Below are 72,089 nucleotides of genomic sequence, written 5' to 3'. Positions count from 1 at the left end.
GCCTCACTTGAAGCCTAACATAGAATTAAGGTGATTTTGAGTGACACCAGCCTACACCTGAATGCAAGCCATGGTCAGGTGACCATGTGAAATAAACTCTTCATAGACAAAACTTAGTCCCACAGAGAACAAGGCATTTCTTCCATAGAAAAGCACTACTTACAGCCCTTACATAATTATGACGCCACCGTGGACAGCGATTGCGCTAGCTAACCATCCTTACATAAAACCCATCGTCACCTTATAGGGATGCCCTGTGTTGAGGTTCAGCTTCCTGTGGCAAGAGGACGTGGCTTATGACCTCAACATGGTCCTTCATTCTCTTCCTGCAGGTACACAAAAATACTGGCCGTGTCCTACTTGAATTTGGAGTTCAGAAATTCAAGTAGTGTAACGTGTGCACTGGAAGTCGCGAAGCAAGTTTAGAGAGTAAATACATTTAATGAATGAACGAAACATAATATCAAACACGAACAACACACAGACATGAAACTGAAACAGAAACAATAACGCCTAGGGAAGGAACCAAAGAGTGACATAAATAGGACAGGTAATCAAGGAGGTGATGGAGTCCAGGTGAGTGTCATGAGGCACTGATGCGCATAACGATGGTGACAGGTGTGCGCAATAATCAGCAGTCTGGTGACCTAAAGGCCGGAGAGGGAGCACCCATGACAGTACACCCTCCCTGATATAGGGCTGCAGCCGTAAGACGCCGACCAAAATGACGATCCCTGTGATTAGGAGCGGACCGGTCACCTCTGCTGAGGCGTGGGAACCTGTCGATCCGGCTGAGGCGCGGGAGCATGGTGACCTAGAGCGGCAGAGAGAGCAAACATGGCAGTACCCCCTCCCTGGTGCGCGGGTCCAGCTGCAGGACGCCAACCAAAGGTACGATCCCGGGGATCAGGAGCGGACCAGTCGCCTCCGCTGAGGCTCAGAAACCTGATGAACCGGCTGAGGTGTGAGATCCTGACGAGCCAGCTGAAACTCCTCGGTTGCTTTGGCCCGAGGCACGGGAACCTGTTCACCCAGCTGATGCATGGGAGCCTGTCGAGCCAGCTGAGGCATGGGAGCCTGTCGAGCCAGCTGATGCATGGGAGCCTGTCGAGCCAGCTGAGGCATGGGAGCCCGTCAAACCCGCCGAGGCATGGGAACCTGTCAAGCCAGCTGAGTCATGAGAGTCCGACGAACCGGTAGCTCCGGTACTGACACCCGGACCCGACATCCCCTCCAACACACACAAAAATAATATACACTCCCTGATGCTTCCCATTGGAGTCGAGAAGCAAGTTCAGGGAGTGAATACATTTAATGAATGAACGAAACATAATACAAAACAAGAAACACGAACAACGCAGACATGAAACCGAAACAGAAACAATAACGCCTTGGGAAGGGACCAAAGGGAGTGACATAAATAGTACAGGTAATCAAGGAGGTGATGGAGTCCAGGTGAGTGTCTTGAGGCGCTGATGTGCATGACGATGGTGACAGGTGTGTGCAGTAATCAGCAGCTTGGTGACCTAAAGGCCGGAGAGGGAGAACACGTGACAATTAGCCTACTGGAATAGGCCTACCTTGAAAACTGGAATACCTTGAAAAACTGTAATTTCCTCACTTTGGTGCTTGAAAAGTCCAAATTATTGTATCCAATTCATAAGTTCTCCTGCTCCTTTATAATTATATGTGATTTCTTTTTTTCTCAGTATTTGTGAGAAGTGTGGCTACGTTAGTTTGTTTCATGCCGCTTCAATTGAAGGGTGTTGCGATTTTCTTTTGTGGTAAAACCACATGCAGGTATTATGAAGACGACAATATCTAATGCTGGCTTCAGCTTGGCCTTCCATAAAAATCCTTCCATTACAAAAGGAACCTAGTTTTGGTCGCTTTCTCATAAAAACAGCGATGGTGATTCAAATGGTGAGATTAATGGTACCGCTATTGATGGTTTTATTATGTGTGCTTGCGTCGGCCACATAGGCTATAGAAAAATCATCATGCATGCATCCAATTTATTTAGTCTGGCAAGTCCACATTAATCTCACATATTTTAGAATGTAATAATAATTTGAATATCAATGCATTGGCAAGGCCTAAAATATTCATTATTCTTAAAGAGGTAATGGCCTACTTCTTTTTTGTTGTACTTCTACCCCTTTTTCGTGATATCCAATTGGTAGTTACAGTCTTGTCGCATCTCTGCAACTCCCCTACGGACTCGGGAGAGGTGAAGGCCGAGAGCCATGCGTCCTCTGAAACATGACCCTGCAAAGCCGCACTGCTTCTTGACACACTGCTCACTTAACCCGGAAGCCAGCCGCACCAATGTGTCAGAGAAAACACCGTCCAGCTGGGGACAGAAGTCAGCTTGCAGGTGCCCAGCCCTCCACAAGGAGTCGCTAGAGCGCGATGGGACAAGGAAATCCCGGCCGGGTTAACCCTTACCTAACCCGGAAGACGCTGGACCAATTGTGCGCCGCCTCATGGGTCTCCCGGTCACAGCCGGCTGTGACACAGCCTGGGATTGAACCCAGGTCTGTAGTGACGCCTCAATCCACCTTGGCACTCCAATTTGACAAAGTATGTTGCAGTTTAGCTATCTACATAAAGTTCACACTACTATACTTGCTCATGTTTTGGTTAATGTTGTTCTTCATCCTGTGTATTTTCAGGATCTACATAAAGGATTGTGAGCTGGAGGGGCAGCTGTCACCTGCATGGGTGAGAAAGAAGTTGGAAAACCATAAGCAAAACATACACGGTATGTTACCTTCACATTTATTGCTGTACTGTGCTTGGTTAATAAAGTTCCCCTTTTCTCGAAGAGCAACAACACTTTCCCATCTATTTCCTATTCTTCACCGGCATATTCATGTACTGTAAGTGTGAAGATATACATGTTAGAAAGGTGCAAATATTCCAGAGAAATGTACTGCATAATATAATTTACAGTGCTTTACATGTAGTATGTTTGATGCTGAAAGCCATCCTTTTCCATAATTTTCCGGAGTTAAAAGCTCCCCCCATTGGAGTCAGCACAGAGGGAGGGGAGGCCACAGCCGCATCCTGGAAGTGGTATGCAGTGATGGATGAGGCGCTGGGGGGCTGCCACTCCATCATCCCACTGTTCATCATCTCCTCATCATCTCTGTGGGCTGTGAGCTCCTCTGGAAAAGGAGCGGGAGAAGGAGGTCACTGCCTGGGAGGCACACCTTATTGCCCTTTTAGAGGCCATGACTAAGAAGTCGTTTTATGTATTTTGTATGCATTTTATTTATAGCTATTAATTTACTCATGTTGTACTGTTTTTGGTGATGTCCTTTTTTTTATACACAACGTGGATTTCTGTTCTCATTGAAAAGTGCTTCTGGTTTGTAATAAAATATATCTTACAAATACAATCAAATCGAATATATTTCACAAGACATTCGTCTTGCGCTGTTGGTGGTAAGTACACTTGATTCAGAAGCCCTCATTTTCTCTGGTCATAGGAACAACATGAATTTGTGCATGAGGCATAAGTAACGTAATTTTTGCCATCAGGTGGAAAACGGTGTCCCCTCTCTCTGGTCAGTCTCACCAGAGGAAAGGAGAGAGCAGGGACCGTGAGAGGTGGACCTTCTGCTGCTCACTTCCTTCGCTGAGACTGACCATCAGATGCAGGTACCATCAGTTCAGTAAAATAAAAAAGCAAATTATTTCAATTTATGCTCAGCTGTGTCTCACAAGTGACACAACAACTGATCTATTTTGTTATCAAAGCTTGAGTTTTGAAATATAATCTGGTCAGAGTTTTGGTAAAAAGCGATGGGGCTGGAGAAATGTAACCACTCTCAAATTCTTGCAAGGACTGACCATCCATGATATAGAAAGTATAGTTTTAACCATGTTTCTGAACCACCCATCCCGGTATCGGGATAATTGTCATCAGCAACGCTGAATAGCATAGCGCCACAGTCAAATAATATTACTAAAAAATATTCATATTCATGAAATCACAAGTGCAATATCGCAAAACACAGCTTAGCCTTTTGTTAATCCACCTGTCGTCTCAGATTTTGAAATTATGCTTTACAGCGAAAGCAATACAAGCATTTGTGTAAGTTTATCGATCGCTCGACAAAACATTAAGTACACTTAGCATCAGGTAACTTGGTCACGAAAATCAGAAAACCAATCAAATTTATTGTTTACCTTTGATGATCTTCAGATGTTTTCACTCACGAGACTCCCAGTTAGACAACAAATGTTCCTTTTGTTCCATAAAGATTATTTTTATATCCAAATACCTCCGTTCGTTTGGCGCATTATTCTCAAAAATCCACAGGAAAAAGCGGTCACGACAACGCAGACGAAAATTCCAGATAATATCCATAATGTCCACAGAAACATATCAAACGTTTTTTATAATCAATCCTCAGGTTGTTTTTCAAATATCTATTCGATAATATATCAACCGGGAGTGTTGGTTTTTCAAAAGGACCGGGAGAAACAATGGCCGCCTTTCTCTGTTGCGCAAAATTCACTCTGAGAGCCCCCACCTATCCACTTACGCAATGTGATCGTTCTCGCTCATTTTTCAAAATAAAAGCCTGAAACTATGTCTAAATGCTGTTGACACCTTAGGGAAGCCATAGAAAAAGGAATCTGGTTGATATCCCTTTGAATGGGTGATAGGGATGCATAAGAACAGAGAGGTTTCAAAAAAAGATGCACTTCCTGATTGGATTTTCCTCAGGTTTTCGCTTGCAATATCAGTTCTGTTAAACTCACAGACAATATTTTGACAGTTTTGAAAACTTTAGAGTGTTTTCTATCCTAATCTGACAATTATATGCATATTCTAGTTTCGGGGGCTGAGAAATAGGCAGTTTCAAATGGGTACGTTTTTTAGCCAAAAATGAAAATACTGCCCCCTATACTTAAGAAGTTATTAAATGTACAATGCAGCCGTTTTGATCTCAATATCAAATAATGTGTGGGTAACAATGAAGTATGAATACCTTATGTCAAAAATCGCTTCTTACCAAAATGTCATTCTTCAATCAAGACTGTCTGGGAGTGGTCTGAGTGGGGAGGAGAAAACTGAAAATTAATTGTTATTGGCAGAGAGTTTGGGAACTCTTTCTTATTGGTGAATTAACAAATGTATCGCATGGTGATGTCACCATGGATAGGCCAATACTCTTCCCACCTAAACAGGCTGATGTTTCAGGCGTCCTTTTCAAACAGCTCTTACACTAAAATTGCATTGTTACACCCTGATCTGTTTCACCTGTCTTTGTGATTGTCTCCACCCCCCTCCAGGTGTCGCCCATCTTCCCCATTATCCTCTGTGTATTTATACCTTCTCTGGTTGTCTGTTGTCTGTTTTGATCCGTCAAGCCTACCAGCGTTTTTCCCTCTGTTCCTGTCTCTCGATTATTACTGTTTTCTAGTTTTCCCGGTGATGACCTTTGCTGCCTGCCCTGACCCTGAGCCTACCTGCCGTCCTGTACCTTTGCCCCACCGATCTGGATTACTGACCTCTGCCTACCCTGATCCTGAGCCTACCTGCCGTCCTTGTACCTTTGCCCCACCGATCTGGATTACTGACCTCTGCCCTACCCTGATCTGAGCCTTCCTTGCCGTCCTGTACCTTTGCCAAACTGATCTGGATTACTGACCTCTGCCTACCCTGAATCCTGAGCCTACCTGCCATCCTGTAACTTTGCCCCACCTTTCTGGATTATTGACCCCTGCCTGCCCTTAACCTGTCTTTTTCATGCCCCTGTTGGATAATAAACTGTTGTTACTTAGACATTGTCTGCATCTGGGTCTTACCTGAAATGTGATACATTGTCATAACTTTCACAATTTTCACAGTTGTCACACCCTGGCCTTAGTTATCTTTGTTTTTCATTATTATTTTAGTTAGGTCAGGTGGTGACATGGGAATGTATGTGTTTTTTGGTTTGTCTAGGGGTTTGTACGTTTAATGGGTCAGTGTCTTGTCTAGGTGTTTGTATGTCTATGGCTGCTAGATTGGTTCTCAATTAGAGCAGCTGTGGGTTATTGTCTCTGATTGAGAGCCATATTTAAGGCAGCCATAGGCATTTGGGTTTTGTGGGTAATTGTCTATGTTGTACGTTTGTAGCTTGTGTGTGCACTTACGTTTATAGCTTCACGATCGTTTGTTGTTTTGTTTCGTTTTGTTATAGTGTTCGTTGCGTGTTTTTTCCTTTCTCTAATAAAAGAGAATGTATTTTGCACACGCTGCGCCTTGGTCCTCTCTTCTCCGCAAGACGATCGTGACAGAATTACCCACCTAAATCGGACCAAGCAGCGTGTAAAGCAGCAACGGGAGCAGCGCATAAAGGATTCATGGACATGGAGGAGATATTGGATGGAAAGGGACCTTGGGCACAAACCGAGAGAATATCGCCTCCCTCGTGAAGAGCTGGAGGCAGCTAAAGCCGAAGAGGAGGCGATATGAGGAGGCAGCACGAAGCAAAGGCTGGAAGCCCGCGAGTACAACCCAAAAAATTCTTGGGGGGGCTAAAAAGGGAGTGTGGCGAAGTCAGGTAGGAGACCTGCGCCTCTCCCTGTACTTACCGTGGAGAGCGAGAGTGCGGGCAGACACCGTGTTACGACAGTAGAGCGCATGGTGTCTCCTGTACGTGTGCATAGCCCGGTGCGGGTACATACCAGCTCCTCTATCGGCCGGGCTAGATTGAGTATTGAGCCAGGTGCCATGAAGCCGGCTCAACGCGTCTGGTCTCCAGTGCGTCTCCTCGGGCCGGCTTACATGGCACCAGCCTTACGCATGGTGTCCCGTTCGCCTACATAGCCCGGTGCGGTTATTCCACCTCCCCGCACTGGTCGGGCGACGGGGGAGCATACAACCAGGTAAGGTTGGGCAGGCTCAGTGCTCAAGGGAGCCAGTACGCCTGCACGCGTCCGGTATTTCCGGCGCCACCTCCCGCCCCAACCCAGTACCACCAGTGCCTAACACATGCACCAGGCTTTCCAGTGCGTTCTCCAGAGCCCTGTTCCTCCTCCACGCACTAGCCCTATGGTGCGTGTCTCCAGCCCATTACCACCAGTGGCTACACCACGCACCACGCCTCCTGTGCGTCTCCAGAGTCCTGTGCGTCCTGTTGCTGCTCCCCGCACTAGCCCTGAGATGCGTGTCCCCAGCCCGGTACCACCAGTGCCCGCACCACGCACTTAGGCCTAATGTGCGTCTCCAGGGTCCAGTATGCCCTGTTCCCTTCTCCCCGCACTAGCCCTGAGATGCGTGTCCCCAGCCCGGTACCACCAGTGCCGGCACCACGCACTAGGCCTAATGTGCGTCTCCAGGGTCCAGTATGCCCTGTTCCTTCTCCCCGCACTAGCCTGAAGGTGCGTATGTCTTAGCCCGGTACCCTCAGTTCCGGCACCACGCACCAGGCATACAGTGTGCCTCAGCCGGCCAGAGCTGCCAGTCTGCCAAAGCACCGTCAGAGCTGCCAGTCTGCAAAGCACCGTCAGAGCTGCCCGTCTGCAAGCACCGTCAGAGCTGCCCGTCTGCCAAGCACCGTCAGAGCTGACCGGTCTGCCAAGCACCGTCTGAGCTGCCCGTCTGCCAAGCACCGTCTGAGCTGCCCGTCTGCCAAGCACCGTCTGAGCTGCCCGTCTGCCAAGGCACCGTCAGAGCTGCCCCGTCTGTCCCGCAGCCGTCCAGAGCTGCCCGTCTTGTCCCGAGCCGCTAGAGCCGTCCGCAGACAGGATCAGCCAGAGCCGTCCGCCAGACAGGATCGCCCAGAGCCGTCCGCCAGACCGGATCGGCCAGAGCCGTCCGCCAGACAGGATCGGCCCGAGCCGTCCGCCAGACAGGATCGGCCAGAGCGTCCGCCAGACAGGATCGGCCAGAGCCGTCCGCCAGACCGGATCGGCCAGAGCCGTCCGCCAGACAGGATCGGCCCGAGCCGTCCGCCAGACAGGATCGGCAGAGCCGTCCGCCAGACAGGATCGGCCAGAGCAGTCCGCCAGACAGGATCGGCCAGAGCCGTCCACCAGCCATGAGCAGCCAGAGCCGTCCGCCAGCCATGAGCAGCCAGAGTCGTCCGCCAGCCATGAGCAGCCAGAGTCGCCCGCCAGCCATGAGCAGCAGAGTCGCCAGCCAGCCATGAGCAGCCAGAGTCGCCAGCCAGCCATGAGCAGCCAGAGTCGCCAGCCAGCCATGAGCAGCCAGAGTCGCCAGCCAGCCATGAGCAGCCAGAGTCGCCAGCAGCCATGAGCAGCCAGAGCGCACAGCACAGCAGTCGCCAGCCAGCCATGAGCAGCCAGAGTCGCCAGCCAGCCATGAGCAGCAGAGTCGCCAGCCAGCCATGAGCAGCCAGAGTCGCCAGCCAGCCAGGATCTACCAGAGCTACCAAAGCGGGTATTGACAATGGTGGAGTGGGGGCCACGTCCCGCACCCGAGCCGCCGCCGTAATAAGGCCCACCCCGGACCCTCCCCTTCCAATGTCAGGTTGTGCGGTCGGAGTCCGCACCTTTGGGGGGGGGGTACTGTCCCACACCCTGGCCTTAGTTATCTTGTGTTTCATTATTATTTTAGTTAGGTCAGGGTGTGACATGGGAATGTATGTGTTTTGGTTTGTCTAGGGGTTTGTACGTTTAATGGTCAATGTCTTGTCTAGGTGTTTGTATGTCTATGGCTGGCTAGATTGGTTCTCAATTAGAGGCAGCTGTGGGTTATTGTCTCTGATTGAGAGCCATATTTAAGGCAGCCATAGGCATTTTGGGTTTTGTGGGTAATTGTCTATGTTGTACGTTTGTAGCTTGTGTGTGCACTTACGTTTATAGCTTCACGATCGTTTTGTTGTTTTGTTTCGTTTTGTATAGTGTTCGTTGCGTGTTTTTTCCTTTCTCTAATAAAAGAGAATGTATTTTGCACACGCTGCGCCTTTGGTCCTCTCTCTTCCGCAAGACGATCGTGACAACAGTATTATTCCAACCTCATAGTGTGGAAATGTATATAAAACACAGGAAATAAATAATGTTTGTTGACAGCACTGGGTCTTGAAATATGTAAACCAATTTCCAATGTTGAATTCACCCAATAATAACATCACGAAGGGTGCTGCAAAATGATATATGACACAGGCAGGGGAGTATCAGTAAAGACTGGTTTAGCCCTGAAATGGAACTATACCATGACTCATTGACAGATGGTTAAATAGACAGCAATCATATTTTCACAATCATAAATTATTTAATGCAAGGAGCTAAAGTGGAACACTAGTTTGTAAATCCCCAAGACCAAAGGCAGATGGTATAGGCCTAAGAAGTGGAGAGACAACTGGCAGAAGACTATATCAGACAGTTAATGAAAGAAAGACATACAGAACTTATGTTCCTCAGATGTAAAGATGGCCAGGCATTAGCAGCGCCAGGCCCAGGGCAGATGTCAGTGCCAGCCAGGGGATGCAGACTCTCTCACACACACACACACACACACACACACACACACACACACACACACACACACACACACACACACACACACACACATTACCAGGAGTTCAGTGCTGCTACGGTGGCTGGCTGGCTGCCCATAGTGATGCCACCTGTACCAGAATTCTGCATGATTAAACCTTGAGAAACCCTTGGCTCAAACTCCGCAATGACTCACTTTCCTGTACGGAGTGAGTGGATATAAGTTCTCTTATCGTGGGAGGACTGGGGAGCGTTGGGCTGAGGGCTGGACTAAACATGGAGAAGGACTTGGATTCTTGGGGTAGAGGACAGCATAGATAAGGATGGATAGGGACGAATAGAGGAAAGCATGTACAAAGGGGTGCGAAGCAGAGGAGAAAACAGAAGGCAGTCAGTGACACTGTGCAGTACCTTGATGTAGCTGTCCAGCTGGTGTTAGACGCATCGATACCCCGATGAAGATTGACAGGGGCGTCCTGTGGGGAAGGAGGCGCTAACCACCTGAGTGACCTCTTGGAAGCTGAAGACCCGGACACCAAACTTCTCATAGAGCTGTAGGAGCTCCTCACTGGGCCTGGCGTCACCCTCACTCAGGATACAGCCCACCGCATAGCTACACATAATTTCATTCAAATTATGTTGAACCAATGTGGAATAGACGTTGAATTGACATCTTTTCCCAGTGGGACAGTCTGTTTGCATTTGATGTGATTGCAGTTAGTTTCTATTAGGCTGTTGCCTATTGGTGGTGTTTGCTTTCTGAATAATCAAATCAAATTTAAAATCAAATCAAATATTATTTTGTTTGTTACAGTGAAATGCTTACTTACAAGCCTTTAAACAACAATATAGTTTCTAGAAAAATAAAAGGAACAAACAATTAAAAGCAGCAGTAAAATAACAATAGCATGGCTATATACAGGGGGTACCAGTTAAGAGTCAATGTGCGGGGACACCGGTTAATCGAGTTAATTGAGGTAATATGTACATGTAGGTAGAGTTATTAAAGTTACTATGCATAGATAATAAACAGAGATAGCGGTAGCATAAACGAGAGAGGCAATGCAAGTAGTCTGGGTAGCCATTTGATTAGAGGTTCAGGAGTTTTATGGCTTGAAGGTTGAAGCTGTTTAGAAGCTTCTTGGACCTAGACATGGCGCTTTAAAGCTTGGTCACAAATTGGTCTTCCAAATGGACAATGATCCCAAGCATACTTCCAAAGTTGTGGCAAAATGGCTGAAGGACAACAAAGTCAAGGTATTGGAGTGGGCATCAGAAAGCCCTGACCTCAATCCACTTAGAAAAATTGTTGGCAGAACTGAAAAAGCGTGTGCGAGCAAGGAGGACTACAAACCTGACCAGCTCTGTCAAGAGGAATGGGCCAAAATTCCCCCAACTTATTGTGGGAAGCTTGTGGAAGGCTATCCGAAACATTTTACCCATGTTAAACAATTTAAACACAATACTACCAAATGCTAATTGAGTGTATGTAAACTTCTGACCCACTGGGAATGTGGTGAAAGAAATAAAATCTGAAATAAATCATTCTCTCTACTATTATTCTGACATTTCACATTCTTAAAATAAAGTGGTGATCCTAACTGACCCAAGACAGGGAATTTGTACTATGATTAAATGTCAGGAATTGTGAAAAACTGAGTTTAAAGGTATTTTGCTAAGGTGTATGTAAAGTTCCGACTTCAACTGTACTTGTCTCGTAGCGAGCAAAGCAGTAATTTAGCTTGTCTGGTAGGCTCGTGTCACTGGGCAGCTCACGGCTGTGCTTCCCTTTTTTGTCTGTAATAGTTTGCAAACCCTGCCGGTGTAGTACGATTCAATCTTAGTTCTGTATTGGCGCTTTACTTGTTTGATGGTTCGTCAGAGGGCATAGCAGGACTTCTTATAAGCTTCCGGGTTAGAGTCCCGCTCCTTGAAAGCGGCAGCTTTCCCCTTTTGCCTGTAATCCATGGCTTCTGGTTGGGGTATGTGCGTGCAGTCACTGTGGGGATGACGTCATCGATGCACTTATTGATGAAGCCAGTGACTGATGTGGTGTACTCCTCAATGCCATCGGAAGAATCCCGGAACATATTCCACTATGTGCTAGCAAAACAGTCCTGTAGTTTAGCATCCACTTTTCTGACCACTGTTTTATTGACCGAGTCACTGGTGCTTCCTGCTTTAGTTTTGGCTTGTGAGCAGGAATCCGGAGTATATAATTATGGTCAGATTTCACAAGTGGAGGGCGAGGGAGAGTTTTGTAAGCGTCTCTGTGTGGAGTAAAGGTGGTCTAGAGGTTTTTCCCTCTAGTTGCAGATTTAACATGTTGGTAGAAATGAGGTAAAACAGATTTATGTTTCCCTGCATTAAAGTCCCCGGCCACGAGGAGCGCCACCTCTGGATGAGCGTTTTCCTGTTTGCTTATGTCTGTATACAGCTCATTGAGTGTGGTCTTAGTGCCAGCATCCATATGTGGTGGTAAATAGACAGCTACGAAGAATATAGATGAGAACTCTTTTGGTAGATAGTGTGGTCTACAGCTTCTCATGAGATACTCTACCTCAGACGAGCAAAACCTCGAGACTTCGTTAGATATCGTGCACCAGCTGTTTACAAATATACATAGACCGTGTATTACCATGTTATTGATGTCGTCATTCAGCCACGACTCGGTGAAACATAAGATATTACAGTTTTTAATGTCCCGCTGGTAGGATATACGTGCTTGTAGTTCGTCCACTTTATTATCCAGCGTTGTACATTGGCCAAAAGTACCGATGGCAAAGGCAGATTAGCCACTCGTCGCCGAATCCTTACAAGGCACGCTGATCTCCTTCAGCAATATCTCTGTCTTTTTCTCCTGTGAATGACGGGGATGAGGGCCTCGTCTGGTGTCTGGAGTAAATCCCTCTCATCCGACTCATTAAAGAAAAATTATTCGTCCAGTTCAAGGTGAATAATCACTGTTCTGATGTCCAGAAGCTCTTTTCGGTCATAAGAGACGGTAGCAGCAACATTGTGTACAAAATAAGTCAATGTAAGCTACATTAGTCCTAGCGCTAACTGAGGAAAGATTGCTAAAACACAAGCGGTCATATTTAGATAACTCTCGGCTGACAGAAACAACAATATGAATTAGCTAATAGCAATTGCTATTTATAATTCATCACATCACGGGTAAGCTCAACATTGATCGAAATAATTGCATAAAACACTTTCTAGAAATCTAAAGTAATCCAATGATGGGTAGTTTGTGCGTGCCGCCATGTTTGTTTTTCGCGTCTACCAAAGATAGTAAGAGGACACAAGATGAGTTTTGTCTTTTTGCAGTATGCATGTTGAAGGGGGTGTGTCGTCTACAAACATTCACTTCCTTCATTCACTTCAGGAAGTTTACTCGAAAGATGAGCGAACCATTCCTTCACCACATTACAACATCTTTGATCTGACAGACATTTACGTGACACCCAGAATGCATTGTATGATGTCAACAAACATGGTGCCACACATAGCTGGCAAATTGTAACGCTCGTCCTCCTCCTCGTCTGAAGAGGAGCATGGATCGGACCAAAACGCAGCGTGGGTTGAATTCATAATGATATTTATTTGTGAAAGACGAACAAACACTTGATAAACTACAAAACAATAAACGACGTTAACAGACCTGAACTTGAGAACATATAACAAGAACGCACGAACAGGAAAGAACGCACGAAACAGGAAGGAAAACACGAACGAACGAACGAACGAACGAAACAGTCCCCTGTGGCACAAACACTGACACAGGAACAATCACCCACCAACAAACAGTGTGAACAGCCTTCCTAAATATGGTTCTCAATCAGAGGAAACGTAAAACACCTGTCCCTGATTGAGAACCATATCAGGCTAGTTAACAACCCTAAACATAGAAAGAAATAACATAGACTGCCCACCCCAACTCACGCCCTGACCATACTAAACAAAGACAAAACAAAGGAAATAAGGTCAGGAACGTGACACAAATAGCTTAGCATTAGCTCATTATAATCAGTGCAACCTTCAAAAAAGTATTTTACACACATCATATATGTCCATTACAATCTATGAAATAATTGGAATACATTATTTGTCACCAGTACAACATGTGACTAAAACAGTAAATACATTATGCTCCATACATAAGTCATGCTACAGTAGAAACAACAACACGATATACATAAAATAAGGCACTAACTTTGATAGGAACGCACACATGTCCAAAGTTATTATTTGTAAGGAAAATAACAATGGAGGCAATGCGAGCAGCACCAGACAGAAAATGTGACAGTTTGTGCAAGACTGCACAAATGTCTGCATACCTGATGTGTGGATAAAACGGGGAAGGGCTCTCCTCGAAGGGGGAAGTTTGTCCGGCTCAGTAAAGCCTCAAACAAAACACTGAAATGGGCTACTTCTATGTGAAATTATGAGGAGGCAGAACACACCTCAATTCAAACTGTTGTTAGAAAATTAAACTTGTTAGAAAATAATTTGAATTGACAAGTTGAAACATAGCCTATAATTAGCTAGCAGCGTGTGTTAACTGTCATGTTGCATAACAATCACACTGAGTGAGTGCAATCACGTGCATAAAACAACTCACACTGGGCGACCATTAGAGATATTTGGAACTCACATATGAAAAGGTAAAAAAAAAACGTGTGAACTGCTACTAAGAAACAAAATATATATATATAATAATACACTAAAGATGAGCAAGGCTCTCGTTAAGCTCTAAGACACTAATTGCTATGTTTGGCTGCTCAGTTGCTCCTGCTGGTTCTCTCTCCAATCTGGGGACCAAATCGAATCATCCATTAAAGGGTATAAGAGGAACCACTTAATACAAATGAAGAGTCATGGGACATTCAAGATGGCCGCCAGATTGTGGGTAGAAACACATTTCCATATCCTATGTCCCAGGTGTACAGAGAGGATAGGGGTTATATCCAGAAAGAGTGATTCTCCACACAGAACCTTATTAATATATTTATATATTTCTTAATTCCATTATTTTAGATTTGTGTGTATTGTTAGATACTACTGCACTGTTTGAGCTAGGAAGACAAGCATTTCGCTACACTTGTAATATATATATATATATTTTAACTAGGCAAGTCAGTTAAAAGAATAAACTCTTATTTACAATGACAGCCCACCAGGGAACAGTATAACCCACTGCCTTGTTCAGGGGTAGAACGACAGATATTTACCTTGTTAGCTCAGGGATTTGATCCAGCAACATTTCGGTTACTAGCCCAACACTCTAACCACTAGGCTACCTGCCGCTGATTAACTATGTGTATGTGACCAATACAATTGGATTTGATTAGATTTTGTTTTGGCTCTGTTTGACAACAGAGGGCTGATGCAGTAAAGAGGCCAGGTTAGTCCAGTGTGGTGCTTACTAATTAAGACACACGTAAGGAGGAGGACTCTCTTTCTCTCTCTGTCTTGCTCTCACTTCTCTCCCTCTTCGTACGTATCCTATCGACACTCTACTTTGCAGCTAGAAAGAGCAAAGGCCTCTGGGAATACCCTGTTTCCTTGCGATCCCCATTGTTCAAGGCCTACCAACAGACCACTACGTGAAGCAGGAAGAAGGTTGACGGTTGCAATACACAGTCATTTTTCGTAGCTGAAATCCACTACACAAATACACACAAACACCCAAGCCCACACACATGCGGACACACAGACAAAGATACAGGTTTGTTTTACTATCCTTGTGTGGACCAAACAATTGATTCCCATTCAAAATCCTATTTCCCTAGTTGTAACCCTAACCCTTAAGACCAAAATAGCCTTTTCATGGGCGATTTTAGCATGTAAATGTTTTTTTTTAGATGCATGCCAGCAATGCCACAACACAACACTAAACAAAACATTAATTGCACTATAATGTTGACAAACAGTGCCCACAAACGTAATTTATGAATCAGCATAAGACATTTTTGAACTCACGGTTGTTGTGATGTGTTTGACCAGGAAAGTGGCACGGCGGTCCTTCGTGGGCAAATTTTGTCATCAAAGAGAAAGATGCCGGATTTACAATTCCAAGTTGAAAAACCGTTCACAATGTACTTTCCCAATTGCAATGCTTGCAGTTAGCCACTGTCACCGATTCCTTACAAACCACTCATTGTTGAATTTGCGATCTCCAAATTGTTTATGTCCAATGGCCGATGAGCACCATAACGTTTTATCTATATTTTCTCTTCATTATTTCTCTTCATATGACAAGAATTAAAAAGGATTTGCCAGTAGACTTGATTCATGAATCATGATGATGACTGCTAGCTAAGATTGTGAAAGTAAGATTTTGACATGATCAGTCCAATCAAAGCTACTGTACATATAACGTGATTTGACGTCATTTCTGTGGCCAATGACCTTGAGCCTTCTTGGAAGGGCACTTCTAATCTAAGTCTATGGCAGGACACAGGAGGGCTCACATTATTGATGTCTCCCCTTACTAAAGGTTGGTGACGTAGTGTCCCATAAGTGACAGAACACTGAGCCAATCACGGTGCAATGCTGAGCCAATCACGGTGCAATGCTCCTATTTTCAGCTGGCCTGCCCCAACACCACAGAAAGCACTGAGGTAGGCTGAAACACCTGTATTTTGGAGCTGCCTGATTTTATGTTACTTTATTAACTCAATGATATATATATATTTTTTACATTGTTTGCAAACTGATATGTGACACGTATTAATGCCAAAATAACATGCAAAACAGGCAAGTCCCCCCCCCCAAAAAAAGAAATATCCACCTGCCCTGAATGACAGTGGCCACTGAGCCTTTTCCCTTGTGGGGATCGAAATATCTCCAGTTATTCTCCACTGTGTTCCCTCTTATCCAGAATGTGTTGCCAAGTATATGTTTTTGTACTTCCCCATCTATCATGGCTGGGGGAAGCACTGGTGGTTCCTGAGGAAGGCACGCTACCTTATCGTGGCGCATAACTGGTTTGAGACCGTCATCATCTTCATGATCCTTCTCAATAGCAGGGCGTTGGTAAGAATGTGAAGGCACACACACACTTTTTACTATCCTTGTGGGGACCAAACAAATGATTCCCATTCAAAATCCTATTTTCCCAAAACCCTAACCCTAAACCTAATCTTAACATTAACCCTAACCCCAAATCCCTAACCCCAACCCATAATCCTAACCCTAAACCAAACCCCTTAGTCTAAAATAGCCTTTTTCCTTGGGGGGACTTGCAAAATGTTTCTACTTCCCCACTTATCGTCCTCACAAGGATAGTGAAAATTAGTGTGGGCACTCGGGTGACTGGTTAGGCCAGGAGGATGACTCGGTGATCAGGTGAACCACAGTTAGATTGTTTGGTGGAATGGAATGAAAGGACACTGAGAATTGGATATTCCTTAGTCTCATTCTTGTTAAGTTATTCAGCGTGTGTGTTGGAAATCAGAAGCAAAAACAATAGTATGCCATAATGCAAAAGCCAAATTATCCTAAACATTTTCACATTTCAATAATGGAAAATAAATATTCACACATTTATGAATAACAATAATTTCTATAACCAGATGATAATAACATGAATTCAGAAAATCACTCATTTCAGCACTAATATAAGTTAAATCATTTCAAATATAACAATCAGAATTCATCTGAGTAATTTCATAACTCAGACTGGAAATATCAAGTACTAATTAACAGTCATTAATGAAAGCGCTACTAAAATAGAGCACAGACTCTATGCATCATAGAATACTACAAACTAATTTACCTCCAAAAATGACAAAGGGAAATGTGGTCCGGGGGCTGCATTTAAGATTATAAACAAACGTGAGTCAACTTAAACAATCACCCGCATCAAGGAAAACAGTCAAACCAAAATACATGTCTAATTCCTCACATTATGTCTTGGACGCACACAGAGGAATCTAAAGGATTAGGTTGCTGGAGAAAATGGCAGAGATCAAACAACAGTGAAGGTAGAGTATAATGCCAGCCTTTCCTGGCAGACTTTTTAACTCCCAGAGGCACTAGCAGTTCTTAAAGTGTCAGTACACCATTTTGGCCTTTACAGCACAGACTCCGCTGAGCCTTTTGTACAGCCACCTCGGAATTGGGTACAATTCTTTAACCCATGAAGGCTCAGCTCATATACTGTCCCCTTTGTTCTCCATCTCTAGTAGAGGAACCAGTTGAGCAACAGGACTTATGTAGGTGCAGTCCTGAACCTTGACTTCCAATGTCTTGACTCGACCATCCACTCCAGGTATGGTCTTGGTCACTTACCCAACAGGCAACAAGGCTTACCCAACATTCATGTTTTCCACTTCACCCTGCCGTTTCCCACATTGTTGCAGGCCCAGCAGGTAGTCCCTGATAAAACTGGCCCATAAATGATCAGCCAGGATCTGGCTATGGCGCCAACTGCATCTGCAGATAAGGTTATTGTTGGCGAACATGGCCTGGGGGAAAGAAGAGTCTTGCCGCTCCATCAGGAGAATGTTAGGGGCGATAGGATCCGGGTCTGCGGCATCTGCAGAGATGGAGCCCAGGATCTTTGAGTTCAGCATCCCGTCCACTTCAATTAATACAGTGCGAAATACGCTTCAGATACTGTTCGGCTCCCCAGGACCACCCAGAGAGTGGTTTTGATGGACTTGCTGCATAAATGAAGAGCATTAGGGGTGTTAAACTTGAAAACCGCCTGATGGTCAGCCAGCAGTTACTTGAGAGAAGGCTCCATAGCTCGGTATGTACCCTGCAGCTCAACATCTCCTCTCTGAAATTCGTCCTCCTGTCTGACAGAACCTAAAATGGTTTTCCTTGGCAGGAAATTAAGCAATGGAGTGACATGAGGAATGCATCAGTGTCAAGTAAATCCAGGCGGACACATCGAGTGGTAAGACATTTGAAAATTATGCCCCAATGCTTTTCCACTCGGATGCCTATCTTGATGGAGAAAGGGTCAAAGCGATCCACATCCGTGGACCAGAAAGGTGGCTTGAACAAGCGTAGGCGAGCAGAGGGCAAATCTGAAATTTTGAAAACCTTTTGACTTCTCACCATTTGTGGCAGTCTGTGCAGGAGAACTGATGCTTCGGAATGTCCCATTGGCTCCTCAACACCCAATAATTTCACCTCATCTCACCCTAGATCCTCTCCGGGCCAGGGTGTAGTAGGGTTTCAACACAACACTTAATGATGAGCTTGGTGAGAGGATGGTTGGCATCCAGAACTATAATGTGGATTGTGCCAAGTCCTAAGTCCTATGATCAGGCCTAGATTCTGGTCGAACATTGGAGAGAGGGCATGGAGACGAGTGCTCTTCGGTATGCTCTTAACTTCTTTCGGACAGGGGGGCAGTATTGAGTAGCTTGGATAAAAAGGTGCCCAGAGTAAACTGCCTGCTACTCAGTCCTAAAAGCTAGAATATGCATATAATAGTAGATTTGGATAGATACTCTGAAGTCTCTAAAACAGTTTGAATGATGTCTGTGAGTATAACAGAACTCAAATGGCAGGCAAAAACCTGAGAAAAAAATCCAACCAGGAAGTGGGAAATCTGAGGTTTGTAGTTTTTCAACTCTTTGCCTATCCAAGATACAGTGGAAACGGGGTCATATTGCACTTCCTAAGGCTTCCACTAGATGTCAAAAGTCTTTAGAACCTTATTTGATGCTTCTACTGTGAAGGAGGGGGGAATGGGAACTGAATGAGTCAGAGGTCTGCCAGAGTGGCATGAGCTGGTCATGCGTGCTCACGTGAGAGTTAGCTGCGTTCCATCGCATTTCTACAGACAAAGGAATTCTCCGGTTGAAACATTATTGAAGATTTATGTTAAAAACATCCTAAAGATTGATTCTATACWTCGTTTGACATGTTTCTACGAACTGTAATATGACTTTTCGTCAGAAATTTTGCCTGGATTTGCCCGCGCGTCATGAGTTTGGATTGTGTACTAAACATGCAAACAAAAAGGAGGTATTTGGACATAAATGATGGACTTTATCGAACAAATCAAACATTTATTGTGGAACTGGGATTCCTGGGAGTGCATTCTGATGAAGATCATCAAAGGTAAGTGAATATTTATAATGCTATTTCTGACTTTGTTGACTCCACAACATGGCGGACATCTGTATGGCTTGATTTGTTGTCTGAGCGCTGTACTCAGATTATTGCATAGTGTGCTTTTTCGGTAAAGCTTTTTTGAAATCTGACACAGCGGTTGAATTAAGGAGAAGTGGATCTAAAATGCCATGCATAACACTTGTATCTTTTAACAATGTTTATTATGAGTATTTCTGTATATTGATGTGGCTCTCTGCAAAATCAACGGATGTTTTGGAACTACTGAACGTAACTCGCCAATGTAAACTAAGATTTTTGGATATAAATATGAACATGAAGTCCTATGAGTGTCATCTGAAGAAGATCATCAAAGGTTAGTGATTAATTTTATCTCTGCTTTTTTGACTCCTCTCTTTGGCTGGAAAAATGGCTGTGTTTTTCTGTGACTAGGTACTGACCTAACATAATCGTTTGGTGTGCTTTCGTCATAAAGTCTTTTTGAAGTCGGACACTGTGGCTGGATTTATAAGAAGTTTATCTTTAAAATGGTGTGAAATACTTGTATGTTTGAGGAATTTTAATTATGGGATTTCTGTTGTTTTGAATTTGGCGCCCTGCACTTTCACTGGCTGTTGTTGAGGTGGGACACTACCTTACCGAATATCCCAGAGAGGTTAACTTCTCTGGGGTATAGCGTCCCACTTGGCCAAAAGCCAGTAAAAATGCAGAGCGCCAAATTCTAATAAATTACTATAAAAATCCAACTTTCATGAAATCACACATGAAAGACACCAAATTAAAGGTACACTTGTTGTGAATCCAGCCAACATGTCCAATTTCAAAAAGGATTTACAGCAAAAGCACACCAAACTATTATGTTAGGTCAGTACATAGCCACAGAAAAACACAGCCATTTTTCCAGCTAAAGAGAGGAGTAACAAGAAGCAGAAATAGAGATAAAATGAATCACTAACCTTTGATGATCTTCATCAGATGACACTCATAGGACTTCATGTTACACAATGCATGTATGTTTTGTTTGGGAAAATTCATATTTATATCCAAAAATCTGAGTTTAGATTAGAATAAATTACTATAAAAATCAAACTTTCATTAAATCACACAAGAAAGATACCAAATTAAAGCTACACTGGTTGTGAATCCAGCCAACATGTCAAAATTCAAATAGGCTTTTCGGCGAAAGCAAACGATGCTATTATCTGAGTTAGCACCATAGTAAACAAAGAGAGATAAGCATATTTCAACCCTGCAGGCGCAACACAAAACGCAGAAATAAAAATATAATTCATGCCTTACCTTTGACGAGCTTCTGTTGTTGGCACTCCAATATGTCCCATAAACATCACAAATGGTCCTTTTGTTCGATTAATTCCGTRGATATATATCCAAAATGTCCATTTATTRGGCGCGTTTGATCCAGAAAWACACTGGTTCCAACTCGTGAAACGTGACTACAAAATATCTCAAAAGTTACCTGTAAACTTTGCCAAAACATTTCAAACTACTTTTGTAATACAACTTTAGGTATTTTTTAACGTAAATAATCGATAAAATTGAAGACGGGATGATCTGTGTTCAATACAGGATTAAAACATTCTGTAGCTAGCTTTCTGGTCATGCGCCTCTAACAAACAGTACACAACAAGTGACCCTGATTCAAAATGGCCGTACTTCTTCATTACACAAAGGAAAAACCCTCAACCAATTTCTAAAGACTGTTGACATCCAGTGGAAGCGGTAGGAACTGCAAGAAGGTCAATTAGAAATCTGTATTCCCAATGAAAATCCATTGAAAAGAGAGTGACCTCAAAAAAATGAATGGTTTGTCCTCTGGGTTTCGCCTGCTAAATAAGTTCTGTTATACTCACAGACATGATTAAAACAGTTTTAGAAAATTCAGAGTGTTTTCTATCCAGATCTACTAACAATATGCATATCTTATCTTCTGGGGATGAGTAGCTGGCAGTTGAATTTGGGTATGCTTTTCATCCAAACGTGAAAATGCTGCCCCCTATCCTAGAGAAGTTAATGATCAACTGAGTGGTTGCAGCCAGCAGGTCTTGGAGTGTTAGATAATGAGAGGGGTCTGAGAGTGTTCGACTTCGCCCTATGGAGACAATGTAACGCTGTAAATTGGGCAGATTTCTTCTGTGCATTAATCTCTGGCTGTTGATTAAGAGGAACAGGAGGTATTGGCATGTGTCTGGCACTGTCTCCTATCTTAACTTATAGAACATATTCTGGGCGTTCTGCCAGATGGTCCTTAGGAGGGGGTCATGTCACCCCCCTTATATCTTTACCAGGCACAGGCAGGAAGCAAGGATTATTTATGACACTAAGACAAGATGAACATTATCAAGGCCGTCTCTTCACAATATATAATTTTACATCACATTCCATCCTCTTATCAATTGTGTGATAAAAATCATTACATTTTTAGGTAAGCATTAGATTTTAGCTTCTATATCAAATACATCTATATCAAAATATATCACAATAAATAACTTCAATCAGACCCCCTCTCACCCACATCCACGCCCTGTTGTAAATCAAGGAGAGAAGATTCAGGTCTCCCTCTCCAATGTTCACCAGAAGTAATGTGCCTTTGTTTTGAAGACTTTTCCAGACGAAACACTAACATGTACTAAAGCCAACTACTAGAACAATGATTCTAACATAGAATGTGGGGAATGGTCAGAGGTGATCTAAAGAACACAAATGACATTTCAGTTGTTATTTTGTGATGTCATTAACCTCTTTGGGCTAGGGTGCAGTATTCGGAAGTTCGGATGACTGACGTGCCCAAAGTAAACTGCCTGTTACTCAAGCCCAGAAGTTAGGGTATGCATATAATTGGTAGCATTGGATGGAAAACACTCTGAAGTTTCTAAAACTGTTAAAATAATGTCTGTGAGTATAACAGAACTGATATGGCAGGCAAAAACCCGAGGAGAATCCAACCGGAATTTAGTTTTTTTTAGGTCACAGGCCATTTCAATGCTTGTCTATGGGATATTCAAAGGAATTCCTCCCAGATTGCAGTTCCTATGGCTTCCACTAGATGTCAACAGTCTTTAGAAAGGGTTTCAGGCTTGATTTTTGAAAAATGAGCAAGTAGTTGTAGTTTTTCAAGGTGTCTCTCATTAGGACTTTAGTCTTGTGACGCGCGTGAATGAGGGCGCACACTTCGTTATTTATCTCCGGTATTGAACATACTACATTATTCATTCACTCATTATTAAGTATGTAGTATACAGTATGTTAGTATGGGTATTCGAACACAGCTATGGTCTTCATGTGTTTAAAGCCATTCCATTAGCTCCGTTCAAGACATTATTATGAGCCGTCCTCCCCTCAGCAGCCTCCACTGGCTCCTAGCAATGGCTGAGGCCTTCTCCACTCCGGAAGGGATTGTGCCTGTTCCTGGCGGTGTAGGTTCGCCCCTGTACCGGGTTGAGGGTGAAAAGGTGAAGAAGATGACAATTGGGAGGACCGTGGTGTATTCCTCTGATGGGAATCTGGCACAGAATGAGAGGGTTCTGTCACTAATTGGACTGGCAGGTATGGCACGTGCTTCATTCACCTGAAAGCCAAGAAACTGTGTGTCAGGATGTGAGTTTGGCACCTGCTGTGGGGTAGACACAGGTGTGATAGAGGGAATAGGAGTAGCGGCCATATCACTGTCTTGCCCATTCTATCTTTTGTTCAGGTAAAGCTGCATGTGACTGTTCATCCATCTGCTTACAGATATCATGAGCTTCCTTTTCATCCTCAATCTGATGCTGTATCTCTTCCAAATCCATCCATTTTATCTTCTCCTTTAAAGCTGCTGTCTGAGAGTCACCGAGGGCCACTGAATGCTGCCGGCTGGCAACGCTCTCAGAGGTGCCACTACAATATGTGGAATCAGATGTGGAGCTCCCACTCTTGAAGTGTCTGGATTTGGACTTGGAGCCCTGACCTGAGTGTCTAGATCCTGAGTGTTCTGTGGAACTGGACCTAAAGGAGAGCGGCCTTGAGCTTGGGACTACTCCTTGTGGTGTGGTATTGGCCTGTGTTACCCGTGGCTACGCTTCAATGGAATTGGTTAAAGGACTAATTGACTGGTGTTGGACAAGGGCACCTCGCCTTCCATTGACCCTGTCCGGGCTCCCACATAACCTGTCCTGAGATGTGAGCCGCTTGTCCTTGTGTGTCCTCCTCAAACGTTCCCGAGAGGTGGGTTAGAGATCAGCAGTCAGCGGATATACTGCCTCATATCCATAGCCTGGGATGTCTAGGCCTCTGCCAGCTCTTGGCAATGTTGCAAAAAAAAATGTTGGTAAGGGGGAGGAAGGCGTTTCCCACTTTGGAGCCTTGATAGTCCTCCTGGAATGGACATGGACATATCCTTGGGTCTAGCCCCCAGGGAATGGGTAGATTTGTCCTCGAGTTGGTATTGTGGCTATGTTTCCATTCCACCATCTGCTATATTATCTTCCTCCTTCTGGTTCGAAGGACCATTGAAAATGAGTGTGGGCACTCGGGTGACTGGCTAGGCCAGGAGGACTCGGTGAGCAGGTGAACCACGGTTAGATGGTCTGGTGGAAGGGAATGAAAGGACACTGAGATTTGGATATTCCTTTGTCTCACTCTTCAGCATGTGTACTTGAAATCAGAAGCTAAAACAATAATCAATAATATGCGATATGTCATAAAGGAAATCATCATAAAAGTATTCACATTCCAATAACGGCAAATAAATATTCACACATTTTTGAATAATAAACATTTACATAACCAGATAATAATAAAAGGAATTCATATTCAGTAATTTCAATACTGATATAAGTTCAAGAATTTTAAACATAACAATCAGAATTAATCTGTCATTTCATACCTCAGACCGACAATATCAAGTATTTCTTAAGGCCAGGCACCACACCCTCATTCGGTAATTTATCTCCCTTAATCTTGTCACAATCAACTTTTACCAGTTGAATGTACACACAAATATAACACTTTTTTGTATTACAATTTTTCTGAAATATTTTATTAAAATATACAAATTAGTAGATATCTCATTAAATATGCACATATTTGTATATCACTGTATACCAATACATTTTTTGGGACACTGGATGAAGTCAGCCTAAATATTTTGGTTTCATTTTCTTAAGACACTCCAGGACCGATCAGATTGTGGATGAATACTTTTTTCATCTTTCTATCTGTAAAAAGTATTTTTGGCATGTTATCTAAAATAAATATTTTACCACATATCAACATTTCCCTCTGGGAAAGTCTGGGGAATATTTCTAAGGATAACCACACAACGTTTGGTGAATGCAGATGCTTTTGAAGCTGAGAAAAAATTGTTGGTAGCCCTTTCCTGCAGTCAAATGACCAAATCGCCCTCTAGTGGCCTCGTGGTTGGAATGCTATTAATATTCTTCATAACGGTTTTGTTATATTTCAGTCTTCTGTGATGTACAGTGCCTTCGGAAAGTATTTGGACCCCTTGACTTATTCCACATTATGTTACATGACAGACTTATTCTAAACTGGATTAAATAAATACAAATCCTCAGCAATCTACACACAATAACCCATAATGACAAAGTGAAAACAGGTTTTTAGAAATTGTGGTAAATTCATTACAAATCAAAAAACTGAAATACCTTATTTACATAAGTATTCAGACCCTTTGCTATGAGACTCGAAATTGAGCTCAGGCGCATCATGTTTCCAATGATCATCCTTGAGATGTTTCTACAACTTGATTGGGGTAGACCTGTGGTAAATTCAATTGATTGAACAGGATTTGGAAAGGCACACACCTGTCTATATAAGGTCCCACAGTTGACAGTGCATGTCAGAGCAAAATACAAGCCATGAGGTCGAAGGAATTGTCCGCAAAGCACTGAGACAGGATTGTGTCGAGGGACAGATCTGGGGAAGGGTACCAAAACATTTCTGCCACATTGAAGGTCACCAAGACCACAGTGGCCTCCATCATTCATAAATGGAAGACGTTTGGAACCACCAAACTCTTCATAGAGCTGGCCGCCCGGCCAAACTGAGCAATTGGGGAGAAGTGCCTTGGTCAGGGAGGTGACCAAGAACCTGATGGTCACTCTGACAGAGCTCCAGAGTTCCTCTGTGGAGATGGGAGAACCTTCCAGAAAGACAACCATCTCTGCAGCACTCCACCAATCAGGCCTTTATGGTAGAGTGGCCCAACGGAAGCCACGCCTCAGTAAAAGGCACATGACAGCCCGCTTGGAGTTTCCCAAAAGGCACCTAAAGACTCTCAGACCATGAGAAACAAGATTCTCTGGTTTGATGAAACCAAGATTGATCTCTGGCCTGAATGCCAATCGTCACATCTGAAGGAAACCTTGCACCATCCCTACGGTGAAGGATGTTGGTGGCAGCATCATGCAGTGGGGATGTTTTTCAGCGGCAAAGTAGAGAGAGATTCTTGATGAAAACCTGCTCCAGAGTGTTCAGGTCTTCAGACTTGGATGAAGGTTCACCTTCCAACAGGACAACGACCCCAAGCACACAGCCAACACAACGCATGAGTGGGTTTGGGACAAGTCTCTGAATGTCCTTGAGTGGCCCAGCCAGAGCCCGGACTTTAACCTGATCGAACATTTCTGGAGATATCTGAAAATAGCTGTACAGCGACGCACCCCATCCAACCTGACAGAGTTTGAAAGGATATAGATACTATATAAATTGTAAGGTAATGAAGCGCAAGACATTTCCTGGACATTATAAAACTGAGTACAAGAAGCCCTCTTTGGATTCTGGGTAGAGAGCGCACTCTAGTATTCTCAAAATAGTGTAGGACTGAGGAAATATCCTATAAAGATTGTAAAATCAAACTTTAGTGTGGCCTGGACATTTAATGGGATTTTTGTAGCAATTTAGTTTTTGGTTGCAAAGGGAGGCCCCTGTGGAGTGGATCTTTTAGCCGTCACAAGGTTCACAGCGGGGCATGCCGGACAAAGAGACGCAACTACAAACCCAGGCCACTCTGCCCTCTGGGAGATCGATGGACTTCAAAAACAACTTTGAACGCGGTCCCATTTCTTAATAATTTCACATCTACTTAAGATGCACCTCACGCTCTCTCCTCTTCTCCCCCTCTTTTCTCTCCTCTCCTCTTTCCCTCTCTTCTCTCCCTCTCCTCTACCGTCTTCCCCTCTCTCCTCCCTCTCCTCTTCCTCTGTTCTGTTTTCTTCTCTCCCACTCTTTTCTCTCCTCTCCGCTTCTCTTCCCCTCTCATCTCCTCTCTTTTTCTTCTCCAGCCCACCCCTAATGGTGAGCTAGCCTTTTCATCTTCAGTCCATGCTCAGACATCAAGTCTGGTGCTAAAATACTAATAAATTGGTCTCACGGAGCCAATAGGGATTGTGTTCTGTGAGGGCTGTTTTTGAAATGTGGCATCAGGATGCATGGGGACATTCTGAGACTGACGAGTGGGAGTGGGGTGATCGAGGAGTGGGAGTAGGGTGGGTAGTGGAGTAGGGTGGTTGGGGGGTGGGGCTGGGGCTGGGGCAGTCTCATCCTACAGTAAGAAAAACAAGCATATTGAATCCCACCAAGAAGGTCCCTTCTCTAGAGGTTTTGGCACAATGAGAAACAATCAATCATACCCACAATCACAATCATACCCACATCCTGTAGTGTACTGACAACCTGTTGTTAATGGGTGACTTTGAGGACCATAATATGCATATCACTCACAAATGAAGAGATATATTCGTCATCTCTTGTGCTGGCACAATTACTGTACAATCGTCTTAACCGACAATTATGGATGAAGACCGTCATGAAATGAAAATAACCATAACCGTTTTTTAAAAAGCTGTTCATTTTGTAGAACGAACAGCTGACTGAATACTGGAAAGCCGGGCATTCGTGCAGTTGAGTCCGTTGTCGCGGTAACATGGACTCTTTACAAAGTGATGAAACGTTGTTGCTCCTTGCTGAAAAAAGCAAGGTATTATAGCGAACAAGTCTTTGGTTGCCAAGGCAACGCCCCCTCCCTGTAGTTAAAAGCGGAGGAGAGGAGACAATGTGCATCTTTCAAACGATTATAACGATGACCACGATCATTTGTCTGACCAATAACCGTCATCCAAAATTCCATGACCATAACAGCCCTAGTCATCTCCCTCAGAGTGCACCCCACTTGAAAATCCCCTGGGTGGAGGAGTAGTGGTGGGCAGACTGGGACAAAGAGGGAAATCCCCAGCCTTTGTCCTATGTTGAGATGCTCAGGTTGTGAGGTTGTGGAGGAGAGGAGAGAGGGATGAGAGGGGCTTTACACCTGTTGGTGTCAGCTGTTTGAAGGGAGGGAGGGAACAGAACAGTTGCTGCACAACCTGTATCTATAGCAACCATCTCAGGAGCACCCTTTTTCTCTTAAAGTATTTTGTTTCCACATAGGAAGTGATTAAAAAGAGAATCTAAGTATAAACAATGGAGGAAAGAAGATGTTTCACTGAACTGAAAACCAACCTTTAGTTTATCCTCTCTTCTGAAAGTTATGCTTTTGGAAATGTAAATTCCCCTTCCATACAAAATCAACGGGCGTTCTCTGAGTTTCAAACACTATTCCAACTCTGGCTGTGTCTGAAATGGCACCCTCTTCCTTATTTATTGTATTTCTTTTGACCAGAGCCCTATGAGCCCTGGTCAAAGTAGTGCGCTACATAGGAAATAGGGAGTCATTCCGGATGCAGGCACTGTTTTTCTGTCTGCCCCCCTACCCTTCCTCCAGGGGGCCCAAAGAATTCTCTGGGGGCCTCTGACCTTGGGAACGGGTCAAATCCTAGGGTTTTAACACTAACAACCTGAGATCATTATGTAAATTAGGCCTAGTTAAACTTACACCAGGACCTGGCTGTAACTGTGTACAGGGGATAGCCTTTAGGGCCCTTTGGTAAATGCAGGCTTTGGAAAAAGCCGATGGTTGTCAGTGTCACAAAGGCAAGTTACCGTTTTTCATCATGAATCTTGTTCTGGAGGCAGCTCTGCAAAATATATAGTACAATCTAGTCAATTTTTACTTTGTGCCTGGCCTATCTAAGGGGAAATCGCTCAGTTCTGCCTCCAGGACTCATGACAATAAACTTCAACCTGCGTCACAAAGGGGGTTTGGAAGCAGGGCTGAGAAGAGTCATTCAACTCTGGCAGCTAACATTCCATCAGGTTGCTGTGGGTAAGAATCAGGCACAGATAGTGAGAAGGGTACAGCTATTGTTGTTGTCCAGCTCTTGGTATAAGCCAATGAGATGGAGGAGAGGCATGACACCAAATAGCAGTCCTAGAACAAAGGTGAACAAATGAATGATGTAATCTGAAAGTAGTTGGAATGGACAGAAGAACAGTAAGCTGAGCAGTAAGGGGCTGCCATTGCCACTCTGCTGTGGACTCTAGAGCAGAGGAACTTTACCAATCTCCCTCCGTACCAGTCAATTGATAACAGAGGCAGCACATCTGTCTCAAGTGGCCTTTCCCTATTCCACTCCTCACCACTTTCAGGTGGAGCCAAGATGACCCGAAAAAAAATAACAACACCAAGCCACCAAGTCCCCTCTTTATGGGGATTGAAATCAACTTCACTGCATGTCCTGGGAGACACCTGAGAGGGTAGGTGCTAGGTAGGAGGATTGGGTGTCAGGAAACAGGACTGATCAAACAGGGAGTTTGAGGACCCTGTGCTGCTAACAGATAGATAACAATAATTTGAGCGGAGAGAGAGAGGGGGAGGGAGAGTGAGAGAGAGAAAAAGAGAGGGTGGGGGGAAGAGACACGGAGAGAGAGAGAGAGAGAGAGAGGTTAACAGAGGTTCACAGGCTTCATACAGGGACCAGCAGGAGGCTGGAGAAGGAGACACAGAGACACCCAGCAGGTTAGTGGATGGTGTTGACACTGCAGCAGGGTGGGAAGAGGAGGAATGGAGAGGGGGCAGCGGGGTGGACCGAGGAGTAACAAGCAGGACTACAATGGGCTTCCCTCATCACATGACCAGAGAGTGGAAACCATGTTTACATGTGATACAATACATCGCTCAAAACCATAGGGGACAGAAGCTGTGTTAACATAGACATTGATACCTCCTGACAAAAACACACATTACCACAACACCCCTTTGCAGATGTTCTCTGGTATTCTGGAGCTTCGTGTGAGACTGACATATCATCACACTTAATGGCTGAGCCCATATCAGGCATTTAAAAGGGTAAACAAGCTCAAATTATGGTCATCTATATGTGCAAAGGTAAAATCACTTCAAATGACCAACTCCATCAACTTCTGAGTCTGAGTACAACGTGCACATTAACACAATAGGCTGACATTTGGTTCAAGGTAGTAGAGCTATAGTCCATGTTTCTGGCTTTGCTCTGCATGCTTGGGTATGGAATGGATACCCAGGGAAATTGACCATTTGGATCTTTTGTAACTCAAGATTAGCTGATTATATGCAAACAAGAGGAAACAATATCAGATGTGGTAATTCCTCCTGGAAGTTATGTTCATGCTAACATATTCCACACACTCATTTCCAAAGAGGTCTGTGTTCTTTCTGATGGACCAGAGCCATACTAGCTTTATGGCACTGTGATGTAGGCCTTAGCTTACATACTATTATCGCCATCTTGTGGATAATGAAGTAAATTACAAATCCAATCTGGAAATACACCCTGGTAGCAAAGCTTCATACTTATAACTAACCCAAGATAGGTCATCTGCGTTGTTTACAATGGGAGCAAATGAACACAGTGGGCAGAACCAGCAATGAGGTGAGCATGTACAGTGAGCTCCAAAAGTACTGGGACAGTGACAAATGTGTTGTTTTTCTGGCTCTGTACTCCAGCACTTTGGATTTCAAATGATAGATTGACTATGAGGTCAAAGTGCAGACTGTCAGCTTAAAGAGGGTATTTTCTTCCATGTAGGGTGAACCGTTTAGAAGTTACAGCACTTTTAGCACTTAGGTCCCTGCTCATCTGCGTGAACATGCCTTAGGCATGCTACAAGGAGATATGAGGACTGCAGATGTGGCCAGGGCAATAAATTGCAATGTCCGTACTGTGAGACGCCGAAGAGAGCACTAAAGGGAGACAGGACGGACAACTGATCGTCCTCGGAGTGGCAGACCATGTGTACCAACACCTGCACAGGATCGGTACATCCGAACATCACACCTGCGGATCAGGTACAGGATAGCAACAACAACTGCCCAAGTTACACCAGGAATGCACAATCCCGCCATCAGTGCTCAGACTGTCCTCAATAGGCTGAAAGAGGCTGGACTGAGAGCTTGTAGGCTTGTTGTAAGGCAGGTCCTCACCAGACATCACCGGCAACAACGTCGCCTATGGGCACAAACCCACCATCGCTGGACCAGACAGGACTGGCAAAAAGTGCTCTTCTCTGACGAGTCACGGTTTTGTCTCACCAGGGCTGATGGTCGGATTCGCGTTTATCGTTGAAGGAATGAACGTTACACCGAGGCCTGTACTCTGGAGCGGAATCGATTTGGAGTTGGAGGGTCCGTCATGGTCTGGGGCGGTGTGTCACAGCATCATCGGACTGAGCTTGTTGTCATTGCAGACAATCTCAATACTGTGTTACAGGGAAGACATCCTCCTCCCTCATGTGGTACCCTGCCTGCAGGCTCATCCTGACATGACCCTCCAGCATGACAATGCCACCAGCCATTCTGCTCGTTCTGTGCGTTATTTCCTGCAAGACCGGAATGTCACTGTTCTGCCATGGCCAGCGAAGAGCACGGATCTCAATCCCATTGAGCATGTCTGGGACCTGTTGGATCGGAGGGTGAGGGCTTGGTCCGTTCCTCCCAGAAATATCTGGGGTCTTGCAGGTGCCTTGGTGGAAGATTGGGGTAACATCTCACAGCAAGAGCTGGCAAATCTGGTGCAGTCCATGAGAAGGATATGCACTGCAGTACTTAATGCAGCTGGTGGCCACACCAGATACTGACTGTTACTTTTGATTTGGACTCCCCCTTTGTTCAGGATTCATTAGTCACATGTCTGTAGAACTTGTTCAGTTTATGTCTCAGTTGTTGAATCCTGTTATGTTCATACAAATATTTACACATGTTAAGTTTGCTTAAAATTAAAATTCAAAATTGCTTCATTTTTAAGTCTTTTGTAAGGAACAATATTTTCCAGTTTCCAGACAGTGAAAGGAAGTTAATTTTTTTTCTGAGTTTATATGGAGATGTATGTGCAACAGTAGTTGAACTAAAGGCAAACACGCACATACCTTAGGCAAAAACAGGCAAAAATGCATTAAAACAAACAAAAGTACATTTAACAGAGCTATAAATAACGTCTTAATCCTTTGATGATTTTGAGTACATGGGGGGTAGAAATGGGGGAAGGTTTCATGGAGGGATATGATGCAGGAAATATTACTATGATGTTGGATTTATCAATTAATAGGGGACAAACACAGTTCATAAGCTAAATACAAATAAAACTCCTGGAAAGTGGGGTCTTGTCACACCCTGACCGTAGAGAGCTTTTTATGTCTCTATTTTGGTTTGGTCAAGGTGTGATATGGGTGGGCATTCTATGTTCATATGCACATATGCACAAATGATACAGTCAACGAAATCTGAACTAGGCCTCACCTCCATAGATGCGATTCTTCCAAGACCTCGTGGCGCAACGGTAGCGCGTCTGACTCCAGATCAGAAGGTTGCGTGTTCAAAGCACGTCGTGGTCAGAGTTTTGATGTGTGCAATCTCTGCCGTCTTACACAGCGAACTCAAAGAATCAGCACAAGTACCAATGTGGCTTTACAGTACAAATCTTGCAAGAAAACGACCAATCAAATGCTGCTTCAGATGACAGTTGTCTCTCACAAAAGCATGGCACACTGCAAATTCCTAAATCAGATGATGCTGTGTGATTGACAGACTTATAATCAGTCTTCAAAAGGGAGTTTAAACCTGGAGTTTCAGATTAAAAATCCTAAAGCTTTCAGACTAAGCTGTTTTGGCTATGGATTGTATTGTCCACAGGTGAACATGTCATGGAAAGTGACAGAAATTGCAATTATAGAAAGTCTGCCTACTGAAGGAAGGTGAACATTAAAAGAAGCCCAACACAGGGACTTGATGCTGGACCCTCAGATTAAAGTCTGATGCTCTACCGACTGAGCTATCCGGGGTCTGATATACTTGTTTTCATACACCTAACCTGCCAGGCAGATGCACGTCAGTCGTACATTACCCAGAGACACAGGCCTCCATTCCAAATGAATACAGTCAACGAAATCTGAACTAGGCATCACCTCCATAGATGCGATTCTTCCAAGACCTCGTGGCGCAATGGTAGCGTGTCTGACTCCAGATCAGAAGGTTGCGTGTTCAAATCACGTCGTGGTCAGAATTTTGATGTGTGCAATCTCTGCCTTCTTTACACAGCGAACTCATAGAATCAGCACAAGTACCAATGTGGCTTTACAGTACAAATCTTGCAAGAAAAAGACCAATGCTGCTTCAGATGACAGTTGTCTCTCACAAAAGCATGGCACACTGCAAATTCCTAAATCAGATGATGCTGTGTGATTGACAGGCTTAAATCAGTCTTCAAACAGGGAGTTTAAACCTGGAGTTTCAGATTAAAATCCTAAAGCTTTCAGACTAAGCTGTTTTGGCTATGGGATTGTATTGTCCACAGGTGAACATGTCATGGAAAGTGACAGAAATTGCAATTATAGAAAGTCTGCCTACTGAAGGAAGGTGAACATTAAAAGAATGCCCAAACAGGGACTTGAACCTGGACCTCAGATTAAAAGTCTGATGACTACCAACTGAGCTATCCGGGCTCTGATTTTCTTGTTTTCATACACCTAACCTGCCGGCAGATGCACTTAGTTCGTACATTTCCCAGAGACACAGGCCTCCATTCCAAATGATACAGTCAACGAAATCTGAACTAGGCATCACCTCCATAGATGTGATTCTTCCAAGACTCGTGGCGCAACGGTAGCGCGTCTGACTCCAGATCAGAAGGTTGCGTGTTCAAAGCACGTTGTGGTCAGAGTTTTGATGTGTGCAATCTCTGCGCTTTACACCAGCGAACTCAAAGAATCAGCACAAGTACCAATGTGGCTTTACAGTACAAATCTTGCAGAAAAAAGACCAATCCAATGCTGCTTCAGATGACAGTTGTCTCTCACAAAAGCATGGCACACTGCAAATTCCTAAATCAGATGATGCTGTGTGATTGACAGGCTTAAATCAGTCTTCAAACAGGGAGTTTAAACCTGGAGTTTCAGATTAAAAATCCTAAAGCTTTCAGACTAAGCTGTTTTGGCTATGGGATTGTATTGTCCACAGGTGAACATGTCATGGAAAGTGACAGAAATTGCAATTATAGAAAGTCTGCCTACTGAAGGAAGGTGAACATTAAAAGAATGCCAAACAGGGACTTGAACCCCTGGACCCTCAGATTAAAGTCTGATGACTACCACTGAGCTATCCGGGCTCTGATTTTACGTGTTTTTCATACACCTAACCTGCCGGGCAGATGCACATTAGTTCGTACATTTCCCCAGAGACACAGGCCTCCATTCCAAATGATACAGTCAACGAAATCTGAACTAGGCATCACCTCCATAGATGTGATTTTCAAGACCTCGTGGCGCAACGGTAGCGCGTCTGACTCCAGTCAGAAGGTTTGCGTGTTCAAATCACGTCGTGGTCGAATTTTGATGTGTGCAATCTCTGCCTTCTTTACACAGCGAACTCATAGAATCAGCACAAGTACCAATGTGGCTTTACAGTACAAATCTTGCAAGAAAAAAGACCAATGCTGCTTCAGATGACAGTTGTCTCTCACAAAAGCATGGCACACTGCAAATTCCTAAATCAGATGATGCTGTGTGATTGACAGGCTTAAATCAGTCTTCAAAACAGGGAGTTTAAACCTGGAGTTTCAGATTAAAAATCCTAAAGCTTTCAGACTAGCGTTTTGGCTATGGGATTGTATTGTCCACAGGTGAACATGTCATGGAAAGGGACGAAAATTGCAATTATAGAAAGACTTGCTTCTGAAGGAAGGTGAACATTAAAGAACGCCCAAACAGGGACTTGAACCCTGGACCTCAGATTAAAAGTCTGATGCTTCTACCGACTGAGCTAACCAGGCTCTGATGGTACTTGTTTTCATACACCTAACCTGCGGGCAGATGCACATTAGTTCGTACATTCCCCAGAGACACAGGCCTCCATTCCAAATGATACAGTCAACGAAATCTGAACTAGGCATCAAACCTCCATAAGGTGCAATTTTTCCAAGACCTAGTGGCGCAATGGTAGCGCGTCTCACTCCAGAATCAGAAGGTTGCGTTGTTCAAATCACGTCGTGGTCAGAATTTTGATGTGTGCAATCTCTGCCGTCTTTACACAGCGAACTCAAAGAATCAGCACAAGTACCAATGTGGCTTTACAGTACAAAATCTTGCAAGAAAACGACCAATCCAAGCTGCTTCAGATGACAGTTGTCTCTCACAAAAGCATGGCACACTGCAAATTCTAAATCAGATGATGCTGTGTGTTGACAGACTTATATCAGTCTTCAAACAGGGAGTTTAAAACATGGAGTTTCAGATTAAAAATCCTAAAGCTTTCAGACTAAGCTGTTTTGGGTATGGGATTGTATTGTCCACAGGTGAACATGTCATGGAAAGTGACAGAAATTGCAATTATAGAAAGACTTGCTTCTGAAGGAAGGTGAACATTAAAAGAATGCCCAAACAGGGACTTGAACCTGGACCCTCAGATTAAAGACTGATGCTCTACCGACTGAGCTATCGGGCTCTGATTTTACTTGTTTTCATACACCTAACCTGCCGGGCAGATGCACGTCAGATCGTACATTTCCCAAGAGACACAGGCCTCCATTCCAATGATAACACAGTCAACGAAATCTGAACTAGGCATCACCTCCATAGGGTGCGATTCTTCCAAGACTTTAGGCGCAAATTGTAGCGCGTCTGACTCCAGAGAGAAGGTTGCGTGTTCAAATCAGTCGTGGTCAGAATTTTGATGTGTGCAATCTCTGCCGTCTTTACACCGCGACTCAAAGAATAGCACAAGTAAAGTACCAATTGGCTTTACAGTACAAATCTTGCAAGAAAACGACCAATCAATGCTGCTTCAGATGACAGTTGTCTCTCACAAAAGCATGGCACACTGCAAATTCCTAAATCAGATGATGCTGTGTGATTGACAGGCTTAATCAGTCTTCAAACAGGGAGTTTAAACCTGGAGTTTCAGATTAAAAATCCTAAAGCTTTCAGACTAAGCTGTTTTGGCTATGGGATTGTATTGTCCACAGGTGAACATGTCATGGAAAGTGACAGAAATTGCAATTATAGAAAGACTTGCTTCTGAAGGAAGGTGAACATTAAAAGAACGCCGAACAGGGACTTGACCCTGGACCCTCAGATTAAAAGTCTGATGCTCTACCGACTGAGCTAACCAGGCTCTGTGCTACTTGTTTTCATACACCTAACCTGCCGGGCAGATGCACATTAGTTCGTACATTTCCCCAGAGACACAGGCCTCCATTCCAAATGATACAGTCAACGAAATCTGAACTAGGCATCACCTCCATAGTGCGATTTTTCCAAGACCTAGTGGCGCAATGGTAGCGCGTCTCACTCCAGAGCAGAAGGTTGCGTGTTCAAATCACGTCGTGGTCAGATTTTTGATGTGTACAATCTCTGCCTTCTTTACACAGCGAACTCAAAGAATCAGCACAAGTACCAATGTGGCTTTACAGTACACATCTTGCAAGAAAAACAACCAATCCAATGCTGCTTCAGATGACAGTTTGTCTCCCACAAAAGCATGGCACACTGCAAATTCCTAAATCAGATGATGCTGTGTGATTGACAGGCTTAAATCAGTCTTCAAACAGGGAGTTTAACCTGGAGTTTCAGATTAAAAATCCTAAAGCTTTCAGACTAAGCCGTTTTGGCTTTGGGATTGTATTGTCCACAGGTGAACATGTCCATGGCAAGTGACAGAAATTGCAATTATAGAAAGACTTGCTTCTGAAGGAAGGTGAACATTAAAAGAACGCCCGAACAGGGACTTGAACCCTGGACCCTCAGATAAAAAGTCTGATGCTATACGACTGAGCTATCCAGGCTCTGATTGTACTTGTTTACATACAACTAAACTGCCGGCAGATGCACATTAGTTCGTACATTTCCCCAGAGACACAGGCCTCCATTCCAAATGATACAGTCAACGAAATCTGAACTAGGCATCACTCCATAGATGCGATTCTTCAAGACCTCGTGGGGCAACGGTAGCGCGTCTGACTCCAGATCAGAAGGTTGCGTGTTCAAATCACGTCGTGGTCAGAATTTTGATGTGTGCAATCTCTGCTTCTTTACACAGCGAACTCATAGAATCAGCACAAGTACCAATGTGGCTTTACAGTACAACTTGCAAGAAAAAGACCAATGCTGCTTCAGATGACAGTTGTCTCTCCACAAAAGCATGGCAACACTGCAAATTCCTAAATCAGATGATGCTGTGTGATTGACAGGCTTAAATCAGTCTTCAAACAGGGAGTTTAAACCTGGAGTTTCAGATTAAAAATCCTAAAGCTTTCAGACTAAGCTGTTTTGGATATGGGATTGGATTGTCCACAGGTGAACATGTCATGGAAGTGACAGAAATTGCAATTATAGAAAGACTGCTTCTGAGGAAGGTGAACATTAAAAGAATGCCCAAACAGGGACTTGAACCCTGGACCCTCAAGATTAAAAGTCTGATGCTCTACCACACTGAGGCTATCTGGGCTCTGATTTTACTTTTTTTCATACACCTAACCTGCCGGGCAGATGCACATTAGTTTCGTACATTTCCCCAGAGACAAAGGCCTCCATTCCAAATGATACAGTCAACGAAATCTGAACTAGGCATCACCTCCATAAGTGTGATTCTTCCAAGCCGCTCGTGTGGCATCGGTAGCGCGTCTGACTCCAGCTCAAGAAGGTTGCCGTGTTCAAATCACGTCGTGGTCAGAGTTTTGATGTGTGCAATCTTCTGCCGTCTTTACACAGCGAACTCAAAGAATCAGCACAAGTACCAATGTGGCTTTACAGTACAAATCTTGCAAGAAAACAAACCAATCCAATGCTGGCTTCAGATGACAGTTGTCTCCCACAAAGCATGGCACCTGCAAATTCCTAAATCAGATGATGCTGTGTGATTTGACAGGCTTAAATCAGTCTTTCAAAACAGGGAGTTTAAACCTGGAGTTTCAGATTAAAAATCCTAAAAGCTTTCAGACTAAGCCGTTTTTGGCTTTGGGATTGTATTGTCCACAGGTGAACAGTCATGGGAAAGTGACAGAAATTGCAATTATAGAAAGACTTGCTTTCTGAAGGAAGGTGAACATTAAAAGAACGCCCGACAGGGACTTGAACCCTGGACCCTCAGATAAAAAGTCTGATGCTATACGACTGAGCTATCCGGCTCTGATTGTACTTGTTTACATACAACTAAACTGCCGGGCAGATGCACATTAGTTCGTACAATTTCCCCAGAGACACAGGCCTCCATTCCAAATGATACAGTCAACGAAATCTGAACTAGGCATCACCTCCATAGATGCGATTCTTCAAGACCTCGTTGGGGGCAACGGTAGCGCGTCTGACTCCAGATCAGAAGGTTTGCGTGTTCAAATCACGTCGTGGTCAGAATTTTGATGTGTGCAATCTCTGCCTTCTTTACTAACAGCGAACTCATAGAATCAGCACAAGTACCAATGTGGCTTTACAGTACAAATCTTGCAAGAAAAAGACCAATGCTGCTTCAGATGACAGTTGTCTCTCACAAAAGCATGGGCACACTGCAAAATTCCCCTAAATCAGATGATGCTGGTGTGATTGACAGGCTTAAATCAGTCTTCAAACAGGGAGTTTAACACCTGGAGTTTCAGATTAAAAATCCTAAGCTTTCAGACCTAAGCGTTTTGGATATGGGATTGGATTGTCCAACAGTGATACATGTCATGGAATGACAGAATTGCAATTATAGAAGACTTGCTTCTGAAGGAAGGTGAACATTAAAAGAATGCCCAAACAGGGACTTTGAATGCTGGGACCCCCTCAGATTAACGTCTGATGCTCTACCGACTGAGCTATCCGGGGTCTGTTATACTTGTTTTCATACACCTAACCTGCCAGGCAGATGCACGTCAATCGTACATTTACCCAGAGACACAGGCCTCCATTCCAAATGATACAGTCAACGAAATCTGAACTAGGCATCACCTCCATAGATGCCATTCTTCCAAGACCTGCGTGGCGCAACGGTAGCACGTCTGACTCCAGATCAGAAGTTTGCGTGTTCAAATCACGTTGTGGTCAGAATTTGATGTGTGCAATCTCTGCCTCTTTACACAGCGAACTCATAGAATCAGCACAAGTACCAATGTGGCTTTACAGTCACAAATCTTGCAAGAAAAAGACCAATGCTGCTTCAGATGACAGTTGTCTCCCACAAAAGCATGGCACGACTGGCAAAATTCCTATAATCAGATGAATGCTGTGTGATTGAACAGGCGTCTTCAAACAGGGAGTTTAAACCTGGAGTTTCAGATTAAAAATCCTAATCTCCAGACATAGCTGTTTTGGCTCTGGGAGTATATTGTACACAGGTGAACATGTCATGGAAAGTCATAGAAAAGGCAAGTATAGAAAGACTGCCTACTTAAGAAAGGTGAACATTAAAGCAACTTCCAAACAGGGACTTGGACCCTGGACCCTGGACCCTCAGATTAAAAGTCTAATGCTCTACCGACTGAGCTATACAGGCTCTGAATTTGCTTATTTTCATACACCTAACCTGCCGGGCAGAGGCACGTGCTAACGAGAGGGCATTGTCAGATTGTACATTTCCCCAGAGAAACAGGCCTCCATTCCAAATGATACCATCAACGAAATCTGAGCTAAGCATCCCCTCCAAAGATGCAATGTCCTAAAGACCTAGTGTCGCAATGGTAGAGTGTCTGACTCCAAATCAGAAGGTTTTGTCTTCAAATCACGTCAGGGTCAGGGATTGTATGTGTGCAATCTCTGCCGTCTTTACATAGTTATGCAATGAATCAGCATAAGTACCAATGTGGCTTTACAGTACAAATCTCGCATGAAAACAACCAAACCAATGCTGCTTTAACCTCTCTGGGATCGTTCGGGACGTGAGCATCCCACCTCGCCAACAGCCAGTGAAATTGCAGGCCGCCAAATTCAAACCACAGAAATCTCATAATTAAAATTCCTCAAACATACAAGTATTCTAAACCATTTTAAAGATAAACATCTTGTTAATCCAGCCACAGTGTCCCATTTTTAAAAAGGCTTTACGGCGAAAGCACACCATGCGAATATGTTAGGTCAGCGCCTAGCCACGGAAAGCCATACAGCCATTTTCCAAAGAAGGAGAGGTGTCACTAACCTTTGATGATCTTCAACGGATGGCACTCTCAGGACTCCATGTTAGACAATAAATGTGTGTTTTGTTCGATAAAGTTCATCTTTATGTCCAAAAACCTTATTTGAAATTGCCGCTTTATGTTCAGAAATGCATTGTCTCAAACAAACATCCGGTGAATTTGCAGAGAGCCACATCAAATTACAGAAATACTCATCATAAACATTGATGAAAGATACAAGTGAAATACATAGGATTAAAGATAAACTTCTTGTTAACCAGCCACTGTGTACGATTTCATAAAGGCTTTACGGCGAAAGCACACCATGCGATTATGTTAGGTCAGCGCCTAGCCACAGAAAACCATACAGACATTTTCCAACCAAGGAGAGGTGTCGCAAAAGTCAGAAATAGCGTAATAAATAGTGCAATCTCTGCCTTCTATACACAGCGAGGTCAATGAATCAGCACCAGTACCAATGTGGCTTTACAGTACAAATCTCGCACAAAAACAACCAAACTAATGCTGCTTTAAATGACCATTGTCTCTCACAAAAGCCTGGCACACTGCAAATTCCTAAATCAGATGATGCTGTGTCATTGACAGACTTCAATCAGTCTTCGAACAGGGAGCGAAAAACCTGGAGGTTCAGAGTAGAAATCCTAAAGTTTTCAGACTAAGCTGTTTTGGCTCTGGGATTGTATTGTCCACAGGTGAACATGTCATGGAAAGTCATAGATAATGCAAGTATAGAAAGACTGCCTACTGAAGGAAGGTGAACATTAAAGCAATGCCCAAACAGGGACTTGAACACTGGACCCTCAGATGAAAAGAAAACCCTGAAAGAACATATTTGTTTTCAGACAGGTGAGAGACCATATTTTCCCCTTGTGTGTAAATGCTTCAGGGCAGTAAAACATCTAGAACTGCACCAGCTGTCACCAAGGAGAACAACCACATTGTTAACTTCTTTCTGGTAAATGCTTTACTTGTAAGAATTGTTTAACTAAACATATGAGTATGATCACAGAGGGAGAAACATGACAGTGCTGTTTGGGGCAAAATGTAACTCACGTATGCAGTAGAAGGATCCTTCCATAGTAGAAAGCTGAGGTTTCGTAATAACCCCTTTGAACATGGCACAAAAGTGGATAATATGTTTTGTAGAATTTAGTTGTATTTTTTTGTTTCCACAGTAAACTTTTTAAAAAAAATTCCAACATGTGAGTCTCTCCCCCACTTGGAGTATTAATACATTGGTATTATATCCTTTGATCAATTTTTTTTACACTTTAAGGTGAAAGGGCTCCAGTCCTTCAGATTTGAAGATAGTAGTAGGAGGATTAACAAACCCATCCGGTCGCTGATCTTAATTGAATATATTGGGAATGTTTTGAGAAATAAACATGCACAACAAGAGAACCATGTCTTTTTTAGCATGTGTAGCTACTTTCTTATTTTAATTAAAATGATACAGCGTACATTTCAGTGACTGTCTTCTAACTGACATAACGCAGCACCTATATATTGCTGTCACCTCACCAGCTCTAGTTTGAGTCACCTCTTTTGTTTGTGAATTGGGTTTGACATCACTGCATGATGCTCTTTCTAATAAACCTGACATAGTCCCAGTCTGTGTAATGCCATGTTGTTGTGAGCATCATGGAGTGGATTGGTATGGTATATTATGCACATGGGATATATCATAATATTATAATATGCTTCATTTGAATAAATCCTTTTATAGATGAATTAGAACAGGGCTCAAATGAGCTCAAAAAATTTAGTTTCTCAACCTTTATTTATTATTAGACTAAATTTATCAGGTAGAGATGTAAGATATATGAAAATACTGGATAACTTTTTCTGTGTTTTAGATTGGCATATCTTTGGGACACACTTGGAGCCAAGTGGACATTGGTCAGTTTATTACTTGACAGCTGGAGATTTGAGTCTGCTTGGCTATGGCATTACATGCTGTTCTCCATTAGTAATATATGTTATTACATTACAATGAAGCTATTGTATCTTTATCTAGCTGGCATTCTGTTAAATCTTTATGTCAGATTGTTTAATGTTACTCAGAACAATCCTATGCATAATTTGAAGGCTTTTCAGTGATTTAATTTTTCTCGGTTTCTAGCCTGGCTCACGTGACTCACAGCGAGGTAGAGGCTGTTGGAAGTTGTAGTATTCACACAGAGTTGTGCTTATTTCTGTCTGACCTTTGATTGGTTCTCTCAAAAGTATATTTTTTTGAGACCTCTGTAACGGCTGTCGTCTTCCTCCTCGTCTAAGGAGGAGAAGTTTGAAGGATCGGAGGACCAATGCGCAGCGTGGTAATTGTTCATCTTATTTAATAAAACACCTAATGAAAGTGAACAACTCAAAATACAAAACAACAAAGTGAAAACCGAAACAGTTCTATCTGGTGCAGACAAACAAAGACTGAAAACACCACCCACCAAAACCCAACAGAAAACAGGCTACCTAAATATGGATCCCAATCAGGGACAACGATTGACAGCTGCCTCTGATTGAGAACCATATCAGGCCAAACACAGAAAACCAACACAGAAATAGAAAACATAGATTACCCACCCAACTCACGCCCTGAACAACTAAAACAAAAGACAAAACAAAGGAACTAAGGTCAGAACGTGACAACCTCACATTGTTTGCATTTTGTTTTTAATCCAACAGTCCCCACTGGGCACAAACTGCTTGAATCAATGTTTCACGTCATTTCAACCAAAAATAATGTATGTGATGACGTTGAGTCAACGTGGAAAACAGAAAAAAGTACAGCTTTCCTCTCTGACTACAAAGAAGTGTCTCCAATCAGCTTTCTTCCAGGAATTGTAGGGCAGAAGACTTGATGCATGTTTAATGTAATACATGTCCTTTGCAATAAAAAAAGAAAGTCGCACACTCATCTCTGACTTTGTGGATTTATTACCAACGGTTCGGCTCAATAGCCTTGATCCCATTGTAAATCCACAAGCAAGGAGAGAAGAGTATGCAACTTTCTTTTTCATTGCATAGTTGTTCTTCCATCAGTAAGCACCTCCCTTTGAGGGTGTGCGGTCTTTCAATTCTTTTTCAGTGATGTAATACATTTCCTAACCATAAGAGGTCAGCAGTGTTACAGTATTACAGTGTTTATTCGAGCGGGTTTTGGTCCCCCTGGATAAAAAGTCCTGGGCCCCACCGTGAACCTGCACCCCATTGCAGCTGGGAGAGATTGAAATCTTCTGATTAGAACTCTCTAGGTCAGTTTTGCAGAACCCAGATTCATTCAGACTCCTGGACTATAAAGCACGTTGGTTACACTTTACTTGACAGTGTCACTGCAACATGAACACGAAGGTGCACGTCTTAGTGACACCGTCAAATGAAGTGTAACCAACACTTTCATACATTTACCGTAATGTGTCCCTCTAACTCAACAAGTCTTCCTCTCAGAACCACTTTCTTGCTGTAGACTTTGATTGTTCCAAACAATGTTTGGCTGTTGGGCCGATGGTATTTAAGCCCTAAGTTTCCTGGAGTGAACGAGATGTTTACAGTAGCTGTTGCTGAACGCGTTATTTCCAGGACTCCTGCTCGATTGTCTGGTATTTCTTGGCATTTTAATAGAATGTTATAGAACTTGGCAAAATATTATGGCTATGACACAACAAGAGAGGAGAAAAGTAGTCTCTACTTCTGACTGTTGAGTAAGAAATGGTGTGAGTTCAATTTATTTTCGCTGGCATGTCTTAAGGAAGGTCATCTATTGCACACAGTATGTGGATAGGTGTGTGTCTATGCTTACCGTTTGTGAAAGGTGTTTGTGGTGGTTTACATTTGCAAACTTATAGAAATGTTATTTTTCTCCTTTCTTTGTAATGTAGTCTGACCTAAGTTTCAGGTAAGCAGGGATGGGCATGAAGCCCTCAATTTCGCCAGTCATTTTGCACCCTTTTCAGCACAATGAATGGTCCGGTATGAATGTAAAACTTTTATGATACACATATGCATCGTCAACAAGGACTCGCCCTTTCTTCCAATGTTTATTTTCTGATGTAAACTGAACCTCTCATGACTGCGTATGTGTGTTCTTCTCAAAATGGCTCTTTCTAAAAGATCAACTGTGTCATCATCCTGTGTGTGTGTGTGTGTGTGTGTGTGTGTGTGTGTGTGTGTGTGTGTTGGTGTGTGTGTGGTGTGTGTGTGTGTGTGTGTGTGTGTGTGTGTGTGTGTGTGTGTGTGTGTGTGTGTGTGTGTGTGTGTGTGTGTGCTTGCGCGCCTGTATGTTTATATATTCTGACATACCGTATGGTTCGACAGACAGACAGGCGGATATGGAGATAATAATCTACTTCATATGGCAGGAATGAGTCTGCTAGGAACGGGGATGACAGGGATTATAGCAGGGCTGCCCAATTCTGCACACCTGATTCTACTTTTTAGCTGCTCACCAAGACCTTAACTAGCTGAACCAGGAACTCAGATGGATAAGAAGGATGTGGATAGGAAAGGATGCATGATTCAACTAGCTGAACCAGGAACTCTGATGGATAAGAAGGATGTGGATAGGAAAGGATGCATGATTCAACTAGCTGCACCAGGAACTCAGATGGATAAGAAGGATGTGGATAGGAAAGGATGCATGATTCAACTAGCTGAACCAGGAACTCAGATGGATAGAAGGATGTGGATAGGAAAGGATGCATGATTCAACTAGCTGAACCAGGAACTCAGATGGATAGGAAGGATTTGGATAGGAAAGGATGCATGATTCAACTAGCTGAACCAGGAACTCAGATGGATAGGAAAGGATGCATGATTCAACTAGCTGAACCAGGAACTCAGATGGATAGGAAGGATGTGGATAGGAAAGGATGCATGATTTGGCCAATAGTACATTTTATTTATTTTATTTGTACACAACTGCTTTATACAAAAAACAAGGATATAATTGTATATTTTTTATAAACAAAGTACCTCAAAAACACAGATTCCCCAAGGGCATTTTAAACTACATGGTAGTAACTGCAGATACATCCATGCTTCAAAGATGTAGTCAATGCGACGGGTTGGTTCTTAGTTTTATAAATATTTGTTTAGACGAGTGAAATATTCCTGAAGTTGTCAAAGCTGTACAGCTAGCACTTTACTCAGGTTATTTGGCACCATTTCACCCATCTGAAATAGTATTGTGTGTGTGTGTGCGTGTCTGTGTGAGTGTATGTGCGTGTGACTGCGTATGGGCAAGCATGTCTGTTTGTGTCTGAGGCAGCGTGTGTGTGCGTGTCCGTGCGTGGCCTTGCGTACATCTGCGTAGGTTTGCTGCCATTTGCTGACTGTGTGAGTGCGCGTGTGTGCATGTATGTGTGTGTTTGTGTTTGTGTGTGTGTATGTGTCCTGAAGCAGCCCCTGACTCCAGGCCTGGTTCTAGATAACGATGGACTTGAGGTGTCTGAAACACATGATGACATCCAGAGGGACAGGAGGACTCAGGTGGTTCCCATCCAGACGCAGGTACCTGGTGGGTGTCAATCAATCAATAAATCAATCAATCAAGCAAACAATCAAGCAATAAATTGATCGATCAATCATTCAATCAAAAAATCAAATACACAATTAATCAATCAATCGACCATGCCTATTGTGTTATGTACTGTATACAAAGTTTTATTACCTGAGCCTGGGCATCAGAGCCTCATCAGTCAGACTCTCAGAGGACAGACTAAATGGACACAGCTGGGTCCCATTAATACCTGACACAGGAACACACACACACACACGCGCACACACACACACACACAAACAAGTTACTCACTCTCAATGCTGTCGTGGTTATGTTAGCTACTTATGGTTGTACTGCCATTGTGTGTTACTCACTCGCGATGCTGTTATGATTGTGATGTGGTTGGAGTCATGATATGTGTTGTGTTACTCACTCTCTGAGGTGTTGTTGTCATGTTACGGACTTATTACAGTCTTATGTTAGGCTACTCACTCTCGATGCTGTTGTGGTTGAGGTGCAACTGCTCCAGCTGGGGGTTGAACAGGGGGACGGAGGTGAGCTGGTTGTGGGCCAGGTGAAGGTCTAGCAGAGTGGATACGTTGAACACAGCCTTAGGGACTCCCTTATCACTCAGCTGGTTGTAGTTGAGCCTCACAAACGCCAGGTTGGAGAAGCCTTGGAAGTAGTCCCTGTATGGAGAAGACAAGCGGGTTTATTAGAGGGTTCTTACTTTAGCACGCTCATCATGTATTATCAACATTCTTGAAAAAAAACGTTTGTAATCAAGGGGCATCGGGGATAGAGAATTTGAGCGCAATGTCATTCATGATTTGCTGTATCTCACACCAATGTTCTCGGTCAATAGATCATGCGTGTGTGCGTATGTGTGAGCGTGTGTGTGTGTGCGTACGTGCTTGCATGCCTGCCTCGTGCTCGCGTGCCTGAGTGTGCTTACTTAGGGATGTTGTCAATGTTGTTCCTGTCCAGGAATAGCTGTGCGATGCCATTGGGGATGTTAGCTGGCATCTTCTTCAGGATGTTGTGGGCCAAGTTCAGCTGAACCAGGGTCTTTAGGTCTTTAAACGTGTTCTTCCCCATGTCACTGTCACTCAACTAAACACAACAGAGAATACACGAAGTGTGGGAGTGTGTGTTTATATGATTTAGTGTGTATGTTTCTACGTGCATGCATGCGCGTGTGTGTGTTTGCACATTTGTGAGTGTGATTGATTGATTGCACATGTGTGTTTGTGCTTGCTAGCATTGATGTGTGTGTGTACCTTGTTGTGGTGCAGGTCGAGCAGAGCGAGGTGCTCCATCTTGCCAAAGGCTCCAGAGGGGATCTTGGAGATCTGGTTGTGGCTGAGTCTGAGCTGCTCCAACCCAGCTGGCAGGTCATCAGGAACCTCCTTTAGCTGGTTCCTCTCCATGTAGAGAAACAACAGACCAGGTACCTTCTCAAACACCTGAGAGAGACGGACAGACAGACATAAAGCGAGGAAAAAAAAATATGAATGAATATAACTGAATACATGACTAAATATATCAAATACTAAAGAAATAAATCAAATAAAGCTCTCACCTTCTTGTCCACTTTTTTGATGCGGTTGTTGGCCATGTTGACCCATCTCAGCTCTGTGGCATTGTTGAAGGGTTCCGCTGTTACCTCGGAGATGTAGTTGTTCTGCAGGTACAGGTAGTGTACTCTGGACGGGATCAAAGGGACCGTACGGAGGTTCCGGTTCTCGCAATAGAGGGCATTGGGGAAGGAAGGGGGGCAGAAACACTCCCGGGGACAGTCAGGGAACATGGAAGGGGGGCCAAGGATGGGAGGGGGGAAGTCTGTGGGCTCCTGGGGTTCTGGTTCCTTAGGTGGCGGGGCAGGCTTGAAGGAGGGGCGCTTGGTGGGCTTTGGAGGCTTAGGAGGTTTCTTAGGCCGTGGTCTCTGTAAAAACACTGTCCCCATCAGGAGACAGAGCACCAGGGCAGTGTAGAGTCCCACACCTGTCTTCATTGTCCTGGATGGAAAGAGCGGATGAGGAGGAGAGAAGGGGGGGTGGAGGAGAGATATATATACTGTATGTAAGAAAATGTAAAACTAAAGGGGTAAGAAGCGGTAAGAAAAGGGTTATACCACATTTGACATTTGGTAAAGCACCAGATTTCAGGAGATAATCCTTTATGCAGTATGACTGTGCTTCTAAATGATTTGTGATGCATCTACCGGTAGGTCTTCTAAGTTATGAAGGCATCATTATGCCCTAACTTTTATCAAGTGGTGGATTGCTTGCTTGCAACCAGTACAGTCATATTTTCCTCTAGCCTTTTGCAGCGATTTTGTAAGCAGCTTATATAAAGGTTGAGTTGAGTGAAGTGACCTGTGCAGGCGAAGGACGCAGACATGGTTCTCATTCATGTCTGGGTAAAGCATTAGCTATTCCTTTACAGCTGTTAAAAATAAGAGGGAGAAGGAGAGAGAGGAGGGTGAGAGAAAGAGAGAAAGGTGGGGATCGAGAGAGGTATAGAGAGGAGAGAGGAGTTAAAGAGGGAGGGAGGGGAAAGGAGAGAGGATGAGAGAAGGAGAGAGAGGGGTACAGAGAGAGAAGTTAGAGAGGGAGGGGGGAAGAGGGAGAGAGGGATAAGGGAGTGAGAGGGTGAGAGAGAATGGGGAGGGAGAGAGGATGAGAGGGGGGTAAGTTAGAGAGTGGGAGAGACAGAGAGAGGTATAGAGGGAGCTGAAGGATAAAGCCTCCATTGTGTGTGTTGGTCCAGAGAGAGTTTCTTCCTGACGAGGGGGAACAGAGGGGGCTGTATGGGATGGGCTGTAGCTCCAGAGCGGCTGGAGCTCTGAGACGGGCGGAGGGTTGGTTTTCTAACAGCATAGAGAGATCCTCACTAGGAATCTCCATATACATCTCTTTCTCTCTCTCTTTCTCTCTCTCTCTTTCTCTCCCCCCTCTATCTTTTTCTTACTTCTCTCTAGCAGTTGAACACCCAGAAGCCTACTGCAGATCAGAGGAAAACAGTCGTGTGTCATTAGTTTGTAGCTATTGCCCGAGTCCTCAGGATACATATGGTTACTGTGACTCTGATCCAGGCATTTTTATGTCAAGCTTTCTACTGACTACTGGCAAAAAGACAAGGTGTTATGGGTCAGCATCTTACAACAGTGTGGGATTGACTGTGTGTTTCTATCCTTTGTTTGTCGTGAGAAAGCCTTCTGGCCAGTTCCATAAATATCTGAGATTATCATGAGTCATTAGACAACTATTCTCCCAGCCTAAGTATGTCCAGGCCAGGATAAACATCTCTGAACTTCCCTTCCTTTCAAACTAATCATGCTCTCTGGCAAGGCCACTCAGGCCAGAGTGTGATTTCACTTTTCTTCTCTCAGTAGTCCAGAACCCCAACAGCCGTCATCAAGATGTCAGGATTTCAATACAGAGTTAGGGCTGTTGTTAGACAACGAGAGAGATGACAGTCTGGAGTTCACTTATACCATAGTCACAGCTAATCTGCGAGTTAGGGTTGTAAATCAACAGGAGATATATGTAGAGACAAGACTCCAATACTCAGGGATCAGCACACCTGGGTCACAACTGTGTTAGAGTTGCCCACTTGCTCCATGTTCATCCAGGAAAGATTAGAAGAATCCTTCAACTTAATTAACTTTTCCACTGTTGATTTAATTGAGGCACCATAAAATATCTCGGAAACGCTTTACTGCTCTCCCGGACAGCAGGGTTGGAAACTCTACTGAGACGAGATCTAAAGGCGAGTCAGAAATGTGACTGGTAACACGTCAACTTTGCTGGGCTTTGACTCACCTAAAGCATTTTAAAGTCATGTTTTCTAACCACAACAACCCAGCAGGATTTATCTTCATCCCAAGGATGTGATGTCCCATTTGGAAAATACTGAGAAAGACAGAGCAGGGTCTGCAGACAAGCAAGGAACAACATTGGACTGTCTGCACTGTTAAAACTGCTTGAGATGACAGGCAGATATATAGCCTGGCTGTCTAAACTTCTGGGTGACACATATTTTTAAGGAAATATTGCCAACTGTCAAATGAAAAACGTTCAGTTCTTTTGGCAGAATGATGTAGATGCTTTATAGCAAGTATTAGACAGCAAATATGTGTTGTTCGAACCAAAATGATCCATTTTCACAATGTTCCCCATGCAGCCTGGATTCTTGTCAATAATGAATTCCATTGACAGAGTTTTATTGCTGTGTAAAAAAACAGAGATCCAATCCAACCAAACCAGACCAGACCACAGCCCATTATGAAGGAATGAATGTTCCTGAGATGTTTCTGGAGATTTCAGAAAGCTTCTTCTCTATTTTCGAAGACTTTGATCGACAAAAATCTGCATATTATTGTGACCTGCCAATCCTAGAAGCTATACATAGTGTAGACATGTGACATGTGGCAGAACAGACAGTTGCACAGAGAGACAGACATACGTCTTGACAGACACCAGGACAGTTGTCTAGCCCTATGTAATGTAAAGCATAGAGTTGTAGAGGGTAGAGTGACACAGTCTCGCCTGCCCCGGCCAAACACAGCACAGCAGTGTTTTCATAAGCCAGACTGTGAAAAAGATCAACTCTGCTTTCTGTTCATTAGCCACCCAGTACAACCCTTCCATCAACTTGAAACAGGAAATCAACATGATTAGCTGAACAAAGGTGAAATGGATAGGTGTGTCACTATTTGTCTGAATGTCACAGAGCAGCAGCATTCTAGAATCTGCTTTGTGAGTGAACTTTAGCCGAAGCAACAAGCATTCCAGAAGCAACAAGCGTTCTAGAACAAGCTCTCTCTCTGGGAAGAGTTTTCAGTACCGCTCTCATTCAGCGCCTCTGTAGAAACACACACTGCCAGGCTCTGTTCACGTCCGCCTCTCTGCCAAGACATGCACGCACGTACACACGTACACACACACTCCTCGTCCCCACATACACCTCACATATTCTGAGAGATAAACACTCTCTCCTGGCCTCACTTTGTTTACATTCTGTTATCAACCGTGTCACATCTATAAGCGCCCCCCCTGGAGAAAAGAAACAACAAACATTGTCTTACCTGCCAATGGTACCTGCCCTCTTTTATCAAATCGAGTTTTCTGTCTCTCTGCTTTTTGTCTCTCCCACCCTTCTCTTACGCCTCCCTCTCTCTCCCCCTCTCTCCCTCCTCTCCTTCTCAGTGGACAAGCCTCCTATTGGGTTGGTTCCCTGGCTATCTTTCCCTCTGAAGGTCATAGCGTTTCCCCCTCTCCTCCACTCCCTCCCTCTCTCCAATCCTCTCGTCTACACTCTCTCCCTCCTTCCCTCTCTCTCTGGCCCTCCACAGCACATTTCATCTCCACTCCTATCCTGTTGAACGAGGATGTATTCTCACCAGAATCATGTATGTGTGTGTGTGTGTGGTGTGTGTGTGTGTGTGTGTGTGTGTGTGTGTGTGTGTGTGTGTGTGTGTGTGTGTGTGTGTGTGTGTGTGTGTGTGTGTGTGTGTGTGTGTGTGTGTGTGTGTGTGTGTGTGTGTGTGGTGTGTGTGTGTGTGTGTTGTGTTGTAAGTGTACTTGTGACCCGGGCATGTGGTGGGTGGGTTTTGGCAGGGTCTGTGATAATATAAACATTTGTTCTGACCCCATAAAAAGCCCTCTCCCATTTGGTCTCTCTCCCAGTACCTAGTCTCCCTCCCACCCACCCACCCACTCTCTCTATTGTTTGTTTATATAATGTATCAGCATACTGCTTCTCATGTGTCTTCCATTAGAGTCTCTCTGCTGATTGTGGTATTCCGTATGTGTAACGGCTGTCGTAGTCGTTCTCCTCCTCAGACGAGGAGGAGCATGGATCGGACCAAGATGCGGATTGGTAAGAGTTCATTATTTAATTGGAAAAACAACAAACACTACAAAATACAAAAAAACAACAAACGTGACTAACCCGAAACCAGTCCTGTGTGGCCCAAACGCTGACACAGGAACAAAACACCCACAAAACACAAGGTGAAACCCAGGCTGCCTTAGTATGATTCTCAATCAGGGACACGATTGACAGCTGTCTCTGATTGAGAATCAACCAGGCCAAACACAAAATCCAACATAGAAAATCAAACCTAGACCAACCCACCCAACTCACGCCCTGACCAACTAAAACAAATACAAAACAAAGGAAAACAGGTCAGGAACGTGACACTATGTATTTGTGTAGCGCTCTGGATCATTCCCAAATGGCACACGCCACGCACACGCACACGCACGCACGCACGCACGCACGCACGCACGCACGCACGCACGCACGCACGCACGCACGCACGCACGCACGCACGCACACAGCGCACACACACACACCACACACACACACACACACAACACACACACACACACACACACACACACACACACACACACACGGGTGGCAGGTATCCTAGTAGTGTTAGAGCATTGGGCCAGTAACCAAAAGGTTTCTAGATTGAATCCCTGAGCTGTCAAGGTAAAAATCTGTTGTTCTGCCTCTGAACAAGGCAGTTAACCCACTGTTTCTAGGCTGTCATTGTAAATAAGAATTTGTTCTTAACTGACTTGCCTAATATTTTGTCCAGGATTTGGTTTACTCTGTGTTCGGGAAACCGCCCCACTGAGTCCTGTGATTCTGCATCAACACACAGAAAGACAGAAGCAGCACGTGTATTACTCATTGAGTGTTGTGTGTTATGCTGAGTGCTGTTAAGCTTTGTATTTTGTGAGGTAGTTTATTGCACAGAGCAGCTGTGCGGTTAGTGCAATGGGGAGTCTTATTAAGTGTGTGTGTGTTCACATGCGTGCAGTCATGCGTATGTGTGTGTCAGGCTGAGGTTATAGACACGTTAACAATACATTCCTGCAGAATGAGCAGCATGCAGCTCAGGGTAACGAGGAGAACACATGTGGAGAACTGTTTCACACACCTCTTCCTCTCCCTCACTGTCTCACTCCCTTGCTCCCTTACTCCATCCATCTCACCCCTTCCTCTCCCTCACTCTCTTATCCCTCTTCTTCTCCCTCTCTCTTACTCCCTCCCTTTTCCTCCTTTCTTTCACCCCTCCATTTCCACCTCCTTCCCTCTCTTCATCACCCCTTCATTTCCCCATACTTACTTTTACTGTACCCTACACCCATATTCCAACTATAACCACCACTGTTACTGTTTCTGCATCCTATACCCACTATATCCCCACTATTAGAGTGGTGAACACTACAGCAGCTGTTTTCCAACCATAGGCCAGTCATAATCAGGCCAGGCAGGAGGGGTAGTCTGGGTAAAAGTGCTGCAGGAACGTCCTGTTCCGTCATTTAGAAGATGACTGGGATGATTCCACTGTTTAGACCTCAGAGCTCAGAGCTGAGGAACTTAGGGTCTGAGTCCCAAATGGCACCCTATTCCCGATATAGTGCACTACTTTTGACCAGGGCCCGTAGGGTCATTTGGGACTCAGACCTTCGAGTCTGGTGGGTTAGAGCCAGAGACCTTAGAGATGCTTGTCTATGGAAAAACACACTGACTAACCTACAGCCAACACCGCAATATTCCCACTGTAACTGCAGTACACAGCAATGTGCCTGCACACTGGATACAGCTTTACAAGAACATAGGCGAGTGCTTAATGTTTATTACCAAAGTATCATCAATTATGTTATTAATGGTAATTATATGTTAATAAAGTGTAAACGCTCCCCATCATTACTCCCAAAGACACAGAACTGACATCTTTAAAGGGCTATGAAATGAAAGTTGACAGTCTAAGTCAGAACAGCCATCAGATTTACTGCTGAACAGGTAAGTACGCATGCTGTTGGCAGTCGCAGTGTTTAAGGACTGGAGACGTTAGTTATCTCAATCAATCAAATTGTATTTCTACATCACAACGTTTTACAAAGTCATTTATAATTTAATGTTCATCAAAACCCTGGACCTGAATCATCAAAATATAAACTGAAAGAAAACAAAACGAAAGGCTCCCTAGAGTGGGAGTGATGCCAGGCACGTGCACAGATAGAGGTCTAAGCTTGCCTGAGCTCCTGCCCTTTTGACCTCCTATGAGAGAAGTGCCCTACCAGATAGGTGTCATTTTGTATTATTACATTTTTATTTCACTTTTTCTATATTTTCTCTGTTGTTGTTTAAACGAATTGCCCATAAAACTAGCTAATCTCTCATTGTTTGATCTTGGAACAGTCCCCCTCACCTGCCCCTCTGCCCTCATGTGATTGTGCATTGCACTCGTCCTGCAGGCAGAAGCTACCATCACCAAACAGCAGTGTCGTAGTTGCTACCTTTTGAGTTGCATCTGTCATCTTACTGTCAGGAACAGGGAAGGCTTCAATTCGATTGTTTGTTAGTAGGCCTAAGAGGCAGATGTCAGCGGCAGAACAAACTATAATCACAGGTAAAGACTAGGTAGATTGTTTCAACAGAATAGCTAACTAGCTAGCAGGGGGTTGGAAAAGGTACTTAATTGTCATACTTGAGTAAAAGTAAAGATACCTTAATAGGAAAGTAAAAGTAAAAGTGAAAGTCACCCAGTAAAATACGACTTGAGTAAAAGTCTAAAAGTATTTGGTTTCACATATACTTAAGAATCAAAAGTAAAAGTGTAAATCATTTCAAATTCCTTATATTAAGCAAACCAGATTGCGCAATTTTTTTTATTGAACGATAGCCAGGGGCACACTCCAACACTCAGACATAATTTACAAATTAAGCATTTGTGTTTAGTGAGTTTGCCAGGTCAGAGGCAATAGGGAGGACCAGGGATGTTCTCTTGATAAGTTTGTGAATTTGGAACATTTTCCTGTCAAAATTTACTTTTGGGTGTCAGGGAAAATGTATGGAGTAAAAAGCACATTCTTCTCTTTAGGAATGTACAGAAGTAAAAGTAAAAGTTGCCAAAAATATAAATAGTAAAGTACAGATACTCCAAAAAATGACTTAAGTAGTACTTTCAAGTATTTTTACTTAAGTACTTTACACCGCTGCTAGCTAGCTAGCTAATTAGCTGATTTTGTATTCGCTATGATCAACTGATAGCCCATCCCTCTTTGCCCTCTCGTTGAGCAGTAGGCTTTAAGCTTGCTTAAGGTTGGATGAGTGTGATTTTGCAGAAAATAAAGGCCTATGGAGAAAAAAATATATTAAAATTTGGCAACAGGAACATTAGATAATATGTTATGAATCTAAGAAATGAAAGTCGACGTTTTTGGGGGGAGGGGTACCCTTTTTTGGTGCACAGACCCCTCGAAAAGTCTGTGCACGACCCTGAGTAAATCCATTCAAAAGCAGTCAAAGCATGGTAAAGGGTAACCAAAAGTTTGGAACCAACATCAAAGTCCATACGCATGCAAGATGGGTGATTCTTTGCTGAGCCTGCTGACAGACCTCCCACTACAGCTCATCCATCTATACCACAGCCAGACAGAGGGGCGAGCCAGCCACGTAGGAGGACAACTAAAGCCTTTAACTGACTTACTCACTTAATTCACTTAATTCACTTAATTTATGGAGGAACATGGGGCGGGCTTGTCCTAATGTTTCCCAGCTCTGCAGGTCTTTCTGACTGCTTCCTTTGCTTCTGGCCATGACAAGTGGATCTTCTTGAGTTCTACATTCAGACATCTGGGCCAGGTCTTCTGCTGAAGGCTGTAAGACAGAAGAGAACTCATCATGTGCTTCGTGTGTCAGGAGCTCACCACAGCCAATCAATCATCCCTCATATTAGACACTACCAGACCATGACCTAGAGCCGTAACACAAGATAAAAGATCAGACACATAGACAGACAGACCTAGAGCAGTAACACAAGATAATAGGTCAGACATATAGACAGACAGAACTAGAACAGTAACATGATAATACAGGTAACTGCTAAAATAAAGGAAGCACCAACATAAAGTGTTGGGCCACCACAAGCAGCCAGAAGAGCTTCAATGTGTCTTGGCATATATTCTACAAGTGTTTGTAACTCTATTGGAGGGATGCAACACCATTCTTCCACGATAAATTCCATAATTTGGTGAGTTCCCAGCTAGCACAATGGATCTGGGCCGATTCTGGCTGAGAGTCTGGGCACTTGGCTGAGAGTCAAACTCGGCCGACGTCATGTGGCCCAAGCCTGGGCCGCCTTCGGTAGTATTACTTATGGCTAGGATGCGGGGATTGAGCTCGGGCCGATTCCAGTGAGAGTTATCTGGCCCAAATGTATTAATCGGGGCTCGGGCCGATTGGGGCTACTCTCTGGCAGATGAATACATGGGCTGCTTTATATAATTAACATTTCATTATTTATTTTTCCATATTTTCTCATTAAATAAAATTCTTGAAGAGTCCTGTATGGTATTTTTGTATTTTGATACTTTGTGCAAGGCAATTGATAAGCATTAAAAACTTGGTGGATGGAGCCTCCTGAGTGGCGCAGCGGTCTAAGACACTGGGTCGCAGTGCAAACTGTGTTGCTACTGATGCTGGTTTGAGACCCGTGCCGGCTGTGACTGGGAGACCCATAAGATGACGCACAGTTAGGGGAGGGTTTGGCCGGCCGGGATGTCCTTCTCCCATCGTGCTGTAGCGACTCCAGTAGCGTGCTAGGCACAAATAGGTCTATGGCATGTCTATGGCATGGAATTTTCCCAAGATGGCGTAGCAGTCAGACGTCCTTTGTCCTCGTCTTGTCCCGTGTATATATATTTTATATATTTTTATATTTTTCTTCTCATATCTTTTAATATATTTTTTTCTAAAAACTCAACTTCAAAACACTCTCCTGCAACCCGCCTCACCAAATGTGGTGCGGATCGTTAAAAAAAATATATATAATTCACCTTGTATCCGAAATCCACAACAGAAACTAGCCAGAAGTTAGCCAGCTCACTAGGTAACGTTAGTATTCAGCTAACCACGGCTAGCGGTCATCAGCTATCCTTTAGCTCGGAAAGCTAGCGCCAGTTTTGTGCAACGCGACTCAGACCAGAGCATACCAGACCTATTTTCTCTCCATATCCCCGGATTTCTACCGCAAGCTCTGGACATTTACACCTGGATCTTGCAGCTAACTAGCTGCTATCCAAGTGACTATTGGCTAACGTCGATTCCGGAGCAAACACCAATTATCCCGGAGCTAGCCAGCTGAAGAGTTCGATCAGCCACTCCTGGGCTACAATCACCTATCCGGACCCGTTATACTGCCGATGCGGAGCGCCACCGGGCCTTCACGACTGGAATACCGACGTTATCTGCCCGAGGGCGTTATTCAACTGGCCCCTCCATCGCGACGTAACCTGAACGCCCATCTGCTAACTGCGGCCCGCTAATCGTTAGCTGTCTTGAGCATATCGGCTGCTATCTGAACAGGTCTATTGAACAATCTTCTTGGGCCACTTTAACTATAACTATTTTGACAATTGGATTGGTCCCCTCTACCACACGGAACCCCACTAATCTACCGACGGAAACGCACGGGGTGGTTAAAAACAGACCTCCATCTTCTGCTAGCTTGCTACCCATGGCCAACCTCACAACCAACCTCACTACTCACTGGACCCTTATGATCACTTGGCTAAGCATGCCTCTCCTTAATGTCAATATGCCTTGTCCATTGCCGTTCTGGTTAGTGTTTATTGGCTTATTTCACTGTAGAGCCTCTAGCCCTGCTCATTATACCTTATCCAACCCTTCAGTTCCATCACCCACACATGCAATGACATAACCTGGTTTCAATGATGTTTCTAGAGACAATATCTCTTTCATCATCACTCAATGCCTAGGTTTACCTCCACTGTATTCACATCCTACCATACATTTGTCTGTACACTATACCTTGAATCTATTTTATCGCACCCAGAAACCTGCTCCTTTTACTCTCTGTTCCGGACGTCCTGGACGTCCAATTCTCATAGCTTTTAGCCGTACCCTTATCCTACTCCTCCTCTGTTCCTCTGGCGATGTAGAGGTGAATCCAGGCCCTGCAGTGCCTAGCTCCACTCTTATTCCCCAGGCGCTCTCTTTTGATGACTTCTGTAACCGTAAAAGCCTTGGTTTCATGCATGTTAACATTAGAAGCCTCCTCGCTAAGTGTGTTTTATTCACCGCTTTAGCACACTCTGCCAACCCGGATGTCTTAGCCATGTCTGTATCCTGGCTTAGGAAGACCACCAATAACTCTGACATCTCCATCCATAACTACAACATTTTCAGACAAGATAGAAAAGCCAAAGGGGGCGGTGTTGCAATCTACTGCAGAGATAGCCTGCAGAGTTCTGTCCTACTATCCAGGTCTGTACCCAAACAATTTGAACTTCTACTTTTAAAAATTCACCTCTCTAAAAACAAGTCTCTCACCGTTGCCACCTGCTATAGACCACCCTCTGCTCCCAGCTGTGCTCAAACGACCTCCACTCATCACTATCAAACACTCCCTGAAACACTTCAGCGAGCAGGCCTTTCTAATCGACCTGGCCCGGGTATCCTGGGGGGATATTGATCTCATCCCATCAGTAGAGGATGCCTGGTTATTCTTTAAAAATGCCTTCCTCACCATCTTAAATAAGCATGTCCCATTCAAGAAATTTAGAACCAGGAACAGATACAGCCCTTGGTTCTCTCCAGACTTGACTGCCCTTAACCAACACAAAAACATCCTGTGGCGTTCTGCATTAGCATCGAACAGCCCTCGTGAAATGCAACTTTTCAGGGAAGTTAGAAACCAATATACACAGGTAGTTAGAACAGCCAAGGCTAGCTTCTTCAAGCAGAAATTTGCTTCCTGCGACACAAGCTCAAAAAAGGTCTGGGACATTGTAAAGTCCATGGAGAATAAGAACACCTCCTCCCAGCTTCCAACTGCTCTGAAGATAGGAAACACTGTCACCACCGACAAATCCACTATAATTGAGAATTTCAATAAGCATTTTTCTACGGCTGKCCATGCTTTCCACCTGGCTACCCCTACCCCGGTCAACAGCACTGCACCCCCCACAGCAACTCGCCCAAGCCTTCCCCATTTCTCATTCTCCCAAATCCAGTCAGCTGATGTTCTGAAAGAGCTGCAAAATCTGGACCCCCACAAATCAGTCGGGCTAGACAATCTGGACTCTTTCTTTCTAAAATGAGCTGCCGAAATTGTTGCAATCCCTATTACTAGCCTGTTTTACCTCTCTTTCATGTCGTCTGAGATTCCCAAAGATTGGAAAGCATCTGTGTTCAGCCCTCTCTTCAAAGGGGGGGACACACTTGACCGAAACTGCTACAGATCAATATCTATCCTACCCTGCCTTTCTAAGGTCTTCGAAAGCCAAGTTAACAAACAGATCACCGACCATTTCGAATCCCACCGTACCTTCTCCGCTATGCAATCTGGTTTCAGAGCTGGTCATGGGTGCACCTCAGCCACGCTCAACGTCCTAAACGATATCTTAACCGCCATCGATAAGAAACAATACTGTGCAGCCGTATTCATTGACCTGGCCAATGCTTTCGACTCTGTCAATCACCACATCCTCATCGGCAGACTCAACAGCCTTGGTTTCTCAAATGATTGCCTCGCCTGGTTCACCAACTACTTCTCCAACAGAGTTCAGTGTGTCAAATCTGAGGGCCTGTCGTCCGGGCCTCTGGCAGTCTCTATGGGGGTGCCACAGGGTTCAATTCTTGGGCCGACTCTCTTCTCTGTATACATCAATGATGTTGCTCTTGCTGCTGGTGAGTCTCTGATCCACTTCTACGCAGACGACACCATTCTGTATACTTCTGTCCCTTCTTTGGACACTGTGTTAACAACCGTCCAGACGAGCTTCAATGCCATACAACTCTCCTTCCGTGGCCTCCAACTGCTCTTAAATACAAGTAAAACTAAATGCATGCTCTTCAACTGATTGCTGCCTGCACCTGCCCGCCTGTCCAGCATCACTACTCTGGACGGTTTTGACTTAGAATATGTGAACAACTACAAATACCTAGGTGTCTGGTTAGACTGTAAACTCTCCTTCCAGACTCACAAAAAACATCTCCAATCCAAAGTTAAATCTAGAATTGGCTTCCTATTTCGCAACAAAGCATCCTTCACCCATGCTGCCAAACATACCGTCGAAAACTGATCATCTTACCGATCCTTGACTTCGGCAATGTTATTTACAAAATAGCCTCCAATACTCTACTCAACAAATTGGATGCAGTTTATCACAGTGCCATCCGTTTTGTCACCAAAGCCCCATATACTACCCACCACTGCGACCTGTACGCTCTCGTTGGCTGGCCCTCGCTTCATACTCGTCGCCAAACCCACTGGCTCCAGGTCATCTACAAGACCCTGCTAGGTAAAGTCCTGCCTTATCTCTGCTCGCTGGTCACCATAGCAGCACCCAACCGTAGCACGCGTTCCAGCAGGTATATCTCACTTGTCACCCCCAAAGCCAATTCCTCCTCTCCTTCCAGTTCTCTGCTGCCATTGACTGGAACGAACTACAAAATCTCTGAAACTGGAAACACTTATCTCCCTCACTAGCTTTAAGCACCAGCTGTCAGAGCAGCTCACAGATCACTACACCTGTACATAGCCCATCTATAAATAGCCCAAACAACTACCTCTTCCCCTACTGTAAATCTACCATTCCAGTGTTTTAATTGCTATATTGTATTTACTTCGCCACCATGGCCTATTTATTGCCTTAACCTCCCTTATCTCACCTAATTTGCTCACATTGTATATAGACTTATTTTCTACTGTATTACTGTATGTTTGTTTTACTCCATGTGTAACTCTGTGTTGTTATTTGCGTCGAACTGCTATGCTTTATCTTGGCCAGGTTGCAGTTGTACATGAGAACTTGTTCTCAACTTGCCTACCTGGTTAAATAAAGGTGAAATACACTGCTCAAAAAATAAAGGGAACACTTAAACAACACAATGTAACTCCAAGTCAATCACACTTCTGTGAAATCAAACTGTCCACTTAGGAAGCAACACTGATTGACAATAAATTTCACATGCTGTTGTGCAAATGGAATAGACAAAAGGTGGAAATTATAGGCAATTAGCAAGACACCCCCAATAAAGGAGTGGTTCTGCAGGTGGTGACCACAGACCACTTCTCAGTTCCTATGCTTCCTGGCTGATGTTTTGGTCACTTTTGAATGCTGGCGGTGCTTTCACTCTAGTGGTAGCATGAGACGGAGTCTACAACCCACACAAGTGGCTCAGGTAGTGCAGCTCATCCAGGATGGCACATCAATGCGAGCTGTGGCAAGAAGGTTTGCTGTGTCTGTCAGCGTAGTGTCCAGAGCATGGAGGCGCTACCAGGAGACAGGCCAGTACATCAGGAGACGTGGAGGAGGCCGTAGGAGGGCAACAACCCAGCAGCAGGACCGCTACCTCCGCCTTTGTGCAAGGAGGAGCACTGCCAGAGCCCTGCAAAATGACCTCCAGCAGGCCACAAATGTGCATGTGTCTGCTCAAACGGTCAGAAACAGACTCCATGAGGGTGGTATGAGGGCCCGACGTCCACAGGTGGGGGACCCCTACTTCTCACGGCTATGACTGGGCCTAACACTACTGGCCAAATAAGCACATGCCCTAGAGATATCCCTTATTATACAACGGGTGGGTCTAATCCTGAATGCTGATTAGTCAAAACCGCATTCCAACCGGTGTCTATTCCAAAATCTATGACGTTAAAATGCCTATTTACTCTGTTCCATCTGACTGCGCTGTAGTGTCTTTACTATGGATTAAATGATATGACATGCTATTTTATTTAATCAATTCTCTGTAATTACTATTACCTGATTAAACTAATCGTGTAAATGTAATTAACTAGGAAGTTGGGGCACCACGGAAGAATGTTTATAGAGCTGTTGTCTTCTGGATAAACTCTTAAAGACCTGGTAATATTTTATATCCATAGCAATCAATTATTAATCTTCACCTTATTCAGTCTCATCTAAATGTCGTAAAATTATTGGTTATCTTCGAGAACCCTGGCTAACAAGTTGAATCAGCAATAAAACATTTGGTTGAATTATTTATTTACTAAATACCTAAATAATCACACAGAATTACATATACACAGGATGGATCATACACTGATTATTAATTATGTCAGAAAAGAAAATGTCCCTAGCGGACGAAACCGATATGACGGCTGGTTACACAAAGAAAGGGGGTTGGGTTTGAATGAAAACGCGGGAAGACTGAGGAACAAAAGGATTGGGTCTCTATCGGACCTTGAGAAGCTATGCTACTGTAAATACAGAATCTTATGCATTCTGATAACCGCCCATTCGGAAAAGGAAAATGCAAGTTACATATTTAGTCTGAGCTGCGCTTCGATAGATGGGTCGAAGATGGAAGACTGGTTTGCCCAGCAGAGATCGCCATTGTCCTTTGAAGAATATTTTTGGTCTTACTTTTGTAGATACCATGTCATTCTTAGGAGATTGTCTGTCCGTTCCTAGGCCATGTACGTTTACAGCTGCAGCTGATAACTCGACGTCTAGGATGTATCTCTTCTTCTTTAGTGAATAATAGTTCAAAGTTCATACCAAGTTGCCATAATTAGTTTGTGCTGTATTCTGGCTGGTCTAGTCTAAAGTCACCATTCCAGCGTGGTGATCATCATCTCAAAGTGATCTGGTCTCATGTACAATTTGTTAGATAGAGTAGTCGTTTAACCATTCGCAACCACAGCTCATGGGGGCTTTTGTACTGGGGAAGAGAAGGGCGTGTTTCATCCCTCTCCAACCAATGACTGTTCACTTGGGCGTGGCCACTGAGTGAGCAAAAGTTTATTTATGAAAACAATTCTCTCATTTAGAAGCTAAAATCAAATTTTATCTTCTCACAAACAATTTTATATTTTAACATTTAAATTGCACAACAATTCCATATGAATCTGATAACTAGAATGTGTAGACGTTCCAAGATACAATGTATGTCGTCCTTGTAACGGCTGTCTTCGGGTGAAAGGACCAAAATGCAGCGTGATGATAATCCATATTTTAATTAGGGTATTTAAATGACGAACAAAAACAACAAACTGACAGAAGGAACCGAAAACGCTACAGTCCTGAACATGGGAACACAGAACAGATGAACACACGAACAGGAACAATCACCCACAAACAAACAGTGAAAACAGGCTACCTTAATATGGTTCCCAATCAGAGACAATGACAAACACCTGCCTCTGATTGAGAACCATATTAGGCCAAACAACATACCCAATATAGAAACACAAAACATAGAATGCCCACCCAGCTCACGTCCTGACCAACTAAACAAAGACTAAACAAAGGAAATAAGGTCAGGAACGTGACAGTCCTATCATCAGATATAATGTCCCAGACAACAACTGACCTGACATCCTATTCTTTTTTGTCTTGGTTGTGGACCATAGTTGTGGTCCCTCTCTGGTGGTTGACCCGGGTAGGGTTTCTGCGAATGAAGCAAACCGCTCCAAGGCTGGGCAGCGGATGTCCAGTTGGTGATCGCTGTTGCATTCCCCCTCTGGTGGTCTACCTTGGTAGGTTTTCTGGAAGCTGCAAAGCAGCACAGGAATGGCCAGGGGATGTCCGGGTTGAGGATCGCCGTTCCGGACCTGTCATCTGGTCATGCAGACTGGAAGATCTCGGCAGTAACTTAGGCAGATGTTAACAACGCACGCACACACACTCATGAAATATATAACTACATTTCCTCCCAAATGAGCGCCGTTGTGGCACTAACTGATGGTTGTCTGGGGAAGTTGTTTATGGCTCTATCACTTCCTATGTGTAAAAAAAATGAAACAAAATGAATAAAAGCCTAAACAAAGATAAATACAAAATGTAGTCATCACCTCTTAATCATCTCATATTCTATTCATATGTCCAAGGTCTTGGCAAAATGACTATCATGGCATTGTCTCTAGTGTCATGTCTAGGGTGTTCCTAATTTGCGGTGTGTTGCTTAGGGCTCTATATTAAATTGATAACTACATAATAAATCAACAGCTGTAAGGCACTCGTTTTGGGCAGTCTACAAGAATGATCTATGGACTTCTGGGGATAAACTGGTGAGTACGGTAGCTGTAGGGTCAAAGGCCTCAGGGTAAATTTTCAATTTTACCCAGGCTGGCGTTTTGCTCAACCCTTCAGTGATCAAAGCATAAATCCTTATTGGATGTTCCATTGTGCATGTGCGTTTATGCTTACACAAGCCGGCATGTCAAGGGCAGAAAACCAAGTATCCTGATAGACTACAACTTCTTGAGAATGAGTCTGATGTAATCAGATAATTTTCAGGTCAATGCCTGGAGGTCAGTCAGAATTGGTGTAGAGGGAGTGGTTTTTACTACAAGGCACTGTGTCTTCCACTATTGAATAGTGGATAGGTATATAGTGGCGATAGGTATAAAGAAGTCTATTTCATAGCTATGTTATCCACGGAGGAGCTAACCTCACAACGGAAGTACGCGGTGTGATCATGGTTCATGACTTCTAATAACTTTCCTCCTGAATGGAGGATTCTATTTATTAGTGGCATGTGTGTTGCCCATCAGAAGAGTGTTTTGGAGATTCCCTTACACGTGTTGCAATCTGAGTGACTACTAACTCCACTGTCACTATTATCAATAGCAATTTGGGAGGTCTCTAATCTTCTTACTGAATGTTGCTGGAGTGACTGTGGTATTGGTACTGGTACTCAAGGGGACCAGTTGTCCTACCAATTTATTCTGAAACGTTATCCTAAAGGAACACATGATTAGAGAAATGTACTAGTTGTATTGTAGTTGAACCTACACATGGCAAGGCATGACAATTTTTGCCATTTGTTTTGGAGGTGGAAGTCCACTGGACTTATTTTATGACCAGTGTGTTACAACTCAGTAATATCTAAGACATGTTCTAAGATAATCCCCATCTTGTGGCCTGTCTGTTCCTCACTTTTCTCATAGGGGAGATTACAACAAGATTTGTTTTCTGCTCTGGCGGCCTCGTGCGGTGTTGCACGTGGTCGCGACCCCCTACCGGCCTCGATGAGGCGCATCATGGGTCTGGGCTATTATTCCCCCCTTTGTGTCTCGGGACCTTCCCACCAGCGGGTGGTGTTTGTATCTAAGGCACAAACAAAAAGGTCAGAACCTATGTACGAGTTATCAGCGACCGCGGTATGAGAATGGCTGTAACCTTTCTGCCAAATCTCCTGGTGTTTGTCCTTCAAAATGCTCAGTGGCTGTCGAGGCCTGTCAGTCACCACATCGTCCATGTGGTAACATCGTCCTTGTGGCAACCTCTTCAGTATCTGCGAACTGAGACAAGGATATCTGTCTGTGATATCGCAAAGTGTTTCACCAGTGGGAGTCTTTGGGTCAGTTGCTGGACTGACGCCAATAGTGTCATTGAAAGGGGTGACAGTCCCCAACAAAGCGGAAGATGTATCATCGGAAGCAGAGTGCACTCTGCGCATCACTGTTTTTCTTGCTGAGATGCTTGCTTTTGAGTGGGCTTGGCTTAAATGAAGCTTTTGACCTTTTTCATCGCAACCTTTGTATCAGAGTCTACAGACAAAGCCTGAGGGCTTGTTTCTTGATCAAGCCGGCCCTGGATAGGGTCTCGAGTGAGAGCGGGAGAAATTTGATTTTAACATGCTGATTTTAACATCCTTGATAAGGGTGTTAATTCTTGCGGATCGAGGCCTTCTGACTTATCATTTACCCTTTTCTCAAATTTTTCTCACTTTAGTTCTTCACGTAGTGGAACTTCTAGAGAACATTGGTCTACGTATTGATCATCCTTTAACCCTTTGTTACCTTTGTGCTCTGATACTTTGTGTGAGTTGGGTGCAGGAACGTAGTGAAACGGTCGATTGTAGTGCTAGTCGTTTCGATGGCGACGTACTTTACAGTTATTTTGACCGCGGTGGTTATTGGATTTGTGGTTTCGTGGTAGACACCGTTGTTGTGCATCATCTCTCAACGCTACAATACCTTAAGATAATGTTCTCCTAACTTTAACAGTAAAACATCATCCTAAAACGGTCCTCAGAAGGTTTTTGCTAACATACAGTGCCTTCAGAAAGTATGCATACCCCTTGACTTATTTGGTTGTGTTACAGTCTGAATTCAAAATGGATTAAATGTATGTTTTTCTCACCCATCTACACACAATAGCCCATAATGACAAAGTGAAAACATGTTTTTAATTACTTTAGCAAATATATTGCAAATGACATACAGAAATATCTCATTTACATACGTATTCACACCACTTAGTCAATATACTCTAGAATCACATTTGGCAAAGATTAAGCTGTGGGTCTTTCTGGGTAAGTCTCTGAGATATTTGCACACCTGGATTGTGCAATATTAACTTTTTTTTCAAACTCTGTCAAATGTATTGTTGATTATTACTAGACAGCCATTTTCAAGTCTTGCCATAGATTTTCTAGATCACTAGATCACTCAGGAACATTCAATGTCGTCTTGGTAAGCAACTCCAGTGTATATTTGGCCTTGTGTTTTAGGTTATTGTCCTGCTGAAAGGTGAATTTGTCTACCAGAGTCTGTTGGAAAGCAGGCTGAAACAGGTTGTCCTCTAGGATATTGCCTGTGCTTAGCTCCATTCCGTTGATTTTTTATCATTTTTTATCCAGTCCTTAAAAATTACAAGACTACCAATAATATGATACAGCCACCACCATGCTTGAAAATATGAAGAGTGGTACTCAGTGATGTGTTGTGTTGGATTTAATCCAAACATAACACTTTGTATTCAGGACAAAAAGTTAATTTCTTTGCCACATTCTTTGCAGTTGAAATCCTTGAGCGTTATCCTTCCTTTCAGGCAAATCTTAGGAAGGACACCTGTATCTTTGTAGTGACTGGGTGTATGGATACACCATCCAAAGTGTAATTAATAACTTCACCATGCTCAAAGGGATATATTTGTTTTTACCCATCTACCAATAGGTGCCCTTCTTTGTGAGGCATTGGAAAACTCCTTGGTCTTTGTGACTGAATGTGTGTTTGAAATTCACTGCTTGATTGAGGGACCTTACAGATAATTGTATGTGTGGGGTACAGCGATGAGGTACTAATTCAAAATGAATTTTTAATACTATTATTGATCACAGAGTGAGTCCATGCAACTTATTAGTTGACTTGTTAAGCACATTTTACTCTTGAACTTATTTAGGCTTGCCATTACAAATGGGTTGAATACTTATTGACTCAAGACATTTCAGCTTTTCATTTTGTATTAATTTGAAAACATTTCTGAAAACATAGTTCCACTTTTAACATTATGTGGAATTGTGTGTAGGCCAGTGACACAAACTCTGGATTTAATCAATTTAGCACAACAAAATGAAGAAAAAGTCATGTTCTGAGGGCATGTTCCCCAAGAATGTTCCCCTAACTGAGGGAAAACTGGACAACATTAGGGGAACATTACAAAAATCTTCTCTCTCCCTAGAGTTGTTAGCTGGGATACCATACACAGATTCTTTATTTTATTTAACCTTTATTTTAGATGCACAGACGCGTGGTCGACACAAAAACATACATGCATGGACGCATTGGAAGGTAGTTGTGTGCTGAGCTGTCTCTTGCGCAGCATGAACTGTCTTCTTCTGTGTGTGTGTGTGTGTGTGTGTGTGTGTGTGTGTGTGTGTGTGTGTGTGTTGGTGTTGTGTGTGTGTGTGTGTGTGTGTGTGTGTGTGTGTGTGTGTGTGTGTGTGTGTGTGTGTGTGTGTGTGTGTGTGTGTGTGTGTGTGTGTGTGTGTGTGTGTGTGTGTGTGTGTGTGTGTGTGTCGAGTGAGTGAGTGTGAGTATGCGCGCGTGGTGTGTTACTGTAAGCCACATGTGGTCAACGTATGAGATTGTGTGGGTAGATGAGATCATTTTAGACCAGCGATAGATTCAGAAAAAGAGAAAGAAAAAAAGAAACACACAAACAAATGAAGTTGCGCAGGCAACAGAGAGTCCAGCAGAAACAGAGAAACAAAGAAAGCCTTTGTGACTCCAGTAGGGCGAGGAAGGAAGGAAAATGAGAAGATCAGTTGATAATGAATCCAAGATGATTTGAGTGTTTATTCTCAGGCAGAGAGACTCCTCTGAGGCTCCAGCTGAAACTAGTGATTTAAATCTATTTCCTTCCTCATATGCATCACTCCCATGTAGTATACCAATGTTGTGAATTAATTTAATTGACTTTTGTTTAATATATTAGACTCGTTTTATGTTGATATAATTATGATATATTATAAATACAATATTATTTAATATTATAACTGTTAAAGGCCTGTCTAGGCCAGAGTTCCGCTATATTTTAGCTATAAATCAGTTTTACATTACTGCTACATCATAGCTACAGTCAGAAATCGCACGGTAGTAGCCAGAGTAATATACAGACACAACGTCAACTACTTAATTACACATCATAAAACATTTCAGAAAAATATATGGTGGATAGCAAATGAAAGACAAAGATCTTGTGAATAGAGCCAATATTTCCGATTTTTAAAATGTTTAACAGTGAAACACCACATATATTTATGTTAGCTCACCACCAAATACAAAGAAACAAAGACAGTTTTTCACAGCAACGGTAGCATGCAGGTGCATGCACAAGCCAACCTAACTAACCTAGAACCAACCTAAATAACTAGAAAAAACTACCTCAGATGACAGTCCTATAACATGTTACACAATAAATCTATGTTTTGTTCGAAAAATGTGCATTTTTAGCTATAAATCAGTTTTACATTACTTGACAATCATAGCTACAGTCAGAAATCGCACGGTAGTAGCCAGAGTATATACAGACACCAACGTCAACTACTTATTACACATCATAAAACATTTCAGAAAAATATATGGTGGATAGCAAATGAAAGACAAAGATCTTGTGAATAGAGCCAAATTTCCGATTTTTAAAATGTTTAACAGCGAAAACACCACATATATTTATGTTAGCTCACCACCAAATACAAAAGACAGACAGACAGTTTTCACAGCAACGGTAGCATGCAGGTAGCATGCACAGCCAACCTAACTAACCTAGACCAACCTAAATAACCTAGAAAAAACTACCTCAGATGACAGTCCTATAACATGTTACCAATAAATCTATGTTTTGTTCGAAAAATGTGCATATTTAGCTATAAATCAGTTTTACATTATACTACCATCATAGCTACATCATAGCTACAGTCAGAATCGCATGGAGTAGCCAGAGTAAATACAGACACCAACGTCAACTACTAATTACTTCTCATAAACATTTCAGAAAATATATGGTGGATTAGCTAATGAAAGACAAATATCTTGCGAATACAGCCAATATTTCCGATTTTTGAAGTGTTTTACAGCGAAAACACAATATATCGTTATATTAGCTTACTACAAAGCTAACACACAGCAGCATTGATTCTAGTCAAACGCTAGCGATAGCACAGTTCGACAGATATATGAAAATAGTATCCCAAATTGGGTCCTTATCTTTGTTGATCTTCCATCAGAATGTTCTCCAAGGGTCCTTGTTCAGAACGTCTTTATTTGGAACCAGAACGAACGATTTCCCTCTTGAATTAGCAAGCACACTGGCCGTGCTGTGCTAACCTCTCCGTCTTGACAAAATTCTTGCGTCGCATCACGTCTAAAGTCCAGAATACATTTCAATAATATAATTAAAGTATATTGAAAAAACATACTTTAGGATGATATTGTGACATGTATCAAATAAAATCGAAGCCAGAGATCATATTCACCTATAACGACGGTTTTCCAGGAGGCTACTCCAGATCCAACTTCGCGCCTTCCAAAAAAAATAAAGTGCGCACTTCTCACTCCAAGAGGTTGTATACAACCCCTGAATGAGATAATCAACTCATTTCTGCTCTCACTTCCGCATGACACCCAGGGGAAGGTGTATGACGTGTTTCTACAGTCATAAGTGACATGCCCTTTTATAGACAAGGTATTAAAGAGAGACTTCGCATTTGGAAATCTCACTTCCGGATAGGAAAATGTCTGTAAAAAGAGTTCTGTTTCACTTAGAGAAATAATTCAAACGCTTTTAGAAACTGGAGACTGTTTTCTATCCAATAGTAATAATAATATGCATATTGTACGAGCAAGAATTGAGTACGAGGCCGTTTAAATATCATACGATTTTCTCCAAAAGTGAAAACAGCACCGCCTTGTCCTCAACAGGTTAAAGGCCCAGTGCTGTCAAAAACATGATTTCCTGTCTTTGATATATATTTCCACACTATGAAGTTGGAATGATTTTGTAAAATTGTGATAATTATGCTAATGCGCTTTTAGTGTAAGAGCTGATTGTAGACTGCCTGAAATCTCAGCCTGTTTCAAGTTTTAATGTCACATGCACAAGTACAGTGAAATACCTTTCTTGCAAGCTCTTAAACCCAACAATGCAGTAACCAATAGCAATGTAGTACTAAAAAACATGAGGTAGAACAAAAACAAATGGGATATACAAATACGAAATAAGAACACGAGAAAGTAAGTCAGCTACAGTATATTCCGGGTCAGCTCCAATACCATATTTACAATGTGCAGGTATACTGGCCTTCCATGATGACATCACCATGTGATAAATTAGTTAATTGACCAATAGGAACGAGAGTTCCAAAGCTCTCTGCCAATAACAGCTAATTTTCAGTTGTCTCCTCCCCACTCAGACCACTCCCAGACAGTCCTAGCAAAAATCTTGCTTGAGATATTGCTAAGCTTCCTTTGCTAAGAAGCTATTTTTGTATCTTATTGGCCATTTTAATTCAAAACAATCACAGTAAGGTACTTAATTGTCACCCAGAAATGATTTGATATTGAAATAAAAACAGCTGCATTGGCCAAGGGTCCCCTGTGGGACGGTTGAGCTAACGTAGGCTAATGCGATTAGCATGAGGTTGTAAGTAACAACAAAATTTACCAGGACATAGACATACAGTGGGGAGAACAAGTATTTGATACACTGCCGATTTTGCAGGTTTTCCTACTTACAAAGCATGTAGAGGTCTGTAATTTTTTAGCAACAGGTACACTTCCCAACTTTGGAGAGATGGAATCTAAAACAAAAATCTAAGAAACCAATTGTATGCATTTTTAAAGTAATATAATATTGCATTTTAAAATTAGATGACAATAAGTATTTGCTACAATATCAGAAAAGCAGACTTAATCATTTGGTACAGGAAAACCTTAGTTCGCAATTAAGATCATAACTTTCCTGGTAAGTTTCTTGATCAAGGTTTTTTGCACTAGCACTGCACAGCAGGGATTTGGCCCCACTCCCTCCAAACAGACCTTCTCCCAAAGATCCTTCAGGTTTCGGGGCTAGTCGGCTGGGAACAAGTACGGATCTTATCAGATCCCTCAAAAGATTTTCTAATTCGGGTTCAGGTCTGGTAAGACTGGCTCAGGACACTCCAAGGAACTTAAAGATGGCTTCTACAGAGCACCGGCTCCTATTAGTTGCCCTGGCTGTGTGGTTTCGGGAATCGAGATGTCAATGCTGGAAAGACCCAGCACAAGACCCATCTTCCAAATGCTCTTACTATCGAAAGGAAGCGGGTTGTTTTGCGCAAAGATCTCGCTGATAACACCTGCGCCCACCATCCATAACCACCCGTCAATACGGCCTGCAAGTCGTCCCTGTCCCCTCTTGCAGAAAAGCATCCCCAAGAATAGCATGTTATCCAATCTCCATGTTTACAGGTTGGGATGGTGTCTTGGGGTGATAACTCATCATCTTCTTCCTTCCCCAAACACGCGAGTGGAGTTATTAGACCAAAAACTATATTTTTGTCTCAATCAACCAACTGAACCTTCTACCATTCCCCCTTGGAATCATCCAGATGGTCATTGGCAAAACTCAGACGGGCCTGAACATGCCTCTCGCTATGAGCAGGTGGGCCTTGCCTGCGCTGACAGGATTTTACATCCAGTGGATACAGCGTACGTGGTTGACTAATGGTTTTTTGAGACTGGTGGCCCAGCCGGTCTCTTCGCAGTCATGGCGCAGGTCCGACTGCCATGTATTCTGGGGCTGAATCCCCACCTTCCTGCATGATCATGATGCCCCACGAGGTGAGATATACATGGGAGCCGCCAGTACGAGCGGTGATAGACACGTCATCTTGAACTTCTTCCCAAATTTTCTAAATAATTTGCGCCAACAGTTGTTGCCTTCTCACCAAGCTGCTTTGCCTAATTGTCCTGTAGCCCATTCCCAGCCTTGTGCAGGTCTAAAATGTTATCCCTGATGTCCTTAAAGCCGCTCTCTGGTCTTAGCCATTGTGGAGAGGTTGGAGTCTGTTTGATTGAGTGTGTGGACAAGGTGTCTTTTATACAGGTAACGAGGTTTAAAACAGGTGCAAGTTAATAACAGGTAATGAGTGGAGAAACAGGAGGCTCTTAAAAGAAAAACTAAACAGGTCTGTGAGAGCCGGAATTCTTACTG

General features: G+C 43.5%; 1 protein-coding gene and 6 non-coding genes across 7 annotated transcripts; 3 read left to right on the top strand and 4 right to left on the bottom strand.

Annotated features, from left to right (window-relative positions):
- Positions 1 to 32,256: 32,256 nt before the first annotated feature.
- Positions 32,257 to 32,328, top strand: trnaw-cca (transfer RNA tryptophan (anticodon CCA)). Its single transcript has one exon. It is a non-coding gene; the product is annotated as a tRNA-Trp (tRNA).
- Positions 32,329 to 32,921: 593 nt separating this feature from the next.
- Positions 32,922 to 32,993, top strand: trnaw-cca (transfer RNA tryptophan (anticodon CCA)). The gene has a single exon. It is a non-coding gene; the product is annotated as a tRNA-Trp (tRNA).
- A 1,694-nt stretch (positions 32,994 to 34,687) lies between these two features.
- Positions 34,688 to 34,760, bottom strand: trnak-uuu (transfer RNA lysine (anticodon UUU)). The gene has a single exon. It is a non-coding gene; the product is annotated as a tRNA-Lys (tRNA).
- A 1,938-nt stretch (positions 34,761 to 36,698) lies between these two features.
- trnak-uuu (transfer RNA lysine (anticodon UUU)) lies at positions 36,699 to 36,770 on the bottom strand. Its single transcript has one exon. It is a non-coding gene; the product is annotated as a tRNA-Lys (tRNA).
- A 145-nt stretch (positions 36,771 to 36,915) lies between these two features.
- trnaw-cca (transfer RNA tryptophan (anticodon CCA)) lies at positions 36,916 to 36,987 on the top strand. The gene has a single exon. It is a non-coding gene; the product is annotated as a tRNA-Trp (tRNA).
- A 369-nt stretch (positions 36,988 to 37,356) lies between these two features.
- On the bottom strand, positions 37,357 to 37,432 carry trnak-uuu (transfer RNA lysine (anticodon UUU)). The gene has a single exon. It is a non-coding gene; the product is annotated as a tRNA-Lys (tRNA).
- A 7,544-nt stretch (positions 37,433 to 44,976) lies between these two features.
- LOC111963732 (prolargin) lies at positions 44,977 to 50,766 on the bottom strand. Its single transcript, XM_023987229.3, has 7 exons — positions 50,678 to 50,766; positions 47,168 to 47,603; positions 46,866 to 47,051; positions 46,541 to 46,698; positions 46,078 to 46,274; positions 45,757 to 45,835; positions 44,977 to 45,600 (listed from the first exon to the last, which is right to left on the bottom strand). The coding sequence occupies exons 2-7, from the start codon at positions 47,597 to 47,599 to the stop codon at positions 45,510 to 45,512; spliced, it is 1,143 nt and encodes a 380-aa protein (XP_023842997.1). The 5' UTR covers positions 47,600 to 47,603; positions 50,678 to 50,766; the 3' UTR covers positions 44,977 to 45,509.
- Positions 50,767 to 72,089: the final 21,323 nt, after the last annotated feature.

This window comes from Salvelinus sp. IW2-2015, linkage group LG1, assembly GCF_002910315.2.
Source record: "Salvelinus sp. IW2-2015 linkage group LG1, ASM291031v2, whole genome shotgun sequence".
Classification (NCBI taxonomy): domain Eukaryota; kingdom Metazoa; phylum Chordata; class Actinopteri; order Salmoniformes; family Salmonidae; genus Salvelinus; species Salvelinus sp. IW2-2015.
The sequence above is the reverse complement of the archived record's forward strand: the minus strand, read 5'-3'. Positions and strand labels throughout refer to the sequence as shown.

Excerpts from the sequence above, each read along its gene's own strand:
- LOC111963732 (XM_023987229.3), bottom strand. The coding sequence starts at position 47,599 with ATGAAGACAGGTGTGGGACTCTACACTGCCCTGGTGCTCTGTCTCCTG. Across the intron at positions 45,836-46,077 it reads CAACCACAACAGCATCGAGA|GTATTAATGGGACCCAGCTG; the intron begins GTGAGTAGCCTA and ends TTCCTGTGTCAG. Across the intron at positions 45,601-45,756 it reads GCTCTGATGCCCAGGCTCAG|GTACCTGCGTCTGGATGGGA; the intron begins GTAATAAAACTT and ends GACACCCACCAG.